A 59,583-nucleotide genomic window follows, 5' to 3' on the forward strand; every position below is an offset into this window, starting at 1 on the left:
CAAACTGGTATGCTCAGATTGAACATTACTGTAACATTTTCTCAATAACAGAAGGAGCTGTAAAAAATTTAGCGCTACAAGAAACTGAGAACTTGGGCAGCAGCCATGACAAACCTGCCTCTGTAATTAAAGTAGCCCCTCCTTTCTCCCCCAAACAATCAGCAAATTCTTGGTTCCCTGATGCCTCTGCTAAACAGGAGGAGAAGGTGTGGAGATACAGGGCAGCAGCCCTCCACATTTCCTCTGGTGAACGAATCATTACCAAGGGAGAAGGCAGTGCTCAGGTTGGGGAGCTGAGAGCTGTTTGGAGTGCTTTCCAACATGAGGTACAGAATACCTCTCCTGTCTGCATCTACACGGACTCCTATGCTGTGTATAAAGGATGTACTGAGTGGCTTCCTTTTTGGCAGCAAAATGATTGGGAAGTTAACAGAATTCCAGTGTGGCAAAAGGAAAAGTGGCAAGAAATTTTCAACATCACAAGCCAAGGGAACTTTGTTGGGGTGGGCAGCCTTTCATCAGACAGATGGAAATCCAGCAGGAGAGTGGAACAATAAAGCTGATGATTTAGCAAGACTAAGTCCCCTGAAAAGGAACAAATTACAGAGGACTGGGATCAACTATTAGAATGGCCACATGTAAAAAGACAGCACACAGGTGTGAAAGATTTGTACAAGGAAGCTCTTGCCCAGCGTTGGCCTGTCACCAAGGAAAGGTGTAAAACATGCGTATCAACCTGTGAGCAATCGCAGACTGGAGACTGGAGAGACATCCTTTGGAAGATGACCCTCTGCATTTCAGAAAGGGTAAAGGCTTATGGGACGCGTGGCAGGTAGACTATATTGGACCCTTTAAGAAGTCAGGAGTTAAACACTTTGTGCTAGTAGGAGTAGAAATTGTATCTGGGATGGTCCAGGCCAATGCTTTTAAAAGAGCTACAGGAGATAATACTGTTAAAGCATTGCAGGGATGGTTTGGAATTTTCCCAAAACCACAGGAAATTCAATCTGATAATGGGTCCCACTTCACTGCTAGAATTGTACAGAATTTGGCAAAAAATGAAGGAATTAAATGGACTTTTCATACCCCTTACTACCCTCAAGCTAACGGGATCATGGAAAGGACCAATGGTCTTTTGGAATGACTTTTGAAACCAGAGGAGGGAAATTGGGATGTTCAGTTATGGGAAGCTGTGAAAAATGTAAATGATGGATGGGGAGTAAATGGGTGTCCCAAAATCACTGGTTTTTGCCCCAGAGCTCCAAGCATAATTGCCTCTCTAGGGAGACCAGATGATTTCAAGATTCCAGCACATTACCCTGGACCACCTGTTCTGGTGGACCTCCTACTGTAGGGGAACTACCACTAGTGCTAAAAACCCCTCTGAATAAACATGCATGGGTAGCCTCTGATGCTCTAGGGAGAGAGCATCGGATAAATACACACTGGATAATTCCATCATTCTAACTTTTTCTGTCCCTTAGTGGCAGAATTCTGTTGTGTTTACTTTTACAGAAGAACCCTGAGGAACATGAGGATCATCTGAACCATGATAACACTGGTGATACTTTTCTGCATCCTACCACAATTCCGTGGACAGAATCCTGCTGAGTGGTCGTGGTCTGAAGCTACCATCCATCACACTAATGTTCTAGGATCATATCCCAAGGGTCACCACCTGAACCTAGAGCCTATAGTGCTGCATGACTCTGAGATATATCGCCCAAGTGAGTGGGGATGGGATCAGAAGGACTGGACTAGAACCCTAACTGGAACAATTGGTGAGTCGATTGTGGTAGCGTGCAGAAAAGTGGAAGGATCTCTCTATGAGAAAGCCACCTCCATTGCAGGTGCTGGAAATTTTTTAGAACCAGATGGAAAAAACTATTTGCACATCCCTACAACAGAACTGTGTCCTACGACAAAGTGGGAGTGTACCAAACAAGTTCCCCTCACTCTGTGCTGCTGGCAGGAGTACGTTGGTAACTACAATTTAGGCCCCAGAACCAACAATGCAATTACAAAGGATTGTAGAAATTAATCAACTGACTGCTGGCATAATTTTACTTTAGCCAAACCAACTTATGTGACACGCTGTTGGCAAAATAACTTGACAAATCGGTTATGTTTAAAAGGCCTGGTTTACAAACTTAAGATAAATGCTATAACAAAGCCCACACTGAGTACAGTAGTCACACCCCAGTGGGTAGAAAGGACTGAGAACACCCTTAGTCAACTTGATACTGAATGGCCTTGGTCCCAGGCTTTTGTTCATTTTTCCAGATCCACGGGAAACGTGAGGGATTTAAACCTATCAACTGTCATTATGCATGAAAATCAGATATACACTAGGCAGGAATGGGAAAACCAAAAAACCTGGCAGCTTCAAGGGATAGTGGGGAAAAAAATTAGTATGGGATGCTGAATGATTAACAGAACTACCCATAGTAAGGCAACGTCAATCGGTGTTTTGACAGATCAAACAAATAAGCATGAAAAGGTTTGTACGCACCCAAGCTTACAGGATTGTTGGCACAATTTTACATTGGCACAAACCATAGAAGTGGTTTGTCTTTGGTCCAAAAAATGTAGGCCTGTAGGGCCTACATTTTAAGTTTATAGTAAATGCTATACCCAACTGGTTACAATTTACACCACCACCACTCCAGCCCAACCACCGCTTATGCTTAGCCCAAGAATTTTTGAAAATGGACCAGATATAATTAGGAAAACAGGACAACAACAAATACTGTTCAATCCAGCATGGTTCTCTTAAACAAGTCAAATTGCTGATGCAAAGTAATGTCTCAGAAATTCAGCCGGCCTGTTCGCCTTTTTTGCAAACTTCCTTTGAGGGTTGGATGACCTGGTTGCAAAAGCGGAACTCTTTTAAAAGACGGACGCTAAGAGACATAACCGGTGTTGTGGGAACAGGATTGGGAATTCTAAAGAGTATTGATTCAGAAGTATTAATGAATAGAATTGGCTGCGACAACTAGAGATTTGACCAAATTACAACAACCACTGCAGTCATTGGCTTTAGGAACACACCAGTGGCTGCTATCAAACATTTTGCCAAATTGGGAAAAGGTAAATGTAAATGACCACAAATTGGTAAATGATGCACTCGGTGCTACACAAAACAACATTTCTTTGGCTCTCAGCTGTATCCAGGCACAATTGTGGATGCAGTCAGTTGCTGCCTCAATGATAAGAGAAGGTGAAGAAGGCACTTTTCCTACTGAAATTTGGAAAATAATTTGGGACAGTGCCACTGATTTTGAAAGAGAATTCCAATCCTGGTGGAACTTAGTGAATTTAACTTACAATCCCATTACAAACACAGCCATGGCTTTTGTGTTAACCATACGTAATGCCTCAGTGCATTTGATATTTCCTATGATTGCATTAGGGCTGAATGATGATGGAGCTGTTCTCTATCCTTATGAGCATCAGGAATGGGCCCGTCAAATTGGTGAGAAATGGCAAAATGTTCATTTAGAATCTTGTCTTGTCCGAGAACAACAAGGGTTCATCTGTGAAAGCAATGCAATCATAGCTCAAAACATTTTTTCAGACACAGAGCAAAATATCTGTCATTTTGAAATTCATCCTAATGAGACTTCTGAAACAGTCCTTATATATATAGGCAATAGATGTGCATGCTTCAGACCTGCTTGTGATTTTGTATTTGTAGAGAATGTTGTAGTAGATACTAAAAATTATTCAAATGTTTGTGCTTGTAACTTTACCAAGATTACAGGATGTGATTTCTTTTATGAAGCTCCAGTTACCTCTCACTACCTATTGCAATCCAACTACACACTGATTCACAAACTGATGCCTACTCCTATCAGGATGAACCTCACTTTGGTAAGTCAAGTGCTGCTCCATCAAGACTTGGTAGAAATCCTCAAAAAGATAAAGAAAAATGGACAGAAGCCCTGGTGACTGTTCATCATGATGTGAGACAGATACACCGTGTTATGGAGAGGGTAAAGAAAGATGCCGAGCACAGGTGGTGGGATACCCTCTTTGGGTGGTCACCTACTGCCACGAGTGTCCTGAACAGTGTGTGTCAACCCATCGTTACCCTTTTGATTCTAATTGTGCTTGGTTTTATCTTGTCATCAGTCCCATTTGTTATGAATTGGAGGATGATGAAACGGCTGACAAGATTGATGTCTATAGTCAATGCACACAACTTGGCTGATGTCCTCTACACTGTGGACATCCCCAAGTCAATTGACACAAGGCAATTATGAATTAAGCATTTGTGTTTTAGAGCAATCCTGGATTCCCATTTATGATTTTGTGAGAATTACTTTCAATTTTTAGTGAATTGTTTTAGAAAATAATTTTAAAGTTAATGCTTATATTATGATTTGTTTATTGTTTTGCTTTTGATTATTTGTTATTTGTTTCAACCATTTGAAAATTGTTACAAAAATAATACTATTTTAATTAATTAACTATTAGAGTTAATTCCCAATATTACCGGATGGAACGTGCCTGGGGTCGTCTGGCCTTGCTGCTGGACCAAAGGTGGCAGCTGTGGTGGTCTCACCCCAGAGACACCCCTGGCTAGCTGGGTATTGAAGCTGGCGCTTGGGACAAGTCCAGGCAAGCAGGAACTCAGGTTTACCTCTGGTGGAAAGACTTTAGGCGATGGTGAAGGTAAAAGGAGACGCTGCTGGAGGTTTTGATCCAGAGCTTTATTCCTAAGTCACAGACCTCTGAATGTTGCAACAGCTCCAACAGAACTCAGAACCACGTGGTTGCTGGGTATTTTAAGCCCGGGGAGAGGGGGAGGGAAGGGGTAGGTATGGCACCAACCAGGTGGGAGGGGGGAAGTCTCAGGGGACAAGTGACACCTGGATAGCCCAATGTTGCCAGGGCTGAGAAGCATCTTTTGAACTTTGCCAATCAGATGATGCCCTTGCTGGAATGTTAAGATTGACGGACAGCACTTAGCAAGGGGGCAAGGGGAAGAGGAAGGGAGAGGTTGTTGGCACACCTGAGGGAGGAACTGGGATAGCTGAAACAGAGTATTACATCACACTGCAACAATTAACCATTTTGAAAATTGTTATGAAAATAATACTGTTATAATCAATATTAATTATGTTTGTTTATTGTCTCCCTTTTCCCCCTCTTTTTCCTATCCTTTCTTTTCCTCCTTTTTCTCTCTCTCTCTCTTTCTTCTCTCTGTCATACTGTCCCTATTTTTCCGGGTTATACTACCAACGTACGGACAGTCCTGAAGACTCATCAATGATACTCTAGAGCGCTGCTGATAAAGATCCCTCAAGACAATTGTGAGTCACGGGGTCGTGTGAGAGTCTGTCTGAAATATCCCTCATCTGCCTCTTGTTGCCGCCGCTTGGGGCGTGGCGTCCCGGGTCAAGGACGGTTCTGTGGCGGCGCCTCTGCCACACGGGCCAAGCACATGCATACACCAATGTGGTGGACAGTAACTGGCCTTTTTTAACGGTTAGACAGGGTCTTTTATAACGGGGGTAACGGTCAGTAACAGTAAAAGGGGAGGGGTTCTGCGTGATCTCGCGATATCTCAAGACCTCGCGATATTTCCCCACATTTCCCCCCCCTTTTATGACCAGTTAAAAACATAAAGCAAAACTGACTAGTAGGAAACATGTAACTGGCAAGATGCAACTAACTTGAACGATATAACACAACTGCAATAAACTTGTAACTGCAAATGTTTAACAAACGGAAAGCTAACTATCTCTAACTGTTTTCTTTGTTGTTGTTGTTGTTTGTTTGGGGTTTTTTTTGTTTGGTTGGGGTTTTTTTGTTTTGTTTTGGGGTTTTTTTTGGTGGTGTTTTTTTTTTTTTTTTTTTTTTTTTTTTTTTTTTTTTTTTTTTTAAACTCAGAGCCTGCGATCTGTTTGATAAATTTCATTAGTTTTTGCCCTGGAGGTCTGGTTTTATCGACTTAAGTGGGCACCATTTGATCTTATTATTTTTCTTAACGGCTGCGTACCCTCGCCCTGTGAGTACCAGCCTCCAACCTGTTTCCCATTCTCCTAAGTCATTTTTAATCATAACCTGTGGGCCTTCCTCTAGTACCCGGGTGGCCCAGTGTCACGATTGGTAAGGTGTTCTTCTGGCCAGAAAGATCTGTTCACTGTATAGTTTGCTAAACAGTAGGCTGCTACAGCAATTTGTGAAGGAAGGTACTCCAGAACAAGATCAACTTGAAGGAGACTCAGCTCTGCAAGATACTTTGCAAAGTTCTCTGTCCTCATACAGATTCCACGTCTCTGAATATACTGAAGGAGGAACTGGTTGACGGTTGGGGCTGTTAAGTCAAAACCCAGCACTCTCAGAAGCAAGTGTTCCGTTCTTAGCAGCTGCTTCTTTATGTGGGTATCATCTGTTATATAGACAAATTCATCCACATCTGGTGGGTAGATTTCTTCATACTTTGCAGCCAGAAGAACTGCTGCTGTTGCTACAAGCTGTAACTTCCCTCTGAGAGCAGACATGCAGGAAAGAAACCTCTCCAGGAAGTTCACTGCCAAGTACAAAGTCTCTGTCCGAAGTTTATGCAGTTCACAGTGGCTTCATTCCAGCTCTTCAGACACTTGGCAGCTGTAGTTTTCTTTATCTTCTGAATCATCTATGTAGATAGCAAAACCTTGCTTTGATGCAGCACTGATGATGCAGTTGGGCACTTCATTTTTTCTACATGAAGTGATGGTGCTTTCAAAGCCAGAAAAGCGCTTGCTAACAGCAGCACCCTGGCTGCTGGGCCACTGCTGCTGCCGCCCGTTCTCTGTCAGCACCCCCAGCACGGCCCAGCCGCCGCTGCTGCGGAGGGCAGCAGGGCAGGACTCCCGCCGCCCCGCACGGCTCTTCTCCCCGGTGCGATGCATCGCCCCGACGTCGGCACCGCGCTGCCCGGCTCCGCTCGCCACCAGCCCATGGAAGGGTCCGGCCGCCCCGCGCCGCCCAGGCTGCCCGCCGGCCCTGCGTAGGCGCAGCCGCTGGAGGCGGTGGCTCTTGGCCGTGGCCGGTTGGGAGCCCGGCAGCTCAACCCCCGTCGCGCCGCCTCGACAGCCCCGCCGGCTGCGGGTCGCCATGGTGACCCCCTCCCTCTGGGGCTCGTCACCCTGCGGCACATGAGGCGAAGGCCCCGTCCAGGCTCCCTCGGAGTCCGAATCAATGGCAGCACCCCCCGACTCCCAGCTAACGGCGGGGCCCTGCAGCCCCGAGATAACGGCAGGGCTCCGCGCCTCTGAACCAACGGCTGCGCTCTGCGCCTCCAAACTAACGGCCGCACCCCGCGCCTCTGAACCAATGGCCACGTTCCGCGCTTCCTTTAGCAGCCTGTCCCAAAACGACAGCTTTTTCCCCGTAGATGGGGTGCCTGGGCTCGGGAGCTGCAAAGAGCGCTCCCACGGCTGCGAATCCCCACACTCAGCAGACCCACGATCGTCTGCACCCTGCTGGGGCCCCTCCTGCAAGCCGTCCTGGGTGGCCTTCCACTTTCCCTGCTCCCACTGGACTGGCCGAGCTTTTTTCAGTGCCCGCATGAGCCTGCCCCGTGATTTTAGACTCCACCCTGAGCCTGAGGACATAGCCTCCTCCGCTAGGGCCCCAGTACAATTATCCCATACCTCCGGGCGGAAGATATCCTCCGGATGCCTGATCACCCCAGCGCGCAGGAGCCTCGACACTGTGAGGACAAAATCACCTGGCTCACAATCTATGCCCCAGTCTCTGTGAATTTTAAACATGACCTTAGCAAGGGGCTCCATGCTCTCCACTGCTGGCTATCGGCGCGAGACTTCCTCCTTCACCAGGCCCTGGTGCGAGACTTCCTCCTTCGCCAAATCGCAACGCGAGACCTCCTCTTCCGCCAGCTGCGACGCGAGCCCTCCTCCTTCGCCAATTCTCTGGCGCGAGACTTCCTCCTTTGCCACCCCGGCGTGAGCCTTCCTCCTGCGTTGGTCCTAGGCGTGAGCCCTCCTCCTTCACCGAATGCCAGTGGGAGACCCTTCCCTCTTGCTGGTCCTCCGGGAGCGTCCTCCCTGCCGGGGACAGTCCTGCTGCTCCGGCCGCCGTCCACTCGCCCAGGTGATTCCCGCTTCCCGGATTGTCCCGGGTTTTGGCACCACTTGTTGCCGCCGCTTGGGGCGTGGCGTCCCGGGTCGAGGACGGTTCTGTGGTGGCGCCTCTGCCACACAGGCCAAGCACATGCATACACCAATGTGGTGGACAGTAACTGGCCTTTTTTAACGGTTAGACAGGGTCTTTTATAACGGGGGTAACGGTCAGTAACAGTAAAAGGGGAGGGGTTCTGCGTGATCTCGCGATATCTCAAGACCTCGCGATATTTCCCCACAGCCTCACGATCGTCATTGGGGGGGAGCACTGAAAAACAGACCCCTCCTGTCTGAAGTTTCTGATCCTGTAGGGGAAAGTCATATGCCTGAGACCTGAGAGTGTTGCTCAATTATTGTTTTCACAGGTGCATTTGCTATATGCTACACTGAGCTCAAAGGGCATTTTGCCCTTTTGCACAATAGCTCTGGAATTCTCCCCGCCTCTCAGCCTGGCTGAACTTCTCCTAGGCTTTAGGGTGGTCCCCCCAAAGAAGGTGCCTCTCGCTCGTTCATAACCACCATGACAGACAAACCGAGATGTAAGAAGCCTCTTCATCAAGAGACCAAGACATGAAATCCCTATGTGAGAAGGCCCCCTCTCACCTTCTTCCAGAGACTGGGACTGAAACCCCCAACCCGGGAGAGGTGTGCAGTGGGGGGGGAAGGAAAGCTGTCCAAAGCAAGATGGATGTTGCAGGTGCAGGCAGTCAACCACGAAAACAATGGCTCTCACCTACTGCCAAACATGGACTGTGTGTACCCCTTTCCAAACACCATTCTTTCCCCCTGAAGATACAGTAAACTACCTTTGATTTGGTTGCAAAATCCATCCCCCCTTCCCCCATCAAAAAAGAGTGTAATTGGGGTCCAGATGAACTGTGCCTCTGAGATCTCCCTGGACGCGGCCTGGTGAACTCCATGGGCTGGACATGGAGGGACTTGGCAGTTTGACGTTTGGTAGCTATATACCCATTCTTTTTCCTCCCTCTTTTCCCTTATTTTTTCCTTTTTTCCCTGATTCCTTCCCAAGGCATTTTTGCTGTGGTTATTTCAATAAAGGTGCATTTGTTTTGATTATCACTGCAAACCCCCTTGTACCGTGTCAGTTCTTTTGCACCCTGAGATCAATCCACGAACCATCACGAAACCCATTCATAAGGACGGATCATGACACACCCAAGCTGCGTCCCCGGGATCCGCCCGCCTCTCCCAGCCCCAGAGCCCCCTTTCCGTGACCCAGGGACCCCCTGAACCCCCTTTTCTGCCTTTCCCAGCTCCCAGACCCTACTTCCCTGAACAATGGAGACTCCTGGACCCCTTTTCTGGGTTCAGGGACCCCCTGGATCCCCCAGCCCGCCTCTCACAGTCCCTTCCTGGAACCTTGGACCCTTCCCGGCTCTCCCAGTTCCGCTTCCCAGCCCTTGGACACCCCCAGACCGCCCAATCTCTGCGTGCCCCCAGTTCTCCACCCCCTGTGCGTCCTGCGGGGATGTCCTGGCAGGTCCCGGGGGGGTTCAGGGGAATTCCCAGGGTTTGCTCTGTCCCCTCTCCCTCCCCGCGCTGCCCCGGTCACTTTCGCGTCTCCCAAGCTGCGGCACCGGGACCCGCCCGGGGACCGAGGACTACCCCGGCACCGGGACCTGCCTGAACAGCAATTCCTGGGAACGGGGACCCCCGAACTTCCATTTCCAGGCGAACCCCCCTTCCTGGGCACAGAGACCGCCTTGAACGTTCATTTCGGGGCACTGGGAGCCTCCCTGTACCCCCTTCCCCAGCCCCAATAACCCCTGCACCCCCTTATCTGGAGCCTGGAACCCCCTGAACCCCAAATCCCGGGCATGGAAACCCCCCTGAACCCCCATTTCTGGGCACCGGGACCCCACTGCATCCCCTTATACAGCACTGGGAGTCCTTGACCCCCCCATTCTGCTGCACCAGGACCCCCGTGCACCCCCATATCCAGGACTGGAACCCTCCCAAACCCTCCATTCTCAGGCACAGGGACCCCCCTGCACCCCCTCATCCAGCACCAAAGCCCCCCTGCACCCCCTTTCCTGGCCCTCCCCCATCTCAGACACCCCAGCCCCCGCTTTTCCTTGGGGCGGGGCCAGGGCTGTGGGCGGGGCCGCAGCGGAGCAGCGCCATGGCTCCTGCGCTGGCTCTGGGGCTGCTCTTGGGGCTCCTGGGGGACCCGGGGGGCGTGACCAAAGGTGAGTGGGAACCCCGAAATGGGGAAACTCCTGAAGTTCCATTTCCGGCCACCGGGAACACCCTAGACTTCCATTCCTGGGCAGGGGAACCCCCCTGTACCCCAATTTTGAGTCTACTGACCCCTCTCAACCCCCTTCACCAGCCCCTGAACCCCATTCCTGGACAGGAAAACCCTCCCGAACTGCCATTCCCAGGCAACAGAATCCACTGAGCCCCCATTCCTGGGCGCCCATGTCCGGGCACCGAGACCCCCCTGTACCCTCTTCCCCGGCACCGGGACCTGCTCGTCCTGCGGGGAGAGGTGTCTCAGGATGTCCAGGAGGGTCCCTGGGGGGATTCTGAGCCCCAGGACCCCCCTGAATTTTCAGTTCTGGGCACTGGGACCCCCCTGCACCCCCTTATCCAGTACCAATTCCCCCCTGCAACCCCTTTCCCATCCATCCTGCCTTCCCCAGTCCCCAGACCCCTCTTTTCCTTCATCCTGAGACCCCTGGACTTCCATTCCTTCTTTTCTCAGTCCCCAGCCCCCCCCATTTCTCTGCATCAAGGACCCCCAGATTCCTATTCCCAGGTCTCCCCACCCTGTGACCCCTCATTCCTTGGCACTGGGGACCCCTGGATCCCCTTTCCTGGGCACATGCATCCCCTGGAACCCCCATGCCACTTTCCCAGTCCCTGTACCTCCTCTCCCCCTTTCCATAACCCTGGAACCCCCTGAGCCCCCATTCCTGGACACCAGGACCCCCTGCAGGCCCTTTCCTGTCCATCCCACCTCTCCCACCCTGTACACCCTTTCCTTGGCCCCAGGATCCCCAAACCCCTTCCCAGCTCTCCCAGTTCCCCTTTCATTGTTCCATGATCTCCTCAATCCCCCCAAATCTCCGTGTCCCCCCAGTTCTCCACTCCCTGCGTTACCTGCACGTGGTGGTGTCAGAGCCCAGCCCGGGGATCCCCCAGTTCATGGATATTGGGTACCTGGATGGGATCCCCTTCGTGCGCTACGACAGCGAGCGGGGCCGGGCAGAGCCGCTGATGCAGTGGATAAAGGATGGAGTCAAGCCAGAATATTGGATATGGGGACCCAGACCAATGTGAGGAACCAGCACAGTGATGTCAGGAACCTGAAGATACTGCGTGAGCGGTACAACCAGAGCGGCGATGAGTGAGGGGAGCTGTGGGACTGGAATGGGGATCCATAGGGCTGGAATGGGATCTGTAGGGCTGGGATCCATGGGGCTGGGATGGGATCTCTGGGGCTTGAATGGGAACTGTAGGGCTGGGGATTGGATCCATGGGGCTGGAATGGGATCTATAGGTCTCAGATGTGGATTCACAGGGCTCTAAGTGGCTGAAATGGGGATCTATTAGGTTGGAACGGGATATTTTGTGATCCACGGGTTGGGATATGGATCCATGGGGCTGGGATGAGATCCATGGGGCTGGGTTGGGATCCATGGCGTTGGGATGGGATCTGTGGGGCTGGAATGGGAACTGTAGGACTGAGATGGGGATCGATGGGGCTGAGATGGGGATCCATTAGACTGGGATGGGATAGCTTGTCATTCATGGAGCTGGGATGGGATCTGTGCACTTGGGTTGGAATCCATGGGGGTGGGATGTGGATTCGTGGGGCTGGGATGGGAACTGTAGATCCCCAATGTGGATTCACAGGACTCCAAGGGACTGAAATGGGGATCCATTAAGCTGGGATGGGATCTGTTGAGCTGAGATGGGATCCATGGGGCTGGGATATGAATCCATGGAGCTGGGATGGGATCTGTGGAACTTGGGTACAGATCTATGGGGCTGGGATGGGATCTGTAGATCTTGGATGTGGATTCACAGGGCTCCAAGGGGCTGAAAATGGAGATCCATTAGACTGGGATAGGATAGCTTGTGATCCATAGGGCTGGAATGGGATCTATGGGGCTAGGATAAGAACTGTAGGGTTGAGATGGGGATCCGTGGGGTTAGGATGGGGATCCGTGGGGCTGGGATGGGATCTGTGGGGCTGGAGTGGGGTCTGTAGGGCTGGGGTGAGCATCCATGGGGCTGGGATGGGATCTATAGGTGTCAGATGTGGATTCATAGGGCTCCAAGGGGCTGCAATGGGGATCCATTAGACTGGGATGGAATATCTTGTGATCCATGGGGCTGGGATTGGATCCATGGGGCTGGGATCTGTGGGGCTGGGATGGGATCTGTTGGGTTGACTTCCATGGGGTTGGGATGTGGATCCATGGGGCTCCAAGGGGCTGGGATGAGGCTCTGTGGGTCTCCATCAGACTCTGCGGCTCCAAAGGGCTGGAATGTGGCTCTGTGGGGCTGGGACACAATTCCAGGGGTCTCTGTGGGTACAATCCCCCAAGGTCTCCACACAAGGTTGAGGTCTCCACACAAGGTTGACAGTTTATGGCTGTGACTTCCTGTCCGATGGGAGTGTCCGTGGATCCCACCAGATTGGCTACGATGGGCGGGATCATATCTCCTTTGACCTGGGATTCAGGAGATTCGTGCCGGCCGACAGCGCTGCTGAGATCACCAGGAGACGCTGGGAACAGGAATTGAACGGGGTTGAGATGTGGACAAATTATCTGAACCACATCTGCCCAAAATGGCTCCAGAGGCACATCAGATATGGGCAGAAGGAGCTGGAGCGCAAAGGTGGGAGCAGAATTCCTATGAGGGATTTGGGAATGGAGGACTTGGGAACACAGTATTTCCAGTGGGAATTCTATGGTCAGATCTCATCCCAATCCCATTGCAGTGTGAATTCCATGGTCAGATCTCACCCTGATCCCATTCCAGTGGGAATTCTGTGGGCAGATCTCACCCCAATCCCATTCCACTGGGAATTCTGTGGGCAGATGTCACTCTCATCCTATTCCAGTGGGAATTCCATAGGTAGAACTCACCCCAGTCCCATTCCAATGGGATGTCCCTCACCATTCCATGGATGTCCATTACCATTATCCCATTCCAGAGCCCCCTGATGTCCATGTGTCCGGAAGAGAGGAACACGGGATGCTGATCCTGTCCTGCCACGCGTACGGATTCTACCCCAACACCATCGCAGTCAGCTGGATGAAGGGGGGTGAAACCTTGGATCAGGAGACGGAGTGGGGCGGGATCGTTCCCAACAGCGACGGCACCTTCCACACCTGGGCCAGGATCGAGGCGCTGCCGGAGGAGCGGGAGCAGTACCGGTGCAGGGTGGAGCATCCCGGAATGCCAGAGCCCGGGATCTTCGCTTGGGGTGAGGCTGGGAATGTGGGGATTGGGAATTTGGAATTCCTAAATGGGGATTCCCCTCCCCCTCCTCACTATCCCATCTCTCCGTGGTGGTCGCTGTGTCTGTCATTGCTGCCATCCTCATCCTCATCGTTGTCCTCATCAGATTCGGCGTCTGGAAGCTCCAATCCGGTAACACACGGGATGGGGGTCGGGAAGGGACACGGATCCACCCAGCACTGTTCTGGGAATCCTGTGCCACCGATGCTGATCCCACTTTGTTTCCACAGGGAGGAGGGACAGGAATGGATACAACCCGGCGGCCGGTGAGTTCCAATGGCAGATCCAGCTCTGGATCCCCTCTGTGTGGATCCCAGGATGGATCCTGGGGTTAATCCCAGTGTGTGATCCGTGCTGGAATCTCATGGATCTTCTCTCTCTGCAGGAAAAGACATGGGAATGAATGGCTCCACTGCAGATACAGCATGGGATCAAGGTGGGATTCCAGAGGGAGATTGGGGCAGGATGGACAGACTGGGATTGGGGAGGGATTTTGGATCAGGGTAGGGGTCTAGAGTGGGATCAGGTGGAATTGTAAAGTGGGGATGGAGCTGGATTCTGGAGCAGTATCAGAAGGGATGGATGGAGCAGGATTGGGGCAGGAGTGATGGAGTGGGATCAGGGAGGGATTCCAGTGCAGGATTGGGTAGAATGGATGGAGCAGGATTAGGTGGGATCGATGGAGCAGGACTGGGACAGGACTGGGGCAGGATCAAGTGGGATAGATGGATGGAGCAGGATTGGGGTGGGGTCAGGTAGGATTCTGGAGCAGCTCCCTCTCCCAAGGGGATCCAGCCAAGTCCATCCTGTGGAATGGGGACAGGGACAGGGTGACACCGTGACCCTCTCTCATCCTGGTAGTAATCACTACCTGAGGGATCCATGGGGCTGGATCCGGCCCCTTCCCTCTTCCTGGGAAAGCTGAGAGCTGCCAGCAGAGCTCATCCCACTGCTCCCACCCACCTCGCTTCTCTTGGTAACAGATCCATTTCCCCTTTTCCATGTCCCAGTGTTTTAAAGCCAATAACCACAAATATTCACAATGCTTCAGTTCTGGTGTGAAATTATCCTGCTTGGGGCAATAAATTCTGCTTGGGGCAATGTCCTGGATTGTCAAGCAAATTGTATTCTATTTGCCACCTGTATGGCAGTTGTCTTCTGTTAAGTAGGCAGTTTTCCTTATCTCTTCCACAACTGGGGAGACATCCGTTGATAACAGGCTATTGAATGTCACTGCACAACTGATAAGAACGACAGCATCCCAGTGTGAGATGCTCCACCCAGAGGGGAGAGCCAAGCATTCCTACCTGGATATAATCTTGAGTTTCTGGAACACCAGCATGGCTTCCTCCACGAGATTTCCCAGAGGAAACAGCTGCTCTCTTCCCCTAGATCTTCAGAGGAAGACTACACTCTTCTACAGGATCCCTGCTCCAACAGAACCCACCTGACACTCTAGGAGGGCTGCAGCCACGATTCCAATTGGACTGCTACCAATACCCTGACCCACAGGGTGTCAGGTTGTGTTCTGACTCTGTCAGTGTTGTTTTAGTTTACTGCATTGTTTATTTTATCCTTTTATTTTCTTCCCTACTAAAGAACTGTTATCCCTGCTCCCATATTTTTTGCCTGAGGGCCCCTTAATTTAAAATTTATAGCAATTTGGAAGGAGGGGGTTTACATTCTCCATTTCAGGGGAGGCTCTTGCCTTCCTTAGGAGACTCCTGTCTTTCCAAACCAAGACAGATTTTGGTGCTTAACGTGAGGCTTGAGGGCACAGAAATAAAAAGGAAATAACAGTTCTTGAGTAATCTAATTTTTGTACGCTGCTACAGAAACCTTGTTAAGCTGTCATCATGTGGTCCAGCTTACCTTGGTTTGGGTGGCATGTGGTTGTGGCTACATTTCTCCCATTTGCAGGCCCTTATCTAAACATGGGTCCTATAACCAAGGCTACTGTGGCTGTTATCCAGTTTGTTTTATGGGTGAATAAGGGGAGGAATTAATGGCTTTTTAACTTCCTCTGGAAAGCAGGCACATGGATTCACAGCTATCACACTCTAACTGTATGTTTTTGGGGTTACTTTAATATTAGCACCTGCTGTGAGGAAATGACACCAGGGGAAATCTTCTCCCAACCCTTTAGCCATCTCTTTGGGTCTGCTCTACCAGTTTTTGAAGGGTTCAGATCCACTCTAAATACTAATGATATCAAACAGTGGCTGGTGTTGCTGGAAGGCTTGTTCTGTTTAGCATTTAGAGATAAGAGAAGATTAACTTGGATAACCACCCTGACACCTACCCCAAAGACAAGGGATGCTGCCCCAGAGCCTGGCCCTGCCCCACAGCCCACCTCAGCTATAAACTACCCAGATTGGATGGGGGTTCTGGTGAAGGAGATAAACGAGGTGAGCCAAATGCTGAAGGAGCACATTTCCCAAGCTCGTGAGAAGCCCTCCCAGTGTCTCGAAGAGGGAGAATCTAATAGTGCAGCAGTGGAACCCACAGATGTTACAACTGTCCAGGTTCCAGCTGAACTGCAAGGGCAGACACAGCCAGCAGCAGTTGCTCCTGTGGAAACAAGGAGATCTAAGATGAAAGCAGGGCACCCAGATAAGGGAGGGCCCTCACAACCCTCAGGAGACCCAGAGGTTGAGATCGTCACCGAGTCCCTGACGTACGAAAATCTCCAAAATCTGCACAAAGACATTGTATGATGGGGATATGAGACTTATACAACCTGGCTACTTTGGGTCTGGGACCTTATAAGTACAGGTGTGCAACTGGATGGTGGTGAGGCAAGAAATTTGGGACCCTCAACCCAAGACTCAGGTATCAATCAGATTTTTGTAAGGGAGCCAGGGTCCCTTTCCCTCTAGGAGCGGCTTTTAATGAGTGTCAGAGAGAGGTTTGTCCACAGGGAGAGCATGCAGGAGCACCACCATAGAATGTGCTGGAAGACCCTTGAGGAAGGGATCCAACAGCTGAGAGAAGTAGCAGCATTGGAGGGACTCTTTGGGAGGGATGGACAGCATGAAAATGACCCCGACAAGGTCGGGTGCACAGGGTAAATGTTGTGGAGCCTGGCAAATCTGGGGCCATCTCAATGATTAATGCAGATACCAACCAAGAGACAGTGGGCTCTGTCGCCAACAAGCTTAGAAAGGTGAGAGTATGATCAATGGCCCAATGCTGGCTCATGTCTCTGCTGTGATTAAAAATCTCAAAGAGGAGATGAAGGAGATGAGGGAGGGGTGAGGTGTCACAGACATGTTTTATGAAAAATCCTTTCCTTAGTATTTTTTCCTCCTGAGAAGCCGAGAGGCCTCAGGAACAAAATGTAAACAATAATTATCTGCTGCTGTGGAATTAACAGGTGGATCTGTGATTGGTCTCATGTGGTTATTTCTAATTACTGGCCAATCACAGTCCAGCTGTCTGGACTGTCTTGGTCAGTCACAAGCCTTTGTTACTCATTCTTTTTCTATTCTTAGCTAGCCTTCTGATGAAATCCTTTCTTCTATTCTTTTAGTATAGTTTTAATATAATATAGTTTAGTATAGTTTTAATATAATATATATCATAAAATAATAAATCAAGCCTTCTGACTTCTGTGGAGTCAACATTCTCGTCTCTTCCCTCATCCTGGGACCCCTGTGAGCACCACCACAGTGAGGAGCAACAGTTCCCATATGGCACCAGTGCAAGTCACAGCCCCAAAGTCAGAGCCCAATATTCCCCAGCTAGACAGAGAGGGTACACCCCAGGGGTTGACGTGTGGTTCTCCCTTCATGACCATGGGGAAGACATGGGAAGGTGGGATGGAAAACCCACTTCTGTCCTGGCAGCACGAGTGCATCAACTCACCGAGGGAAACACTAATCAAGGGAACTCCAGTAAAGTGAAGGTAGCCTCAACCTCCCATGACCGAGCTGCTGGGTATGATCTATCAGATCTCCTTGAAGGAGAGAACCTCTAGCATGCATGCCCAGGAAAGAAATAATAACCAGGATTAGGGGGCCCCTGCCTGTAGCCAGGAAGAGGCATGGGAAAACTGGATCTTTTAGACGGTGTGGATCTGATGGCCTGACACATCAAAGCCACAAAAATATGATGCCTTAGTTGATACTGGTGTGCAGTGTACTCTAATACCATCGGGACACGTGGGTGCAGAACCTGTTTCCATTGCCAGGGTGACGGGGATTGACTGTGTTGGAAGCCAAGGTGAGCCTGACTGGGAAAGAGGGGCAGAAACATCCTATTGTGACTGGCCCAGAGGCCCTGTGTGTTCTGGGCATAGACTTCCTCTGGAATGGCTTTACAAAGACCCAGAAAGACTCAAGTGAGCTTTTGGAATAGCTGCTGTAGAGGCAGAGAACATGAAGCAGTTGAATACCTTGCCTGGACTATCAGAAAACCCATCTGCAATAGGACTTCTGAAGGTGGAAGAGCAACGAGTGCAATTGCCACCTCGACAGTGCACCACCGGCAGTATCGGACAAATTGGGATGCTGTGATCCCCATGCACAAAATGATCCGTGAGCTGGAGAGCCAAGGGGTGGTCAGCAAAACCCACTCACCCTTCAACAGTCCCATCTGGCCTGTGTGCAAGTCTGACAGAGAATGGAGATTGACTGTGGACTATCGTGGCTTGAATGAAGTGACTCCACCACTGAGTGCTGCTGTGCTGGACATGCTGGAACTCCAGTACGAGCTGGAGTCCAAGGCAGCAAAGGGGTACGCCACCATTGACAATGCTAAGGTGCTCTTCTCCATTCCTCTGGCAGCAGAATGCAGGCCTCAGTTTGCTTTCACCAGGAGGGGCGTGCAGTACACCTGGAACCAACTGCCCCAGGGGTGGAAGCACAGCCCCATCATCTGCCATGAACTGATCCAGAGTGCACTGGAAAAGGGTGAGGCTCCAGAGAACTTGCAGTACATCAATGGCATCATTGTGTGGGGGAACACAGCGATGGAAGTGTTTGAGAAAGGAGAGAGGATCATCCAGATTCTGCTGGAAGCCGGCTTCGCTATCAAGAAGAGCAAAATCAAGGGACCTACCCAAAAGATCCAGTTCCTGGAGTAAAGTGGCAAGATGGACGGTGTCAGATTCCCACTGAGGTCATCAACAAGATCACAGCAGTGTCTCCACCAACCAGCAAGAAGGAAACACAAGCTCTCCTAGACGCGATAGGTTTTTGGAGAATGCACATTCCCGAGTACAGTCAGACTGTGAGCCCTCTCTACCTGGTCACCCGCAAGAAGAACGATTTCCCCTGGGGCCCTGAGCAGCAACAAGCCTTTGCACAGATCAAGCAGAAGATCACTCATGCTGTAGCCCTTGGCCCAGTCAGGACAGGACCAGAGGTGCAGAACGTGCTCTGTAGCCGGGAACAATGGTGTGTCCTGGAGCCTTTGGCAGAAGATGCCTGGGGAGACTCGAGGCCAACCAACTTCTAGAGCAGAAGTTACAGAAGATCCAAAGCCAACTACACTTCCACAGAGAGGAAAATCTTGGCTGCCTATGAAGGAGTCCAGGCTGCCTCAGAGGTGATTGGCACAAAAGCGCAACTCCTCCTGGCACCCCAACTACCAGTACTGGGGTGGATGTTTAAAGGAAAGGTTCCCACCTCCCACCACGCCACTGACACCACATGGAGTAAATGGATTGCTCTCATCACACAGTGCGCCCATATTGGAAACTGAATCACCCTGGGATTTTGGCAATAATTACAAACTGGCCAGAAAGTGAGAACTTTGGTCTCACTGATGAAGAGGAACAAGAACCAGTGACGTGCTGAAGAAGCTCCTCCCTATGACCAACTGCCCCCAGAGGAAACGCGCTACGCTCTTTTCACTGACGGTTCCTGTCGCATCGTAGGGATGAACTGGAAGTGGAAAGCAGCCGTATGGAGCCCCACACGACAGGTTGCAGAGGCCACTGAAGGAGAAGGTGGATCAAGTCAACTTGCTGAACTCAAAGCTGTTCAGCTGGCCCTGGACATTGCTGAAAGAGAGAAGTGGCCAAAACTCTACCTTTATACTGATTCATGGATGGTAGCCAATGCTCTGTGGGGATGGCTGGAGAGGTGGAAAGAGTCCAACTGGCAGCGTAGAGGAAAACCAATTTGGGCTGCTGATGAGTGGAAAGACATCGCTACCAGGGTAGGGAGGCTACCTGTGAAAGTCCACCATGTAGATGCTCATGTTCCCAAGAGTAGAGCTAATGAGGAACACTGAAACAATGAGCAGGTAGACCAGGCTGCAAAAATAGAGGTGTCGAAGATAGACTTAGATTGGCAACATAAGGGGGAGTTGTTCCTAGCTCGATGGGCCCATGATGCCTCAGGCCATCAGGGCAGAGATGCCACCTATAAGTGGGCACAAGACTGAGGGGTGGATTTAACCATGGACGGTATTTCACAGGTTATCCATGACTGTGAGACGTGTGCTGCCCTCAAGCAGGCCAAGCGAGTGAAGCCCCTATGGTACGGTGGGTGATGGTCCAAGTACAAGTATGGGGAGGCCTGGCAGATTGACTCCATCACACTGCCCCAGACACGCCAGGGCAAGCGCTACCTGCTGACCATGGTGGAAGCCACAACTGGATGGTTGGAAACCTACCCTGTGTCTCATGCTAATGCCTGGAACACCATCCTGGGCCTTGAAAACCAGGTCCTTTGGAGGCATGGTAGCCCTGAGAGGATTGAGTCAGACAACGGGACCCATTTCAAGAATGGCTTTAACACCTGGGCCAGGGAACATAGTATTGAATGGATATACCATATCCTCTATCATGCACCAACTGCTGGGAAAGTTGATGGGTGCAATGGACTACTTAAAACTACCCTTAAGGCACTCAGTGGGGGGACTTTTAGAAATTGGGAAATGAACTTAGCAAAAGCCACCTGGATGGTCAACACCAGAGGGTCCATAAATCGAGCTGGTCCTGCCCAGTCTGAACCCCTGCACACAGTGGAGGGAGATAAAGTTCCTGTGGTACATATGAAAGGCATTTTAGGGAAGACTGTTTGGATTAATCCCACCTCAGGCAAAGACAAACCCATCCGTGGAATTGTTTTTGCTCAAGGACCTGGTTACACTTGATGGGTAATGCAGAAAGATGGAGAAAGCCATTGTGGACCACAGGGAAACCTAGTCTTAAGTGAGAACTCTGTGTAAGGTTTCATTGTGATGCAGATGGAAATAGAATAAGGGGTGGGTAATGTCCTGACTGCCATGCTTTCTATTTGCCATCTGAATGGCAGTTGTCTTCTGTTTTCCTTATCTTTTCCACAACCAATCCTCCCTCAGGGGAGACATCTGTTGTTAATAGGCTGTTGCATGTCACTGCATGGCTGATAAGATCTACAGCATCCCACTGGGAGATGTGAGCCCAGAGAGAGGAGCCAAGCATTGCTACCCAGATATAATCTTGAGATTCTGGAACACCAGCATGGCTTTCTCCACTGGATCCCCAGAGGAAACAGCTGCCTCTTCCACTGGATATTCAGAGGAAGACTTCACCCTTTCTACAGGACCACTGCTCCAACAAAACCGTATCTGCTACTCCAGGAGGACTGCAGGCACATTTCCACTTGGACTGCTACCAACACCCTGAACAACAGGATGTCAGGTTGTGTTCTGACTCTGGCAGTGTTAGTTGGATTTACTGCATTGTTTATTTTGTCCTTTTATTTTTTTCCCTAATAAAGAACTCTTATCCCTGCTCCCATATATTTGCCTGCGAGCCCCCTTAATTTCAAATTCATAACAATTCAGAGGGAGGAGGTTTACATTTTCCATTTCAGGGGAGGCTCCTGCCTTCCTTAAGCAGCTACCTCTCTTTCCAAACCAAGACAGGAATATTTTCCAAGGCTGGTCATAAGGAAAACAGGAACCTTTTAGCAGTTCCTGGGAGCAGACAGTGTTTCTGATAAGTTTGGAAAGAGCAAAACCCAGGTGCCGTTTCCAAGGACAAGAACTAACAAGCATTTCTCAGATCACACTGCAGCCTGGAAAGGAGGAGGGGGCAATGCACCACCACACTGGGATCTCAGGGGTGCCCATGGCCTGGGTGATGCTGCCTGATGTCAGCCACCCACCAAAGCCACTCTGTCCCTGCCTCCCACAGCTGCACAGGGCAGAGAAAATTTAACCAAGAGTTCCTGGGTTGGGATAAGACAGGGAGAGATCCCTCATCAAACACCAAAATGGGCATCACAGGCCCAGCCTGGGCACAGGGAGGGAACTTATTACCAACCAAATCACAGCAGCACAAGGAGAGGGGAAATAAATTTCTCCAACACCTTCCCCCCACCCAACAAGGGTCACCCAGAATGGGCATAACCAGGGCTCTGCCCAACGGGGGTCACTGGGGATCATCCAATGGGGATCCTCCCATGGGGGACTGTTGTATTGCACTAAAGATGGAGCTGGAACAGCGTATAAAGCTCTTCCTGCAATCAGGGCACTCGCAGGGCCTCTCCCGGAGTGGATGTGGCAGCGTGCCCTTAGGTCGGAGCTGTTGCTGAAGCTCTTCTCACACTCCCCACCCTCGTAGGGCTTTTCCCCAGTGGGGATCTGGCGATGATTGAAGAGGGGGGAGCTCGGGGATAGAGGCGAGGCAGGTCGGGCTGGGGCAGCGCTGGGCTCTGGGCCCGACCTGGGCGCCCCCCACGCGCCCCCTCCCCAAACAGCCCCGGCGGGGGACGCAGGTGGGGTCCGGGTGGGGGGTGCTGGGTTCCTGTTTTGGGGTCCCACTCTCCCCTTTTCCCCACTTTCCCACCGTCTCCCACCCCTTCCTCACCTCCCCCCAATCCTCAGCCCCTCCCGCTCGGCCTTTGGGGGGTCCCCTCCTCCTCCCCCTCCATTCCGGGCTCCCCCCTTCGCTCCCTTTTCCCCCTTCTCCCCCCTGTCCCAGCGCCTCCCGACCCCGCTCACCCGAGAGCTCCGCGCCCGCAGCCGGGAGGGCTCCCAGCACCACCAGTGCCACCAGTAGGGCCCCAGCTGCCGCCCCTCGCCCCATGGCCGGGGCCGGGCAGGGAGCAGCAGCCCCAAAGCAGCCGCGCTGCGCTGGCAGCACCAGTCCGGAGCAGGGCGGGCTCGGCAGCGCCGCGCGCTCTCATTGGCTGCCGCCACTTTTGGCGACCCGATCTCTGAGGCTCCGCCACACAACTGATGACTCTTCAACGCCCCGCGTTCCCATTGGCTGCGGCGCGTTTTGGCTGTGTTTTGATTGGCTGAGGCCTTTCCGGGCCGCTGCAGCCCCGGGCTGGGAGTTTTTTGGGGAGGGGGAACCTTGGGGCGCTGGGCAGGTGGGAGCTCAGGTGAGCCCAGCAATGCGTGCCCAGGGGCGCGGGATCTCAGCGGTGCCCGTGGCGAGCGGTGACGCTGGCCCGATGCCAGGCACCCCCAGAGCCGCTCTGTCCCTGCCCCCGCAGCCGCACAGGGACAGAAAATGGAACCGAGGGTTCCTGGCTGGGGACAAGGACCGGGAGAGATCCCTCAGCAAATCCTGCACGGGCACAACAGACCCGGCCTGGGCACACGGAGGGAATTTATTACCAAATCACAGCAGCACAAGGAGAAGGGAAAGAAATCTCTCCAACACCTTCCCCCCACCCAACGGGGATCACCCAGAACAGGGGTCACCAGGGCTCTGCCCAACGGGGGTCACTGGGGATCATCCAGCACAGATCCTCCCATGGGGGATGGAGCTGCAGCAGCGCACGAAGCTCTTCCCACACTCGGGACACTCGCAGGGCCTCTCCCTGGTGTGCAAGTGCTGGTGAGTGACGATCTCTGAATTCTCCCTGAAGCTCCTCTGACATTCCAAGCACTCCTAGGGCCATTCCCCAGTGTGGATCTTGTGGTGCTTGCTGAGGTCAGAGGTCCCACTGAAGCTCTTCCCACATTCCCCACACTCCCAGGGCCTCTCCCCAGGGTGGATGTTCAGGTGTTCCATCAGGGTGGAGCTGTAGCTGAAACCCTTCCCACATTTCAAGCATTTGTGGGGCTTCTCCCTGCCATGAGGCTTCTCCACCAGCTCTGAGCTCTGGCTGGATCTCCGGCCGCCTTCCTGGCTCAGGGGGGCTCTTTCCTCCCTGCAGCTCCCTGGGCTGGGTTTGCAGCCCCTCCTTGTGCGGAATGTCTGGGCCTTTTCCTCCTCTGCCATCTGGCCACAGCTTGGGAATGACAGATCCTGGTTTGGGGAAACCAAGGTGGGAACACCTTGGAGTAGAGGTTCCTCCTGCCCAATTCCATCTGTAGAAGTCAGCAGGAGTCTTGTGTCCATGAAAATCTCCGCAATGTCAAGGTTCAGCCCAAAAAGCTCTGCCAGGATTTCCCTATCACTCATCTCTCCACTTCTGGTGTTCCAGAGGTTTCCTGATTTCCTTTCCTTGGGATCATGGGGGTCCAATGGTTCCAGGGGTTCTCCATTCTCTGGCGTCCTGCTCAGGGGTGATCCAGGGCCTTTTGGGGGTCCATGGGGGCCCTTCTCCCCTGATGCTCTACTCTGAGATCCCAGGGATCCCAGGGGTCTCTCCTCTCCAGGCTCCCCTCCTTTCCAGTCTGCCGGGGTCCCCCAGCTCTGGGATCGCCCCTCTCTGCTCTCCCCACTCTGGGGGTCCCAGGGGTTCCCCTCCTCTGCTCTCCCAGGGGTCCCCAGGACCAATGTCCTCCCCTGCCCATACTGGGCAATGGCCACGTGGGCCCCCAAAGATCCCCCCAAGGGGCTCAGCTTTGGGCTCCTGCAAAATCCAAACCTACACACACAGAGAAAAAAAAACCTCCCAGAGACACCAGATGATATTTGGGGTCAATTCCACAATCTACAAGTTCCAAATACCCCCCCAATAAAACACCCTCTCAGGGACTCCTGGATAGATTTGGGACGAGCTCCCCCTCCCCACTGAGCTGCAAGACAAGGTGGGGGCGATGGTCCCGTGGCTGCGGCCACAGGGGGCACTGGAACCTCCTGTTCCTCCTGTTCCTGCTCCTGCTCCTCCTCTTCCTGCTCCTCCTTTTCCTCTCTCCCTCCTCCTCCTCCTCCTTCCTAATCCCACCTCCTCCCCAGTTCCTGCCTTCTGTGTATTTAGACTGGAGGACCTTGCTTGTTTTTAGAACTAGAACAAAGATCCCAGATGGAACAAGGCTTGCTGCTTTTAGTCAGAACTATCAGTGACTAAAGGTCACGTTTCCTTTGCTTTGGTCCTGTCCTTGTTCTCCTCAGTGTTCAGGCTGGGCTATGGGGTGTCCTTGTTTGCTGCATTTTGAGTTCCTCTTGCATCCTTTGGGCCATGGGCTGTGCCCTGGGAGGGTTCTTTGTGCTCCTTTGTGACACAGGAGAACCTTCCAGGCGGTTTCTGCGTGAGCTGCTGCTGGGATGTCACAGGAACAGCGCCACGTCCCCGTGGTGTTCCCGTTGCTGTGGGACACGGAGGCCTCAGTGCCCAGAGTGGCTCTGGGCTCGCTGCCGGGGGATCCTCCTGCCCGAGGCATTCTCAGCAGCCAGCCCAGCCCTGTCCTTCTGTGCTTGCAGGGCTACAGGCTGCAGGCGTGTGCAGCGCAGCCAAAATGATCCAGCACGTGGCTGCTGCAGTTTGCACTCTGTACTCTGTGGCTTATTCGGGGTATTTTTTAACCCACTTGGCACGTAAGTTGAGGTTTTCCCTCGGTGCAGCATCTGTGGCTTTGGGCTTGCTGTGTGCTTTCTGTTCTTCCTCTGGAGCTGAGTTGACTTTGGAATCAAATTGCCATGAAGACACCATTGCTTTGGGAGAGCTCCTGCCAGCAGCTGCAGCTGAAAAAGGGGGTGTCTGCAGCCAGCAGGGCGTGCACAGCATCTGCAATGAGCCCTGGGGGGTTCTGTTCCCTCAAGCAGGGAGTCTGTGCCAGCAGAGCCTGGAACTGCCTCCGTTTGCTGCTCAAGCCAAGAACTGACCCAGCCCAGTGTTTTGTGCTTGTTCTCTTGCTTGCTGTGGGAAGGGACTGTGGCTCCTGGAGGGATGCAGTGAAAGCAAAATGCTCTCTTGGGGTTGCCTTGCTCCGTGGCATTTCCCAGCACTGGCAGTTTTTCTCCTAACAGCATCTGGTTCATGTTCCCTCTCCCATTGCAGGGCACCTCATGTCTGGATTCCGAGCAGCTCCTCCTTCGGTGAGTGGGAAAGGAACCTTTGGTGTTTGGAATTGTGCAGCAAGTTGTGAGCTCGGCATGTGGCAGTCAAGGGCCAGCCTGGGAGGCTGAAGGAAAGGTCCTGTCAGTGTCTTTGCTGCAGCAGCAGCAGCAAAGGGATCCCTGGCAGTTTTCTCCTTTTCTGCTGAAGAGCTTTTGAAGAGCTGCAGGTCTGGTTTTGCAGGCAGAGGATTGCTTGCTGGCTTTAGCCATGGTGGAATATGGAATTCCCAACAATAAGTGGCAATGTTGACTGTAGCCCATTGTTAGTTGGAACAGCTCCAAACCCCATTTCTGCGTAGTGCAGCTGGATGTGCAGCTGAGGATAAATAAGGTGATAACTGAGATAGAACTTCCCGTCCCTCACGCTGCCATCTGTCCACAGGGCACAGAAGCAGCACCAGCACCTCCTGGGGCTCCCTCTGCTTACGAAGAGGAGGTCAACAAGGAGGAAGACAGCAGTGAGCTTCCCACTGCTCTGGGGGACGATGGTGAACTTCCCTCAGTGCCGGGAGATGACAGTGAACTTCCCGCTGCTCTGGGAGACGAGGGCGAACATCCCGCGGGGTGGGAATGCAACGGCGAGGCTCCCGCGGGGTGGGACAAGGACAGGGGACATCTCCCGGCCTGGGACGAGGACGGTGGATGTCCCCTGGTGTGGGACCAGAGTGGCCAAGCTCCCACGGAGTGGGATGAGGACAATGGACATCTCCCAGTGTGGGATGAGGATGGAGGACATCCTGTGACTTGGGAAGAGGAGAGTGAACATCTCCCAGCATGGGAAGTGGACAGCGAACATCCCCTGACTTGGAACGATGATGACAAACCTGCAGCATGTTGGGAAGAGGATGGAGAAGCTGCAGCATTTTGGGAAGAGGATGGAGAAGCTGCAGAATTTTGGGGAGAGGATGGAGAAGCTCCCTCTGCTTGGGAAGAGGACAAGGAACCTCCCTCCGCTGTGGGATCCTGGGCTGAACATTCTGACAGCAGCACAGCCGGGCAGGCAGAGGGGAGAGGGGAGTGGTGCCTGATGCAGCTGAGTACGTCTGCTCTGTTCCTGGGTGCCCGAGCAGGTGCTGTGTGTGTGTCTCAGCATCAGCTGCACCCAGTGTTGCTCTGCAGCTGAATGTCACCGAGTCATTTATTGTCCTTCCCCAGCTGACACCAAGGGGCTCACGGCCCCAGGGAGTGGGGCTGGTTGTGGCTCTGCTGCAAGGCGGGGTCTCACTCTGGGAGGGAGCGTCTTCCACATGGTTTCTTTCAGGGAACACCGTGAGCGAGGAGGAGCCTGCCGAGAAATACCTGGAAGTGGAGCAGATTGGCCAAGGGTAAGTGCACGGCAGCTGCTGCTGCACAAGCAGGGCCGGGTGTTTTGCTGGTGCAGGATCAAGTGAGAAGTCAGGAGAGCTCCAAGCACCTTCAGACACTGGGCTACCATCCTGCTGTCTCTCAGTCCTGATCAGAATTGATAACTGTGGTCAGAAGGCGCCGTCAAAGGCCCCTGAGGCTGGCAGTGTCCTGCCTGCAGCAAGGAGCAGGACCTGGAAGATCTTCTGTCCCTGGAACTGGATTGCCTAAAAGAACAACTCACCATCTGGTGACTGTCAGAAAACAGTTCTCAAGAAGATTTCTTTCAAATATTTTCCTTCAAAAAATATCCACTGGTCAGGATTATCAACCTAATGGTTTAGAAACAGAAACCAGAGATGAACTAATAAGTGCTCTATTCTAGCACAGGTAGCAGACCCCATCCATTCAGTAACAGGCACAGAGCTGATGCACTCTGGGGGAAAAAGCATCACCTGCCTGATGGCAGGGCCCTTGTGGAACCTGCAGGTCTTAGGCAGGAAATGGAAAAGGATGAAATGCATTCTTTTCCAGTTCTTTAGACAGCCATCTCTCACCTCAGGTTTTGAACTAAAGCAATTCAGCGTGGACATTGGGATTTGCTCCAGCCCAATTCCTTCATGTTGGGTCTCAGTTTTCTCCTGCACACCTTGCATGGCAGAGGGCTGGTGGCTGCTGTGCTGTTGTTGGAAGGGTCGATGCACCCAGGTGTTTGTGAACGCTGCAGGCAGCAGAGATCTCCTGTCTGGGCTGTCTTTCCCTGCCAGGGCCTAAAGCGCTGCTTCTTTCTTCTCTGCTGTTTTGTCTCCAGGGCTTTTGGAACCGTTTATAAAGGACTCGACAGGGCCACTGGAGGAGAGGTCAGTGCCAACACGCCCAGCACGTCTGGCAGCTCTCCAGGGCTTTCCCCTCTGCTGGGAGCTGTGGCTGCAGCTTTGGGGGCCAGCAGAGCTTTCCTGCCCAGGCTGCTCCTCTGAAGGCAGAGCAGTGTCAGCCTGCAGAGCACAGCTGGGACAGACTTGGTCCTTCTGAAGCACCAAAGGAATGCAAGGAGGGCAGCGGTGTCTGTCAGAGCAGGACATGCTGGCTTGGCCTTCATATCTAAAAGTGTGAATGCATCAGCTGCTGGAGACTGAGGCCCAATTTATCTTCATCCCAACCTTAGACAGGAACATTATTTAGCTATTCTTAGCTAAACTATAACAATATTATTTCCATCCTGCCTTTTATCTTCAAAGGATACCTCAAGGTCTGATTAGGGAGAGATCCTGCTTGGGCTCAGTTTGGGGTTTTAGTCCTACTTCAGCTGTTCACAGAGACAGAGGGAGAGAAATGAGAAGATGAATGTCCAGAGCAAAGCTCTCTCCTAATCCTGCAGTTGTGTTTGGGTCTTGTGTCAGTGACTGCCTGTGACAGGGATCACCTGAGCAATGGGTGTGCGTGTCTGCTTTGTTGTGCAATCCCAAACAGAGCAGCTGGATCTGAAATCATGACCAAATCCCATAGAATTGCTAAGGGGTTCCTGGCTGTTTTGCTCTGTTTTCAGAGAACCAGAATTACCTCCTGCTTGCAAAATGGGTTTGAATAATAATAGTAGGAGTGTTGAGGCCATTTGAGAAGACTGTAGGTGCAGAGAATGTTGTTAGAGCTTTGAGGCTGACAGCTGAGGGACCATTTCTGCAGAGCTTGCAAGGCCAAATGTCTCTGGCCATGTGTCCTGTAAGCAGCCCCCAGCTGGCAGAGCAATGGGCTGTGGGAATGGCCCTTGCTGAGCTCTGGTGTCCCATCCCAAGGCAGTATGGCACAGCCCGGCTCCGTCGCTCCACAAAGACTCGCTCCATGTTTGCTGTGGCCTCCTGCCACAGACTCCTCCAGTTCAAGGCTGCAATGTCCCTTCAGGTGGCCATCAAGAAAATGAGTCTCAGAGGGCAGAACAGGGAACGAGCTGTGAATGAGATCCTGCTCCTGAAGGACAAGAAGAACCCCAACATTGTCAACTCTTTGGACAGGTGAGTGCTTCAGCTCTGATCCCGAGCCCGGGCCCTGCGTTAACCTTTCCTGGCATCAGGAGTCTGTAGCCTGTTTTGAAAATGCCTGACCCAGCCACATCTTCCCAAACCAACAGCCTGGCAGTTCACTCCCTCCACGTGCTTTTGTTGCTTTGCTTTGGTTTTTCCTTCAAGTTGACCCCGTTTGCTGTGTCTCCCAGCAAGTGCTGATAAACCACAGCAGAAATTATTTCCCTTGGCTTCTTCTTCCCAGCCCTTTTCCATTGCTACAGACGCCAGTAAGACCAAGTTCTTGTTTCCAGAAATGCCTCATTTACCCATTTTTCTCTGGCCTTGCCTGTTTCTGAAGGGACTTTCTGAAAGGTTTTCTGACTGCTTTTGTCCCAAGTGCTGCACGGCCTCCTCCCCTGGATAACCCTGGCAGTTGTGTTGCCTTGTTCTGGAGGGAATGGTGGAACTGATGAGTTCAGAAGCTGAACCAGCTGGGGCCAAGGGTTGTGATTCCATATTGATCTGGGCTGTTGCTAAACTGCATTTTTCACCTGCTTGCCATCCAAGGCCTCTCCTTTCTCACAGGTGTCTCCTTCCCCTTTAGACTGTGCAGATTCCAAGGACTGTGCAGCCTGGCAGGAATGTCTCTCCATCTGATTCTGTCCTCACTGACAAGTGACCTGGAAACAAAACTCTACTCCAGGCTTTTCCATGGGGGAATTGAGCTCTGCACTTTCATCTCCATGCCATTGTTTTCCTCTTCCAGCTTCCTTGTGGATGGAGATCTCTGGCTGGTGATGGAATATATGGATGGAGGAACTTTGCGGGACGTTGTCAGACAGACACGCATGGCTGAAGGAGAGATGGCAGCTGTCAGTCGGGAGGTGAGGGATCCTGCTTGTCACTCCCATGGCTGGGACACGATGGTCCTTCCAAAGAGGGCGTGAGAACAGGAGTGGCTCCATGCTCAGGGCTTTGTTTCTGAGTTGTTTTTATGAGCTGGAGAAGAAAGAGCCTCTGCAGTGAACGGCCTGCCAGCATCACTGCACTTCTGCTCTGTTCTTGTTCTCTCTCCTGCTGTTGTGGTACTCTCTTTCTGGTTTGGATTTGATTTGCTGTTCTCAGCTTTGCCTTGAACCATTTGCCTGGAGCTTGTGTGCACTGCACTCCTGGCCTGTCACAGCAAAGCTGCTGCTGGCAGAATTCTGAGCTGTCCTTTCTGGTGTGATATATTCCAGCCATTGGTTTTTGCCCTTGTGTTTCTTGTTCTCTCTCAGTGTCTGCAGGGCCTGGATTTCCTCCATTCCAACCGGGTGATCCACAGGGATCTGAAGAGCTCCAACATCCTCCTGGGCATGGACGGCTCTGTCAGGCTGGGTGGGTGTTCCTGGCCAGGCACGGCGCTCCCGGGCTGCGGGGCTGGGGCTGCTTCCCAGGGAGGGCCAGAGCCCCACAAGGGCTGCTGGGGGCACTGCCCGGCCCCTGCTGCCAGCTGAGAGCGGCTGCCCCTGCAGAGAGCTCAGGAGAGGAGCAGGGGGCCAGCAGTGCCTTTGCTCTGGCCATGGCCCTTCCAGAGGGGCAGCAGTGGGAATCTAAAGCTCCAAGGGAATCAGTAAAAGCCACTGCAGGAAAGCTGAGGGTTTCTTGAAGGGCCCAGTTCCATCTTTCCTTGGCTACAGCCCTGAGGGCTTTTCCAGCTGACTTCACTACTACACTCTCAGACTGAGCGTGGGGAATCTTTGTGCTTGGTTTCCTCATTGCAGCTGCCTTTGACAGGGTTTGTTTCTGTCCTCAGCTGATTTTGGCCTCTGCGCTCAGCTCAGCCCTGAGCAGGACCAGCGCAGCTCCATGGTGGGCACTGCTCACTGGATGGCCCCAGAAGTTGTGACCAGATCTCCTTATGGCCCCAAGGTGGACATCTGGTCCTTCGGCATTGTGACCATCGAGATGGTGGAAGGAGAACCTCCTTACTTCAGGGAAACGGCGGCCATGGTAAGAGGCAAATTCTCCAGTGGCTGCAGAGGCTGCGAGCACAGGGGGACCCTGCACTGGGAGCAGCAGCTGGAGGTTTCTGCACATGGGAAGGGAATTCCCAGAGGACTTGTGCCTCCACACAGACGAATGTTCTGCAGTCTCCAGCAACAATTTGCTTTGGGCTTTATGTTGTTGCAGCTCTTCTGGCTGTGAGGATGACCTGGAAATATGAAGCAAATGCATCAGCTCTAATGTTATCTTGCAAGAAAACTCCACACCATCCGCAAATCCCAGCCCCAAACCCAACAAGATTTCTGCAGGAGTTTCTAAAAGACATTTTGCAAGATGATCACCCCCCTGATTCTTCTCACTGGGAAACTTGTCTAAATCCTGAAGATGATGGTTTAACATCCTCATAGTCTAACATATTTCTTTCCTAGTCCAAGCTACTTTTTCCGTGTCACCAAGCCTGAGCTTTCAGCATCACAAACCTCCTGTTTCTTGCCTGGCAGTTTCTGGGATGGGGCATCAGGAATGCATTTACTTGAGTGTCAGTGGCACTGCAGAGATGCGCTTGATGGAAGAATCCTCTGAAATAACACAGGCAGACCACAGTGACTCTGGAAAATGGCCTGTAAAGCTGGTGTCCATATTTGGAGAAGCAAAATGGGCTATTTCTGATGGAGGTTCCTACTAACAAAGCCAGCCAATGAAACTGGCTCTCAAGGCGAGATCATTTGGATGTTGCAGTGGCTGTGGCAGCCCCAGGGTTTGGGTTTTCTGCTTGGCATAGCAAAATGAGCTCTGAGCAGCATCTCTGGCAGGGAGGAAAGTGGCCCTGGAGCTGGGGCTGAGGCCCCGGGGTGGATGTGAGCCCGTGTGGGTGTGAAGGAAGCTGGCAGAGCGCTGAGTTTGCTTTCCCTGCAGGCTCGCGCTCTGATCCGGCAGAACGGGACCCCGCAGCTGCAGGAGCCCCGGCGCCTGTCGGCTCTGCTGCGGGACTTCCTCGAGTGCAGCCTGGAGCCGGACGAGGAGCGGCGCTGGGCTGCCCAGGAGCTGCTGCAGGTGAGAGCCAAGGGCTGCAGGGGAAGCAGCAGCGCCAGGGAGGGGTTTTCTTGTGGGGCCCCCTCCGATAGTCTCCAGTCTCGCTGCGTTCCACGCGCAGAGCAAGCAGAATCCTCGCCCGCTGTGGCCTGGCAGGCTCCTTTCGAGCTCATCTGGACCTGGTGCCCCACAGCGAGCAGGGACATCTTCAAGCAGCTCAGGGGCCTCAGAGCCCTGCCTGACCTGAGCTTGGATGTTTCCAGGCAGGAGGCACCTCCCACATCTCTGGGCACCCCCTGTCAGTGTTTCCCCACTCTCCTGGTTAAAAAATTCTTCCTTAGATCTAATCTGAGCCTGCTTCCCTCGATTTTCAAACCATTTCCCTTTGTCCTGTTGCAACAGAGCCTGTGAGGAACTTGACTCTGGAAAGTAACAGTTCATTTCTTTCCTTTTTATCCTTTGGGCAGCACCCATTTTTATCATCAGCCAAGCCTCTCTCCAGCCTGACACCTCTGATCACTGCAGCAAAGCAACTGAGGGAGCAGCGGAGGATATGAAGTTCTTGAGGACAGCTTCTTCTTACAGTAGTTAGGACAACTAGTTAGTCATGGTAGTTAGCACTGGTAGTTAGTTAGGATAGTTAGCACTGCTAGTTAGTTATGGTAGTTAGAGCAGCCTGCTTGTTATGAAAGTTTTATGAATAAAAACTCTCTTAAACCTCAACTCCCCTGACGTGTCCCTTCCCTCTCCCGCTGTGACTCAGCTGCCCGGAGCAATGTGAGGGGAGGGTGGGCCCAGCCTGGCCCAGAGCTGAGCCCCAGCAGAGCCCTGGCAGAGCCCAGAGCAGCCTCGGCACCTGCAGAGTCAGCCTGGAAGGAGGCGCTTGGAGCCTTCTCGGCTGCACCCGGCTCTTGGCTACAAACTGTGTGTGCTGGAAAATGCCACCGGCTCTGCAGGAGGGCAGAAGGGGCCCGGGGAAGGCCCAGGTGCTCCATGCAAGGGAAAAACCTGCCCTGGGTTTGTTATAAATAACTAGGTAGTGCTGGCTTTTGCTATTATGTATTGACTTCTGCAAAATATTCTTAATCACAATGAGTTTGATAGAGTACAGTTTGTAATCACTTTTCACTGCTTTTGCTATAGTACAATTTGTCAACTTTTTGTGGCCAATGCCCTGGCCCCTGTGTAGCTCATATCCTCAGAACATCATTTATGGATGATATTCTAGTTAGTGGACAGTGTGAAAAACATACATTATAGTTTTGGCTTTTGCAAAATATTAAAGTGGATGCCATGTGTTGTGCATTAGAATGTTAACTTTTACAGAAGTAGCCGTATTGTGAAATAATTGTGAAATAATAACTAATGCTTTTATTTTTGTAACTAACTGACAATAACAACTCAGAGATATTTGTGAAAGAGCTAATGTTCATTTAAAGTACTTGTGGAAGTAGCTAAAACCGTCTGCATGGTCAGATAACATCTAAGGAAGGGATGTGATGAGGCCCCTGCCACTGACCCTTCCACTGTCAATAACTGTCACCTGCTGAAACCACAGAACAGGGGCCCTTGTGAGGCAGTGACACACAACCCTCAAAACAGCAATCCACGATTCCTGCACGTGCTCTAAAAAGGCGAGTTGGGGGTCAAACCAACCTAAAGAATTCCTGGAACATGTAAATGTGTTCAAAGAAATGTTTGAATATGTATAATCATTATGAATATGTATTTGAACAATACAATGGAAAAAGTAGACAAGAAGAGTTGCTGTGGTTAACCGGTGTGCCTCTGGCCATTGCCAACACCCAGCGCTGTTACTGATTTGTCCCTTATTATTCCTTATTAAACTTTTAAAAATTCTAAAGAGTGAGGTTCCTTTATCACAAAACCCAAGGTGCTCACCCCTTGTTGCTCTCCTAAGCCAGATTTGTCAATCCTAAATTTTGTCTGGGCGGCGGAGGAGGAGGCTGCAAGGAAAAGAAAGATGTACTGGTGTGGAGGCCCAGGACTCTACCATCAGAGTCTCAATTCCACAGCTGTGGAGGACTGAGAAGAATAGATTTCAAGGTTATGGTGAGAAGCTTGCTTCTCCCACAGATCTTTGCTCAGGCACATGCTGATTTATGGAAAGTTATGTTACCCCATTGGCCTGTTGGCCTAATTACCCAAGTTCACCCCCTGTTACCCATCTCTGGTTAGCCCCTAGAATGTTCTCCCTCTCAGTCCCTCCATTGGCCCCAGTTTACTGCATTCCTCTGCCCCTGTTTCCCTATTAGCTGTCCCGACCCTTAACCCCTCCTTTTCACCATTTTCCCCCATATCCATTGGACCCTGACCCTCAGCTCCACCCTCACTACCCCATACAAAAACCCCCTGTGCCCTCAGCTTGCACCCTGTCTTTGTGCCTGGACCCTGTTCAGCTCTGTCCCCTGCTCCTGTACCAATAAACCCAGTTTGCTGAGATCATACCCAGACCCATGCAGCCGACTTTGTCAGCTTTATAAAGCAGCCGTGAGCTCCGGGCTCCTGAGTGCCGGACGCTCCAAGGGCCTCGGCAGCGCCAGGACGCTCCAGACTGGGACAGCCAGGCAGGGCAGGAGGAATCACTGCCCCTTTCCCCTCCCTGCTGCTCCATCTCCCAGCCCAGCATCGCTGCAGGACAGCCTCACTGCCAACGCCATCCTGCCAGGGATGGACTGGGGGGGATCTCCTTCCCCTTCCCTCTGGCATGGAGGCAAATCCCATCTTCTCCTTCTCTGCCCTCCTTCCTCTCCTCATTCCGTCCTTTATCCATCCACGTTCCTTTTCCATCTCCTTCCTCCCTTGTTCCTTCTTCCTTCCTCTCCTCCTGCCTTTTCCCTTCTCCCAGTCTCTTCCTCTCCTTGTCCTTCCTCCCCCAGGCACTGAGCTGTGGACAGAGACCAGGGAGAACAAATCCCTGCCACAGAACCTCGTGGAAGAGGCCATTTGGAATGGCTCCACAGGGCAGGAATCCAATGGGGAGGAAAAGCCCCAGAGACCCCACACGAGGAGGGGCTGCAAACCCAGACTGGGGAGCTGTGAGGAGGTAAAACACTTCCTGTGCCGGGAAGGGTGTGGGGAATGTGAGAAGAGCTTCGGGCAGAGCTCAGGCTATTCCTGGTGCCTCCAAAAACGGCGGTGCCCGATGCAGAGATCCCCCTGCAGATCCATGGGGATGCAGAGATCCCCCTGCAGATCCATGGGGATGCAGAGATCCCCCCGCAGATCCATGGGGATGCAGAGATCCCCCTGCAGGTCCCGGAGCAGCCACGCTGGAGCACGGGGATGCCTGAGAGGAGGCTGTGCCCCCGTGGCCAGAGGGGCCCCGCTGGAGCAGCCTGTCCTGGCAGGACTGACCCCGGGGCACGGTGACCCACGCTGCAGCACTTGGAGGGGGGCTGTGACCCGTGGGATGGACTCAGCTTGGAGAAGTTCCTGGAGAAGTCTCCGGGGGGAGAGAGCCCAGGGTGCAGCAGGGGAACGACTCCTGTCCCTGAGCAGAGGGAGAAGCCCCGGGGCATGAAGTGAGCACGGCCCCATTCCCTGTCTCCGGCACTGCCGGGGTAGGAGGTGCAGCTGGAAGGAGGGAGGCGTGGGGGAAGGCTGGATTTAAGGCTCTTCACTTACTTCTCATTATCCTGCTCTGAGTTTTTGGAGTTTTCTGTCAGAAATCTCTCCCCTCCCCCACTCATCCACAGGGGTTTGGGGCGGTTTCCCCTATTTGAGGGAAATCAAAGCGATGCACTGATGCTCCTAACTAGGGGTAGGAGAAGTGAGGCTCCTGGCCTCCCGCTGAGCCGGAGCCACCGGAGCCGCAGTGCCGGGAAAGCCGTGGCGGGAGGCGCGGAGAAGTTTGTTTGTGTTTTCAGCTCAATCCCCCTCGGGCCCGGCCCGTTCCAGGGCTGTTCCTCATCTCCGGCTCTGCCCTCACGCAGCCCGGGGGGCCCTGAGAGCGCGGGGCGAGGCTGTGCCATGTGCAGAGCCCGCCCCCGGCTGCGATTGGGCGACGGTGCCGTCAGTCGTGGTTCTGGCGCGCTGATTGGTGGGATCGGGGCGGGGCAGGGCCCCGGTGGCGGCCTGAGGGCGGCCGTGGCTCGGCAGCGGCGCCATTGGCGGAGCGTCTGTGCGGGCCCGGGAGCGGCGGGAGCGGCGGCAGCGGCCGGAGCGCGGTGAGGCGGCGGCGGAGCTGGGAGGCGGCCGCAGCGCAGGTGGGAGGCGCGCTGGGTTGTGCGGGGGCTCGGGGCTGGCTGCGGGCTTCGGGGGCGGCAGGGGGCTCAGGCGGGTTCGTTGTGCCGTGTCCGGCGCGTGTTGCCGCTGGCGTGAGGGCGCTGCGGGAGCGGCTGCCCGCGGTCTCCTTGCGGCCGTTGCCTCGGCAGGAGCCGCTGCCGGAGCAGCGCTGGCTCGGCCCGGTTGCTGTGGCTGGGACAGAGGCGGCTGCCCCGTGCCCGTGGCTGTGCGGGGAAATTGACGTGGCCGGAGGTTTCTGTGCCCCGAGGAGACAGAGGAGTCCTGTACAAGTGACTTTATTGCTGAGCAGAGGGAGAGGCCATGGGGCATTTGCCGTGCGCTCTCTGCCATTGTTGTAGTTCGCAGCCTCCTTTTTATCCTCATTTTCCCGGCCTCATCTCCCTCTCCCTTTGCCCACTGGCTGAGGTACTTGGACGGTTCAGACCTCCCGATCCGCCAACTGCATGTCCTCGTTAATGTGCATTCCCACTTTTGTAGAACAGCCGATATTCCTGGCTCTGTTAAGTCTTTTTTCTTTTCCTCGAAGTTCATGAATTTAGAGGAATTTTGAGCAGCAGTCCGTATCAGTTTGTTCTATTGTCTGAAACTGATGGTTTTTCCCATTACTTCCTTATCTACAAGTCCCTGGCCCTATCTCCAAGCAGATTGACTCATTGACTCTGTTTTTTTTTTCTTACTGAGTCTTCTTTGGTTTTGGAATTATTCTCAGTGCCCTCATTCCCTGTCCTTCTCTAGGCATTCCTGGATCAGGAGGCCTGGCTGCCACCTGCATCCCCTCGCTCAGCTGCTGGATGAGCTGCATCCACAACATTCTCCATTTGCTGTTTCCTTTTGCAGCTGTACCAATTTCTGTTGCAGAGTCAGATATCCTCACCATGGGCTTTGCCTTTAGCTGTGCAAATTCCATCAGTGCAAGCGGGCAGAGATTGGGCTGAGGGGCAGAGGGAATCAGCCCAATTCCTGCCCCGGGTAGGAAGACCCAGGTACATTGTCCAGGCTTTGCCCCAGCAGTGTTAATTTGCATTTCTAAAGCTCCTCTCCGGGCTACCTGGAATGAAGCTTCTCTTCCAGAGCAGCCATGCAGCCCCCCCCCCCCCCCACCCCCCCCAGAATCTGCTTTTTAGTTGTTGTTGGTTTTGGTGGGTTTTATTTGTTTTTTATTAATTTGGTTGGTTGGTTTTTTGTTTTGTTATGGTTTTAGGTAGGGGGATGGTTTTTGTTTGTTTTTTAAACAATATTTAAACAAACTATTAACTGTTTCTGAGTTAAATGGTCACCTTTAAAGCAGTTCTAGGTGAACGTTGAAAAACCCATAGCAAAACTTGATTCTCACACTTCTGTCCCAAACCTACCTAACCATATAAAGTAGGATTATTTTGAAAAACGATTCTCATGTTGTATTCTTGTCACTGAAACTGCGGGGAAAACAAAAACCCTCCAACAATATCTTTAGTGTTAGAGAGTCAAGGCATTACTTGGTTTTGGCAAAGATATGCAGCACACATCATTCCATCCACACACAGCCCGAGTGTGCAGAGAAGATCATTCCATGACACGTGAGATTTATTAGTTTTTTCCTAAACTTTATGTAGTCTGAACCAATCTAAATCCACTGGTTTAATGTTCATTGCTTCCAAGTGGTGTAGTTTTTAATATTTGGTTTCCTATTAGATCCGGATTCCTTCCCCTCTGGAGTTAATTAGCTCCACACTCCTGGATTTCCTTCTCAGCCTTTTCCAGACCAGGTGTCTCCAACTCTGCCGGGGGCAGTGTCTGGGGTAGCTGTTGGTTGCTGTTTGCTGCTGGGCGTTGATGTTTTGTTGCAGGTCGTTATCTCTGTGGGTGTCTTTTGGGCTATTCCCAGTCTGTGGAGATGTTTAGCTCATCTCCATTGAGTGGTGTAACATCCTTTAAATAAAACCTTTAAAATTCCTTTCCCCAAGGCAAAGACAAACCAAGCCTGAGCAGAGAAAGAAGATTTAAAAGAACCAAAATGGGTACATTTTGCAGCAATGCAGTCGCAGTCAGCCCAGAGTGTGGGTGTGAGTGAGCCCCAGAGTGGAATTGTGCCGTGGTGCTCCCCAGCAGCTGTGGCAGTGCAGGCCCAGCCAGCGCTGAAGCTGCAGCAGTGGCAGCAAGGCTTGGCCGCAGTGGCTGGAGGTGCCAGAGGAGGGTGGCCAGGATTTCCGAGGGTTTGAGCAGAGGATCTGTGGGCAGGCCCAGGGGCTTGGCCCGCTGTGGAGCCCTGGCTGCTGCTGCGTTGCCTTCAGGGCAGGCTCAGTGGGGGCTCCCATGGTCCTGCTGCAGGCGGGAAGTGCAAATCTCCGGGGCTTCAGAGCCCCTGAGGCCAGGCTGAGGGGTCCCCCCCGTGTTCAGCTGTGCTGGCGGCTGTTTCTGGCCTCAGGGACACTTGGCATGGGCCGCTTGGCCACCAGTGGTGCTGCTTTGCACTCCTTAGGCAGGAGCCGATGTCCTGGCTGGGTGTTGGCAACAGCAAAGTGCCAGGGCAGGCTCTGTGCCAGCCCAGCTTCCTGTGGGAGAGATTTCACAAGAGACAGGATTCTGGCCACGGACTGCTTGAAACATACATCCCTTATCTCCACCCTGCACAAGGTGGAGAATTACCAGGGTAAGGAATTCCAGACATCAATTCCAAGTGAGATAATTGAATATCTGCCCTGGGTCTGTCTCTTCTTCTTGCCATAGCCAATGGCAAAAGCTGTACCCACGGCATCTTGGTTTCTATCACCAGCTTCCAAAAGTGTTTCTTTATTTCTCCTGACCTGAGCTCAGGGGGTGCCAGGGGTTATGGAGGTCCCATTGTATTCCTAAAGTTGCCATAACCCCCTGAAGGATCTTTCGAGTAAAATTAGTTCTTCTTTCTGAGTCTATTCCTTCCACAATCCCTTCTCTATGAATTGTTTTAGAAATACCTTAATAAGTGATGCAGTGCTTGCTGAAGCAGTCAGAATTGCTTTTGCCGCCCTGTTAGGTGCCATGGTGTCAGCAGAAGATATTGAAGCCTTCCTGCCCAGGGCATTTCAGTGCCAGGCTCTTACAAGCACCCAGAGCTCTGCGGGTTGAGCTGAGCATGGGCCGGTGACCTGCGCTTTGTGTGATTCCCCTTCCTTAATAACAGCCTGTCTTGTAGCTCTTTTCCCTTCTGCTGCCCTTGCAGAGCCATCCAGAAACACATTTTCTCCCTCAGTCCAGGGATTGTCTCATCAATCTCTCCCAGCCTGGGTCTGGAGCTCTGTCCCTTGAATGCAGTCCTGGGTGTCTCGGTTCCTCTGCGAGCCTCTCAGGAACCCTCGGCCAGTCCCGAGTCGGCAGACACCGGGGGGGGGCAGCCCCGACATGGCCGACAGCGGGCAGACACTCTCTGTGCCCCGAGGGTACTGAGGGTACCTGGACTGGTCGCCTTTGCAGCACAAGAGACACCAGAGACAGCACAAGAGACACCAGAGACAGTGGTAGAAGATAAAGGGCCGACTCTTAGCAGGGGTTAATTCGAGATTTTATTAGGAGTCCCAAAGGAGCTCCTGCACCTCAGGCGGCCTCCTGTCGAGAGCCCGGGAGATGTGCCAAGGTCACATTTAAAGGGAGGTGGAAACCAAAAGTAGATAACATTTTACCAACCTATAAGTGACCCTAAGGGATGGATGCTGGGGGATAAACATATAGGACAGCGTATGGGGCAAGGCTGGGGGGGCTGACCCCTGGCCTCTGGCTAATCACTCGACGACCTGGACCGAAACTTCTGGATGGAGGGGATGGGATGCTGAGTGATTGACAGAGAGCCAGGGTGGGGGTTTGGGGATGATCTCATGCCGGGAGAGGGATTACACAGGTAAAGGGAGAGGGGTACAGTTTGGGATAAACCATTTGGGAAAAATATGGGGATACAAAACAAAACTACTTCAAAGTATTACAAAGTATAAAAACGCACTACAACACCTGAGTTTCTTGCCAGCCCCTCTCCAGGCTGTTCAAACAGGAGGCTGGGTTAAACCCTTGCCCTGTCCTCAGTTCTGAATCCTCCTGCGCCACTGAACAAGTTTCATACTGTAATAACCGAGCCCTGCTCATCAATTTAGAGGCTCTTTTGGTTGTCAAAGCTGTAATTTGATGCCAGATGTGAATAGGAGATCCTCCTGTTGTCATCAGTTTTAAGGCCTCAGTTCCCATGTGAGGTGTGTCTGCACAATTCTGCAGACATTGAGGCCACTCTGGCCACTGGGTTAAACATTTTAACACAAGAATTCTTCAGCATGGCCCTGTTTAACATCCACCTACAATTCAAATTATTTCTCCCTGTCTAGGAGGGCAAGGGCAGGAGCCTCAGTTAATCTGCTTTTTAACACTTGAAAATTCTGTGATTCCTCCTTGTGTCCATCCATCCAGTTTCTTGACTGGAGTGTTGTAGGGAGAGATCCCTGGCTCCAAAACCCTGCCTTTAAGAGAGAGTCAGTAATAAGCTGTAAGCCCTTCCTTCCCTCTCTTGGAATAGGGTATTGATTTTAAATCAATACAAGCAACCTCTTGTCCTTGTTGCTTCAAAGTAATTTGGTGAGGCTCCATATCTAATTTTCCCTCTTTCCCTGGGACTGTCCACATTTGTGGGTTCACTTCAGCATAGGCCTTGCCAGACATTAGACACATAAGTACAACATCATAAGCCTCTGTATCACCTTTTACAATATAAAAATCCAGCCACCAAATTCCTTCCCAGTAAATTGCAATCACAGTAGGAAGAAAAAGAAATTAATTTATTTCAAGCGTATCCCCTACATCTCCTAGTAGTGGTTGATGAAATCATACCTGCTCATCTTTCCCACTTATTCCCTTAATAATTAAACCATGCCTTTCCTATTTTGCCCGTTAGGTCTAAGATTCAGAGTGGATTGAGAGGCCCCTGTGTCCATCAGGAGAGGCCTCCTCTCAATGCAGACCCACCTGAATGTTCTCAAGGGCTCCAGTGTGGAGGGTCCCTGGTGTGATGGGAGCTGTGACAGCCCTGCCAATCCATGTCCATCAAGGGGTGGACTTGCTGGTCCTGAGGGTGCTGCTGTCTGTGCTTGCAGTGTCCTTGTGCCCTGCAGCTGGAGCCCTGATTCCTTGCCAGGGGCTGTTTGGGTGGGCTGTCCCCTGCCGAGGAGGGCAATGCCTCTGCCGGGTGCTTGTGGCCGAGCCCGTGCCCTGGGTGCTGGGGCCCCCTTGGGCCCTGGGGTTGATCCCTCAGGGGCTGTAGGAACTCTGCCCTGGCCTTTGCCTTCAGCCTGGCCTTTTGCTGCTCCCTTCTTGCATTCACCTGCTGGGCCTTTGTGCCCAAGTGCTGCAGGGCCTTCTTCTGCCCCTCCTGCAGCCCCCCTCGGTGCCTGTGGGTGCTCATCCTCTGAGAGCTGCTGAGCTTTCTGCAAAATCATTCGTTTCTGTGGTGATCCCAAGAAAAGAAAAGAAAAGAAAATCTCAGTCCTTCCATGTACAATCTGTATTTCCCAGGTGTTCCTTGCTCCTCGTCCCTGTGCTCAGGGTGCCCTCCCCAGCCCGTATCCCAGAGCCGGTCCCTGTCCTGCCGCAGTGTCCAAAGGCGCCCCCCGGCGGGCAGGGCCGGCAGCTCCACGGGGCCGGGCAGCGGCCGGGGCGTCCCGCAGCCTCCTGGGGGCCGGGGGCCACTGCCGGCCCTGCCCGGGGCTGGTGGGGTCAGGCAGCGCCCGGCGCTGAGCCCCGGCTGCCCCACAGCCCCGGCCCGGCCCCGCAGCTCCCCCCAGGCCCCCAGCCCGTGCTCCCGGTCCCGCACCTCTGCGCCCGGTGCTGCCGCTGCCCCCCACAGAGAAACCCCCTGAAACCCTGACCTCCTTGTTTTCCTCTCCTGGAAACCGGGGATACAAATGATCAGCCGGCAAATGTTGAGGATAAGACTCTGCTGAAAAACATCCAAATTCTGAGTATTTTTCTCTTCCTCCCCTTTTCTTTTTCTCACCACATAGATTCCTCCTGCTGCTTCCTGCCTTAACCATATTCCTGCACACTCCCCTTCACCCAGTCTCTTCCCAGCACACCAATGCCATCCATCCCCTGTTGTCCTAATCCCTTCTCCACTTCTCTTATTGCCCCCCTGGGTGTCCAAGTCCTTAATTGCCTCTGAGGGAGTGTGCAATCTACCTCACCCTTCTCCCAAGGGACCCTTCAGAGATATTTTGGGATCATCATCCCTTTGGCACAGGACCCCTTCCTGGCTTTCCCTTTTCTGTCTCCATGGGTGCCCTGCCGTGCTCACTCCCCAAAGATCCCAGTGCACTCACTGATGAGATTTTCAGTGCTCTCTCCCTGCTGACTCTTCACAGCCCCCCCTGATGTGCCCCTCGTCTGTCTCCTGGTCACTCTCAGGCACCCAATCAGTCCCCGGTGCTGCCGCCCCCAAGGGGGCCAATCACCCAAACTGGGTGAGGCACCTTCAGCTGCACTCACTGCCCGCTGCCCCAGACGGTGGATAGAATTCCGGACGAGTCCCAAGGTGTGTGGAAAAATTGACCTCACCAGAGGATTCTGTCCACAAAGCAGACAGAGGAGTCCTGTAAAAGTACTTTCATTCCTAAAGAAAGGGAGAGGCCATGGGACATTTCCTACAGGGTCTTTCCAGTTGGTGGAGGACACAGCCTCCTGTTCATCCTAATTTTCCCAGCTGCATCTCCCTCTTCCTTTCCGCATTGGGTGGTGTACTTGAGAGGAAGAGACTTCCCAATCCACTTACTACATATCCCCTTGATATGCTCCCTACTTTTGTGTAGCAACCGATATTCATGGCTCTGTGAAGTCTTTGTTGTTCTTCTTCTCGAAGTTCATGAATGTGGCAGGACCTTGGCTGAGCAGCAGTCTGTGTCATCAGTTAACATTTTCTTAAACTGATGGCTTCTCCTGTCGCTTCCTTACATACAAGTTCCTGGGTCTATCTCTCAGCAGATTCACAGCATCTGATTGCAAAGACACTTTCCTCTTCTTCCTTTCATGGGGGTCCCGCGTTTGTGGGACATCCCCCCCTGGCGCTGTGTGTCCCCCCTTGCTGCAGCCCCAGCCCTCAGGCAGCGCTCAGCCAATCAGAGCACGCGGCTCTGATGACTCAGCAGTTGCCAGGCAGACCCGCAGCTCTCAGCGTTCCCCACCTGCGCCCAGCGCCCCCCTCGGCCCCAGCGCCCCCCGCGAGCGGAATTTGGGGAGGTGGGAGTGGGGCAGCGCCAAGGCCGGGCCCCCCCGCGCTGTCCTGGCGGGAGCGGCTGCAGTGGGGACCGAGTGCGGGCGGGAGCGGCCGAGAGCCCAGCGCTGCCCCAGCCCGACCTGCCCCAGCTCCATCCCTGCCCCTGCCGTGGGATGCTGTGGGTTTGGGGGCAAGAGGGAGCCGGCAGCAGGTGCTGGGCCTGGGGCAGGAGGAGAAGGGAAGGAGAAGCAGGGTTGAGGAACAAAATGGTGAAACCCTGGACGTGGGAGGAAAAGGTGGGATTGTGCAGGAGAAGGAGGAATAGCAGGAGGAAGAGGAGTGTGAGGAAGAGCAGGAACAGAGGAGGAGGAGGAGGAGCAGAAAGAGGCGGCACCACACGGTTCTACTCCTCCCTGTATCTGCAGCCTCCCCCCCAGCCCCAGGAGCTTTGTCTGTATGCAGCAGGTGACCAGGGGAGGGGGAATCCATGATTTTCACAGAGGCTGAATCTTGGGGTTTCTGAGCTTTACTGGGCAAATGTTGGTGCTTTTGTGCTTTGTGAGGGCTGAATCTCTGTATTTTGAAGGAGGTTTTTGCTGAATATTGACGTTTGGGAAGTTTTTGATCTGCATCTTGATGTTTAGAGGATTTTTGTGCTGAATCATGGTATTTTGGAGGTTCTTTCAGACACAAGATGCCCAATGACTTTCCCAGATGAACTTGGGCATGGAGGTTTTCCCAGTCCAAGCTGCTGTCCTCTTGATTTTTTCTGCAAACCAGGATTTTTAATTCTCAGGGTGTGGCCTGATGGAGGAGGAGGAAAAGCCCCGAATGTACCTCATGAAGAGGGGCTGCAAACCCTGCCCAGGGAGTTCTGGGGAGGAAAGAGCCCCCATGAGCCAGGAATGCATCCTGTGATCCAGCCAGAGCTTGGAGCTGGTGGAGAAGCCTCATGGCAGGGAGAAGCCACACAGGTGCTTGGAATGTGGGAAATGTTTCAGCTGGAGCTCCAGCCTGAGGCAGCACCAGGTGATCCACCCTGGGGAGAGGCCCTTTGAGTGTGAGGAGTGTGGGAGGAGTTTCAGCCACAACTCCATCCTGATCCAACACCAGAGGATCCACAGTGGGGAAAAGCCCTATGAGTGTGGGGAGTGTGGGAGGAGCTTCAGAGGAAGCTCGGCCCTGATTCGGCACCAGGTCATCCACACTGGGGAACGGCCCTACACCTGCTTGGAATGTGGGAAGAGCTATGGGTGGAACTCTGACCTGAGAAAACACCAGGGCACCCACACTGGGGAGAGGCCCTACGAGTGTCCTGAGTGTGGGAAGAGGTTTCACAGGAGCTCCGATCTCCTCAAACATGAGCGGATTCACACAGAGGAGAGGCCCTTCCGCTGCCCCGACTGTGGGAAGGGCTTCAAGGAAAACACCAAACTCACCATCCACCGGCGCATCCACACTGGGGAGAGGCCCTACGAGTGTGGGGAGTGTGGGATGAGCTTCTCACAGAGCTCTCAACACCAACGGAGGCGCCACTAAGGGAAGTCCTATGAGTGCCCCACGTGAGGGAAGAGCTTTGTGTGCTGCTCCAGCTCTGTCCCCCATGAGACAATCTACATTGGATGATCCCCAGTGAGCGTTGTTGGGCAGAGCCCTGGTGATCCATGGTCCTGGTGATCCGTGTTGGGAAGACACCTGGCTTGGAGGCTCCACATCTTCCTGGTTCCCTGTGGGCAGCTAGATAAACCCAGCAGCAGGAACATCCACTGGGACACAGACCTACAATGGGAATTCCTTGGGGAGGGCAGATTTGTTGACTTTCAACCCCATAAAATCTTTTGCATTCAATCCTATCTTCTGGTGACATCAGGGAGTACTGAATGGTGTTGAAGGTATGTTCAGGGTGGACTATATGATGTTTGTATCCCCAGTCATCTGTTCTGTTTATGCTGAATAATAAGTTTTGTACCTTTAAGACTTTTCCTGAGAGTGAAGAGGGAGAGAAGAAATGCGGAATTTGTTTTCAGAAACTGCACTCACTCCTCCACATTTCTGCCCCTGGACTGTTGTTGTCTGCGGATGGACAGACAGCGGGACAGAGCTCTCCTTTGCTTTTAGTTAGTTTTAGCTAGCTGAGGTAAAGTAGTTCCCTACTGTGGGTTGTTTTTCCCTTTTCTTTGGACCTGTTTAAACCTGCTCTGGCCTGAACACCAGAAGAGCACGGGCAGCTCACACCTGTGGCCCACCAGGCCGGGCCTGGGCTGTGGCATTTCCAGCACCGGAGGGACTGATAAGGGACTGAGTGAGCTGAGCTACAGCCCACAGAGGGACTTTGTGAGTTTGTCTCTCTTTTAGAGCAGCAAGAGGTTTTATTGTTTAATATTGTTTAGGTTTTATTGTGTAATAAACAGTTTTTTCCACTTTTCTTCAAAGAGGTATTTTATTTTTCCTGAACCAGCTGGGGGACACATGGACATGGAGGGGGACATAGCCATTCATGGGGATGTGGGTGGACACAGGCATGGATGGAGATGTGGGGAACAATGACAGGGATGGAAACATGGTGGGGAGACAGCCGTGGGTGATGACATGGTGGGACATGGCCAGTGACATGTGGGGACATGGCCATGGCTGGTGCCATGGGGGGAACTTGCAGGGGATGTGGGGGATGCTGGGTTTGAGGGAGTTGAGGGTTCCTGGGAGGGATTTGGGGCTTGCTGAGGCCTTTGGGGACCCCAGGCCAAGTGGCTCTGGCTGTGCTGGGAGACCATGGGGGAGGTTCTGGGACAGCTGCTCAAGGACCCCCTGAACTGGAGCCCCAGCCAAGCATTGGGCTCCTGGAAGGGGATGAACATCCTTGTCCCCAGGAAGAAAATCCCAGCCCCCCCAGGGTGTCAGGGGCAGCTGAGAGGCCACAACAGGAGGGGAAAGCCAGACAGAGCTGTCACACTCTTAAACTACACCCCAAAAGTCCCAAAACTGAGGGATTGCTCCCAGGAAAAAGCAGCCAGGAGATGCATGAATTGAGGGAAAGGGGGGATGTGACCCCCCAGACTGAGCAGGAGGGACCTGCATCCCCCAAAACCAAATAGGGACGAGAGGTGGAGCTGAAGGCATGATGGGAAAGGGGTGGGAGTGCAGGGAAAAAGAGGATTCAGAGTGGGAGAGGGATGGGATCCCCAGATTGAGTTGGGAGGGGTCCTTGGGTTGGGGGAACGATAGGAGAAGGGAGGGAAAGTTGGGGATGGGATAGAAAAAGGGTGGTTCCGTGGGGATCCCACTGTGTCCCCATTGCTTGATCCCCGGAGTGATTCCCTGGGGCTCTGGAGGGGAATGGATCTGCACTGGGTGGATTCCCAAGCCCCCTGCCCATCCCTGGGGGGCTCATGGGGCTTTCCCTGGTTCCTTCCACCCAAATGCTGCAGCCATGGGAGAGAGAAGGGTGTGAAAGGAGGATCTGGATTGGGCACAGAGGAGGAGCAATAGGAAGAGGAGGGAGAGAAGAAGCGGAGGATGGGAAAAGGAAGAGCAGGAAGAAGAATAGAAAGAGGAGGAGCTGCAGCAGAACCATGCTGTTTTCCCACTCGCCCGCTGAGTCTGCAGCTCCCCTGGCCCTGGCAGCATCTATCCCCCCCAGATCTCACAGGTGAGTAGGGAGGGGGAACTCACCCCAAATCCATTGGAGGATCTCTGGGAGGGTTTGTTTCAGGGGAGGGGATGTTTGGATCTTGCAGGGCCCCAAGGGTGAGACACAGATGCCCCTTTGGAGAGCTGTGGAAGGTTCCTGTGGCAAACCGTCTGTACTGGCTGGGGCAGTGGTACCAGCTGGGGGGGATATTGGTATTGGGACTCTGATTGGCATCAGAGTGGGGAGAGCAACGAAGGCCAATCCTGGAGCTGGGGGATCCTGTCAGCCTGGAGGGGTGGGGGAGGCTGGAGATGAGCAGGGTCTGGGCCCATCCAACTGTGAACAGGGCAGTTACTTTTTGAGCTGGACTTGGGAAGCAGGACCAAGGGCCTCACCTGTTGTTTTTCCCCCAAGCCAGGATTTGTCAATCCCAATCTTTGTCTGGATGGAGCTGGAGGAGGCTGCGAGGAAAAGGAAGATGGCCTGGGACACTGAGGCAGGCAAGGAGGAAGTCACTGCCCCTTTCTCCCTCTCCTCTGTTTCATGTCTCAGCCCAACATTTCCTCTGGCTGCAGGACAACCCCGCTACCAATGCCGTCCTGCCAAGGATGAACTGGGGGGATCTCCTTCCCCTTCCCTCAGGCAAAGAGGCAAATCCCATCCTGTCCTTGTCCACAGCTCCTTCCCCTTCTCATTCTGTCCTTCTTCCTTCCTCATTCCTTCCTCTTCTTTTCTTTCCTTTCCTTCCCCAGGCACTGAGCTGCAGACAGAGACCAGGGAGAGCAAATCCCTGCTGCAGAACCTCATGGGAGAGGCCGTTTTGAGCAGCTCCATGGCATGGGAATCCAATGGGGAGGATAAGCCCTGGAGATCCCACACAAGGAGGGGTTGCAAACCCAGCCCTGGCAGCTGTGAGGAGGAAAGATGCCCCCTGTGTCCAGAAGGCAGCCAGAGATTCATTCAGAACTCAGAGGTGGTAGAGACAACTCATGGCTGGCAGAAACCCCACAAGTGCTTGGAATGTGGGAAGGGCTTCAGCCGGAGCTCTGGAGCTCAGATGGGATCTGGCTCCAGGTGATCCACATGGGGAAACGGCCCTACAAGTGTGGGGAGTGTGGGAAGGGCTTTGGGTGGAGCTCCAACCTCATCAATCACTGCAAGATCCACACTGGGGAGAGAACCTATGAGTGTCCCGAGTGTAGGAAGTGGTTTCTGAGCAGCTCCAATCTCATCGTAATGAGTCAAGGGATCAGCTGGAAATGTATTTACGATAATTGAAAACTGTGGTTGAGTCAAGGGGCCAGCTGGGAGTATAACTGAGATAGTAGAAGATTACATATTTTAGTTAAGATTTTAAAATTAGTTAAGAAGGTATGTTAGCTAAGCAAAAATCACATAGGTTAGTGAAAGAGTAACAAATATATTAGAAGTAAAGCTCGGAGTGACAGGGATAGATGTAGCAATTGTGGAGGAGCAGAGACCATAGAAATATCTTGCCTTAAGAATAATCAGTTTGGAGAGGCTTGGACCATGACCAGCAGATCAAAAAGTCCTGCAAACTTGCCATGGGTGAAGAATTTACCATGAGGAAGAGAGCTTTCTTCTTCACATACGCCCACTCCCTTATTTCAAAATCCCACAGACCCAATTAAGGCAGTGCAATTGCGCAGTCATATTAGGTATTCAGCTGATTATAATACAAAGTGGGCAGACAATGATTCTGTATTATGCATCCTTAGAAACTGCTTGGATATGTAAAACCTTTTCTGTATAAATAGAGAGCAGGAGTCTGCAACTCCTTGCACATCCATTTGGAAATGATTCTTTATATGTCCAGCACTGCAATAAAATACCCTTCTTTTCAACTTTAATTAGTTGAAGAGTTGTCTGTCTGTGCTTCAGTACATCAGCAGATTCACACAGAGGAGAGGCCCTTCCACTGCCCCGACTGCGGGAAGGGCTTCAGGCGCAACTCCACCCTCGTCACCCACAGGCACATCCACACTGGGAAGAGGCCCAATGAGGGTCCTGTGTGTGGGAAGAGATTCTCCAGAAGCTCTCACTTGGTCCAACACAAATGGAGGCACCATTAAGGGAAGTCCTGCCAGTGTCCCCCATCCCGGTGTCACCCCCTTTTTTCTGCCCTCAGAGCTCCTGAGCCAGTGGCAGCTGCAGCCCCTTCCCCTGGCCTTGCACCTGACTGAGACCTCCTGTGATTGCGCAGGGAGGATTGGGGTGTGACCTGGCAGGGAGGGTGGGGTCCAGGGAACACTGGGTGCTGTGGGTCTGCCCAGCAACTGGTGAGTCATCAGAACTGCTCTCTCTGATTGGCTGACTCTTGTTCATTGCATTCTCTTGTTGCCTGTGGAGAGGCCTGGGAGTTGAGAGAAGGAATGGGAGAGATCCCACCCCGAGCACTGGCACAGGGAGAACAGACCCAGCCTGGGCACAGGGAGTGAATTTATTACCAACCAAATCACATCAGGACAAAGAGAAGGGAAAGGAATCTCTCCAACATCTTCCCCCCACCTAGGGGGGTTAATGATGATGGAGAGACGGGGACATCTGAGTTTAGATCAGAAGCCAATTTTATTGAATATGCCAGGGATTTATACGGGGTTTTACTTGTATGGTAGTTATATAGGGCTCCATTTTTTGTAACAATTTCCCATTGGTTACACATTCTTGAGGACATCAGGTCACCTGGTAACATTATCTTATCACTAAGTTACTAAGTTTCACATCTTGTTTCTTGGTCCCCTCTTGCCCAGGGAGCCTTAATCTGTGTCTGTCCCTCCCACAGTTTCTGCTCAATCAGGCCTAAGATATCAGGCCCCTTCATCAGTTCCACTGTACTTTTTGTTTTATTCCCCATACCTCCCCCTATCCGTTCAAACAAAAATACACTCTTAAGTGACTTGTCTATTAATTTTTTCACGCACTGTAAAATACAAGGAATAACCATAACAATACATAATACAATGCCTAATACATAGAAGCCTATTTTAACTAAATTTTTTATCCATCCACCAAGTCTCCAATCCCCCAGAAGTTTTCCTAGCCCTGTAAACCCTGATACCACTGGGTAATCTTAACCATTTTCCCAAGGACATAAGTCTGTTAGAGGTTAAACAGGCGCTGGTGTGGTGGTGAGGTCCTATTCACAAGGGTTCTCCGCCAATGTTGGTGTTCAAGGTGAATCTTCAGGTGATGCACTCAAAGATTCTTAAAAACGGCTTCACATTCTTTGCTGGAATCCACTTGGGACCATTCTCTGTGGAGACACAAGCAAAACCTCTACCCCCGGTGGCCTAAGGATAAGGCCCCAATATCTTACCAGATTCTGGATCCTTCACTAATGCAGGGGTTTCTTTCCTTTTGTTGCAATTGTGAATCATGATTAAAATGTGGAACAATCGGTGGGTTGGGGTCCATCAAAGAACAATTCAAAAAGTTGATCACATAAAGGGCTTTCTGCAGTCTCTTGGCAGGGTTGCCATCTCTGGCCCCCCTTTCTGTTGTACCAAGAGATGTTTGAGGGAGCCATGAGCCTGTGACAGATTGGCCTGTTGGGGAATGAGGAATACCTGTTTTGTGCATAATTCCCCAGAAGGCAAAAGAGTTAGCAACTCGATGGGAAATATAAATTGGGCCATTGCCTGTCTTCACTTCAGACGTATACCAAGAATGGCAAAAGCAGCAGTGAAGTGTCTAGAGACATCGTAAGCTGTTTTCCCTGAATGGGCAGATGCAAAAAGAGCAGCAGAAAAGGTATCAATAGAGGAATGAATGTATTTTAAATGACCAAATTCACAAAAATGGGTAACGTCTGATGCCAGACTTTAAGGCTCTGAAGCCCTCTGGGATTAATACTTCCTGCAATAGAGAGAAAAGAACACCTTTGGCAATCAGGACAAACAGCAATAGTTCTTGAAGCTTGGGCTTTACTAATGCCGAAGTGCCAAATCAAAGTGACACCATTTTGGTGAAAAAACAAATGGATCAATTTAGGCTGTTCTATCTTATTAGGTAGAACAGATTGTTGTACAGGCATTGTTAAAAGGCCAGCTTGCCTGTTCCCTTCAGCTAAAAATCTGGGATGGTCTGTATGTGAACAAATATGCATAACAAAGTAAGGAAATGTTCAATTTTCTAAGGAAAAAACAAGGAGCTGCAACCAATAAAATTGTTGTGAATTTTCAACTCTTTCTAAACTGATGCTTTGGCTCTCATCACTATTCCTGCAACATAAGCTGAATCTGTAAGCAGATTAAAAGGAACAGAAAATTTTTGAAAAGTTCTGACAACAGCAGCAAGTTCAACAATTGGGGGGGACCACTCAGATATGGATAAATCTGCTCTCCATTAGACCCACTAGAAGAGGGGTCTCTCCATACTACCACAGATTTCTGAGAGTGACCAGAACCATCTGTGAATACTGTTAAGGCTTGAAGTGGAACCTCACTCCTCTTGGGTTTCTCTGTCAATTGAAAAAAAAAAAAAAAAAGCTTAAAAAAAGCTTTTAAAAGCTGTTAAAACAACTCATGTTTTGGAGGATGTATTGAGATTTGTCCACTGAATTCAGGAAAGGCCATCTGAAGAGCCTTGATCCCTGAACTATCCAATTCAAATAAAAGGTGGTTAAAGGTAGGAAAAGAGTGGAAAATTCCCCTCCTGCAAGAGAAATGAGTCTCTGTCAGGCCTTAACAACCAGTTGGGCCATCATTTCATGTTGGGTACTGATGGTTTTAGTCGTTTGGTGTGGTAAATAAATCCATTCAGTGATAAACAAAGAGTCTGGTGCATTGGGGTCCCATTGAAACATCAAGGCATGGGGCTGTTTTGCTGGATGCAAGATTATTAAAAAGAAAAGCAGCTCAGGTGCCCAGTGTGCAGCTTGTTGGTTTATTATGACATCAGCTGGGCATTGCAGCACCTGCTGAACTTGAAATGTAAGTTGTCTAGGTGATAAAAGGTCTGAATCTCCTTTTAATCATTCAAACAAAGGACTTTTAGCTTTGTATTTGAATTCCCTAACAAGGAGTGCACCCAGTTGATTGTTCCCAAACATTTTTGTGCATCATGTAAGGTGCAAATATTTGTCTGAATTTGAAGACCTTGGGGAGAAATTGAAGAGACTCCAATGCACCACCCCAAACACCTCCACGAAGGATGTTTTTGTACCTTTTGGGAGCTATGCAAAGCCCTGCCTGAGTTACAGCTTTGGTGACAAGGGCTAACTAAGGCTTCCTCCATGACTTCCTGTTGTTCAGCTGTTACAAAAATATCATCCATAGAATGGTGCAAAAGAACATTAGGCATTTGTTGATGAACAGAATTGAGGACCTAGCAATATACCACTGGCAAATAGTACAGGTGTTTTTCATGCCCTTAGGTAAAACTATCCAGTGATATCGCTCTAAGGGTGCCTGCATTTTTGTGCTTGGAACTGAAAAGGAAAATTTAGGACCATCATCAGGATGTAAAGGAATGTCAAAAAACCAATCTTTTAAATCAGTAACAGTCAAGTGCCAATTTTTGGGAATCATGGTAGGAGATGGGAGACCTGGCTGTAAGACCTCTGTGTCTTCCATAGCTGCATTATTTTTCAAAGATCATGGAGTAAGCGCCATTTGCCAGTTTGTTTTTTGATAACAAAAATGTGAGAATTCCAAGGACGGTTAGAAAGGACAAAATGCTCTTTCTGGATTTGTTGTTGGAGCAACTCTGTTAATACACAAAGTTTTTGCAATGGTAGGGGCCATTGATCCACCCAAACCATTTTCCCTGTTTTCCAGGTTAGTTTTAAAGTGTCGCTCTCCAACGGCCCCCTTTAAAAAGCTGATTGAATCCTAAAGCCCCATTGGGAGAGAACATCCCCCACCACGGTACCATTGGTACTGGTAATACAAACAGTATGATTGAGGCACGGTGTCCCTCGGGCCCTTTGATCTGTATCCAGTGGTGGGTTTGACAGCTGCGGCTGCTTCCTCCAATGCCTGAACGTGCCTGGAGCACTTTAGCAAGGGACCACTGTGAGGGCCATTTGTCTTGAGAGATACTAACTTCAACCCCTGTGTCTATGAGGCTGTCAAGTGTTATCTTTTGCCCTTTTAATGTCAGGGTACACCAGCATGTGGGGTATTGTTCTAGTATAGGTTGTACCCAACATATTTGGGGTGTTCCAGTAGACCCAAATCCCCTATTTCATATTACGTCTGTAAAAGGTATGCTCATGGTTTGGGGAAATAAAATCAGTTGAGCTATTCAAGTTCTTTGGGGAACAGTGAAAGGCAGTTGGAGTGTCCAGGCCATGATCATAATCTCATTATCAGAGTCTATAACCCCAAGGAGAACAAAAAGTCCCATCAAGGAGATGGATGACCAACCTAAAAACAATGCATGCATACGCTGCCTGGATGGTCCTAAAACTCCTGTGGGAAGCAAATGAACTGATGACTTAAGTAACATTAATGTGATGGAGGTTGCCAACCCAGACAGGTTCATCTGTCAACCATATCAAGGCTACAACTGGACATTCATTGCCCTGCATCACAGTGGCCCCTATTAAAAATATGTATTTTGACACCCCATTGAGATAAACAATGTCATCCCCACAAACTTTGAGGAGCATCGGCAACATAGGGTCTGATGTTAGCTTGTTGGCCATCAGGATGTTTCACATTAATTACAATGGCTGACAGGCCACCTGTTGTAGCACCACCCAACCCCAGAAGTCCAAAACTTGCAAGAGTGAGAGGCCACGATTGAGGCCAGCAAAGTCACGAGAGTATTGTGACATCTGCTCCAGTATCAATCAAGGCTGTTACTGATATGGTTCCTGGATGACATCCACTGGCAGTGAGGATACATGTCTTTTCTGGATGGTTCTCCATAACTTTCTGAGCCCAGAACACTTGAGGTACCCCTGTTGATCCAAAACTTCCTGTGCCACGACTTCGGTCCACTGTATTCAGAACAGAACTCACAAAAGGTACAATTTGAGCAATGCAAGTTCCTTTCTGAATAGTGACAGGAGGGTCATCAATGGATACCATAGCATGAATCTGTCCTAAATAATCAGCATCAATAAGTCCTAAATGCACATGAATACCTTTTAATTGTAGTACTTGATCTTCCCATCAAAAACGCACTCAATCCCCATCCTATTGGACCATAGGCATCGAGGGGCACTTTGCACATTTCTTTTGTCAGAATGGTTACTGTGTCAGCGGTGGGTATATCAATCCCTGCAGACCCACTTGTTGCCCCTTAGTATTGTTCACAAATGTTTAGCTTTGCAGTGCTGGGGAGGCCCATATTTGCTGCTGTGGTTCTTGGGGTATTTGTTTTCCCACATGCCCCTTTGCGCTCTTCTTCCTGTTTCCCTGCAACAGCTGACCATTTGCATGATATTTACTCCTGCATTGTTGAGCATAGTGCCCAAATTTAGCACAACAATTGCACACAACATTGCTGTTTGCGCTTGGCTTAGATGTTATATTCTGGGTATTACACTGTGCCATTACTTGCCCTTGCTGTCCACAATTACAGCATTTCGATCAAGGTCTTAGAACTGCAGCAAGAGCTGCTATTTTATGGTCTACTGAACCAACTTTCAAGCAAGCAGTCATCATTTGAGGCAATGTGGGTTCCCCAGGTAAAGTGTCAATAATCTTTCTGCAGCCTGAGTTTGCATTTTCTTTAGCCAAATGTATACAGAATTTGTGTCGCAAAGATTCATCATCTACCTGTTTTTCAATGGCTGCAGCAAGCTCTTCCACAAATTGCAAAAATGGTTCTCTCATCCCTTGTTGTATAGTATCATATCTCTGTTTTGGAGCTGCCATTTCCATTGATTTAATTAAAGCACTCGTGCCAATTTGCTGAGCTTGTGCCAAAATTGAAGGATCCCACCTTGCCTGTGAATCTGGGTTAGCAAAAGGCCCAGTGCCCAGTAGGGCATCAACACCCACAGCATGATGAGGGTCGTGTTGAGGCAACTGCATATTTGTTACAGCTGTGTGCTCAGCCACTTGCCTCCAAGTTTCTTGAAATACACTGTATTGTACTGGCTGGAATGAAATAGTAGCAAGATGCATGATGTCATAAGGTGCAAGCATATCTGCATTAATTACACATATTAATTGCATTACCTCTGAGGAATTAATGCCATACTGAGCCACTTTGGATTGGAGATCTTGCACAACCTTCCAGGCAAAGACGTGATGACTGTCATCCTGCCCTGTTCCAGGAGCTGCTTTAAAAACTGGAAAAGCCATAGGGTTATCACAGGCAACATTTGCATTAGCACTGTTCTCCTGAGGTACTCTTGGAGCACCTAATCTTTCTATCAGGTCCCAATTCTTTTCTTCAGCTGCTTTCTTCCTAACAAATTCCCAAAACTCCTGAGTGTCCAGGTTTAGAGCAAATTTGGGAGAGAATCCCCCAAAGGAGCTCCAGTAGGAAAGCAGATCCAATCTGCTCTTCTCCCCCCAACTGGTCTGGGAGAAAATACCTCCTTGGAGAAAGGTGGAAAAAACCTGTCTATTAAACAATAAAACCTTAACAATATCAAAGAATAAAATCTCTTGCCACTCCAAAAGAGATGACAAACTGAGAAAGTCCCTCCCCGGGGTTGCGGCTCAGCTCACTCTGTCTCTGATCAGTCCCTCCGGTGCTGGAAATGTTGCAGGCCAGGCCCGGCCTGGTGGGCCACAGATGCAGCTGCCCGTGCTCCCCTGGGTGTTCAGTCCAGAGCGGGTTTCAAGAGCTCCAAGGAAAAGGGGAAAAAACAAAAGTCCCCACAGTAGGGAACTTCTTTGCCTCAGCTAGCTAAAACTAACTAAAAGCAAAAGAGAGCTCTGTCCCACTGTCAGTCCATCCGCAGACAACAACAGTCCAGGGGCAGAAATGTGGAGGAGTGAGTACGGTGTCTGAAAAAAACCTGCTGCTTCTTCTCTCCCGCTGCTTCACTCTCTGGAACACTCTTAAAGGTGCAAAACTTATTATTCAACATAACATAATTGGGGATAAAAGCATCATATAGTCAACCCAGGACACTGAGGCTCTCAAGGAAGCCCAGTTACTTGACGTGGGGGCAAAGTCCATGGGGCAGTAGGGCTACCGCTATTAGAAGCTGAACTGTCAACAGTTCCCTTCCCCAACTCAGATGTTACTGTGGGCGACTCATCACTTGATTCGCTGTCGCTGTCACTGTCAGGTAATGGAGGATACAACCGTGCAGATTGTTCATGCAGCTCAGAGGGGAGCGAAGGGGCAGATGGCTGGGCTAGAACAGAGGGAAACGGGGGCAGACGGCTGGGTTTCTCTCTCTGCTAAAGACATTTCAGCTACCTGGTGCAGTGGTGTGGTGTATACAGGCACCATCAGGAGCTGCTGCGCAGCTGTGACATAAAGAGGTTTAGGAGTCTGAGAAGGAAATACTATGGCAGTTTTCCCAGAAGCTTTGGCAGCTGTCCCAGAAGCCTTGGCATCCAGCCCAGAAGATCTGGCAGCTTTCCTGGAAGCTTTGGTAGCCTGCCTGGTAACTTGCATGGCACCTGCACCTTCTTCAAGGATAGATTCACCAAGTTCCCCATCAGAGGCCCTCTCTGCCTCATCCCCTTCATCAGTTTCTGTTATCAACCCCGATTCTTCATCCACATCCTGCTCTGTTCTCGCTCGGTTTTCCATTCCTTTAATGCCTCAAAAAGCAATCCCCAGGTAACAGCTAGATCAACAACAGTTTTATCTCCCACTCAGATGACTTCCCACAGTCTGTCCCCGACTTTTTCCCATGCTTTAACACTAAATGCTGTGTCAGGATCAGTGCCAAAATCCTGTGATTTAGCCCACAGCAATATACTACGAAGGGCATAGTCTGAAGTATTAATTCCCTTATGTCTTAACAAAACTTTCCATGTAGCCAAAACAGTCTCTTCTTCATTAGATAAATTATTTCCCATTATTACTAGTTGGTGGCTCACCTACTTCCAGGTGTCTTGATAGGAGAAAATCAGGTCTGGGCTTCCCTGTGGCTTCCACCCGCCATTCTCAGCTGCACCAACGCCGCCTCCCCCACTACGTCCCAGTGAGTCATGGCTGCCAGTCTCTAGGAGCCCGTATGGGTCCAGATCAAGTATGTTCTTAAGGGTGTTGAATCACGTTGGGGTCACCAGATGTCACTGTCAGGCCAGTCATGACACAAGGCAGAGACCACAAGCAGTCTCAGATGGTAACTCTTTATTATCGAACATGGCTGACCTTTTATACACTTTCTAATTGTTTATACTTCTTCTACCCTAACTATTGGCCACAATAAGTCAACATAATATCCTTGGGGATAAGTTACAGTGACTTTAACTAACTTTCTAAAAATACTTCATCCAGCTGCAAAGTTCTCTTCTTATCTTTCTTCAATTCCTTACTTTTCTTGGTCTCCTCAGTTACAGCCTTGGAGAGAATCCTTATCAACTTCTTGCTTGTTTCCTTTCTTCTCACTCCTTTAGCTAACAGGCCCGCTGTTGGCCCCTTCCACACAAAGGCATTTGCTATACCAGCCCCCACAGTAAGGTTCATTAGTAACGGTTGCCCTATGCTGAAGGCACACAGGTGGTTACATGCCTCTATCATTTACAGCAGGGTGGGCTCCTCCTTAGACAAGGACTTCAGAAGTTTTTTACAATTCTCATTAGCATTTTCAGCAGCTAATTTTGAAAGCAACACCTGTCTGGCAATGTCATTCTCAATTTGTCTTTTAAGAGCTTGTTTCAAGCAGCCATTGAATTGCATATAAGGCTCCGCCAGTCCCTGCTTTACATAAGTAAATACTTTTTGGGGGGCTCACAGCATCAGGAACCTTTAAAAATGTGCTATGCGCAGCTTCAGTAATACCCTCAAGGGCCTCACTAGGAATGTGGGTTTGCCCAACAGGGTCTGAGTGGCTTCCTTCTCCGGCCAGGTCGTCAATCATGAGGGCTGCAATATTCAGGTTTGCATGTCCCACAAATTTCACAAGCAAAGCTTCGAACCCCTTTTTCTACTGAGTGTCTGTGGAGGCTGGTGGGCCTACAGAACAAAGGCCATTATAGGCCTTTGGACAGACAGACAGACCCCAAGTTGGAGAAATCTCCCCTGTTCAGGGCAATTGAGCAGACCCTCTTCCAGGATGCTTTGTTGTATATGCAAATGTACCCAGTTCTACTTCCCTGGTTGGACTGTTGGCCTCTCCCTCCCTTTTTCCTTATATTTATGTCCTTGAATGTTCTCCCTTCCCTGCTTATCCATTGGCCCCATATTGCCTCAGTGTCCCACCCTCTTTACCCTATTGGCTGCCACCCCTTGTCTCTCCTCTTTACTGCCCTGAGCCCTCAGCCCATTGGCCCTGATGCTCTGTTCCGCCCCCGCCATGTCCCCTGTATTTAAACCCAGACCTTCCACTGTTCTTTTTGTCTTTGTCCCTGAACCCCTTTGTGCATGGCTGGAATAAACCTCCTTCTCTGGCATCCATACAAAGACCCTTCCCGTTTCTTTGTCGTTGTTGATTCTACAAGAGAAGTGTGTGCTGCAGTGATTGTGTGTGTGTGTGTGTGAGTGCCTGTGCCACCGAGCGGCTTCATTACTGGAGACACTTCTGGAAGGTCACGGATCCGCTGCCTCTCTCTCCACCACCAACGGGCTTGCGGCTTGTGACAGCTGGCAGCCTGAACAGGGACCTGTTCGGAGCATTCCTGGAGGTGTCTTCAGTAGCTTTTTGGCTACTGAAGTTAAGCCGTGTTCGGAGCAGCCAATTCCCAGAGGAGACTCCTAAGTTTTATTGGGGGAATCGCACAGGTGACCGGCAACCTTCTTGAGGCGAGAAGATTGGTTGAAGCTGACGGACAACCTGGAGAGGTTTTGTTGACCCACTGTCATGTGAGTACTATATTTGGGGGTCATCCTTTTTTGTCTTTCCTTTGCCTTCTTTTCCTCTTGGATGTTGGGAGAAAGTGTGGGGATGGGAGCCAAACTGATCCACCCACACAGGGAAGTTTATACCCAAGTTAGAGGAATCCTTGTTGGAGAAAATTTTCATTTTTCAAAGGGAGATTTAAAATGTTTTATTCATTGGTTGTTCAAGTATTTTCCTGATGTTATGAGGGAATTCATTCTAATGAGTTCTGGGACCATATAGGATAAAGGTTCTATGTTCTTTGAGTTAAAGGGGATCTTTCAGTGGGGAAATTTTATCCTTTGGCCTTATTGTTAAGTCTGTAGAAAACGTTGGGAAACATTCGGGACCCCAGTTTAACACCCCTTCTCCCCGTTCC

The 59,583-nt window shown here is 51.3% G+C and overlaps 1 protein-coding gene, 2 long non-coding RNA genes and 1 pseudogene across 6 annotated transcripts; 3 read left to right on the plus strand and 1 right to left on the minus strand.

Moving 5' to 3' along the window:
• The first annotated feature begins 10,263 nt into the window (after window positions 1-10,263).
• On the plus strand, window positions 10,264-14,063 carry LOC139604977 (class I histocompatibility antigen, F10 alpha chain-like; annotated as a pseudogene).
• LOC139604992 (uncharacterized) lies at window positions 12,754-22,767 on the minus strand. Its single transcript, XR_011684198.1, has 2 exons — window positions 22,581-22,767; window positions 12,754-14,016 (listed from the first exon to the last, which is right to left on the minus strand). It is a non-coding gene; the product is annotated as an uncharacterized lncRNA (long non-coding RNA).
• Window positions 22,768-23,350: 583 nt separating this feature from the next.
• LOC139604911 (uncharacterized) lies at window positions 23,351-35,573 on the plus strand. 2 transcript variants are annotated; one of them, XM_071456232.1, is made up of 12 exons: window positions 23,351-23,413; window positions 23,750-23,860; window positions 26,201-26,888; window positions 27,080-27,143; window positions 27,974-28,022; window positions 29,062-29,171; window positions 29,929-30,046; window positions 30,440-30,539; window positions 30,958-31,154; window positions 32,064-32,201; window positions 35,128-35,273; window positions 35,312-35,573. In XM_071456232.1, the coding sequence occupies exons 1-12, from the start codon at window positions 23,351-23,353 to the stop codon at window positions 35,571-35,573; spliced, it is 2,046 nt and encodes a 681-aa protein (XP_071312333.1). The 2 variants fall into 2 exon arrangements, 1 of the variants encoding a protein (XP_071312333.1); XR_011684139.1 differs by lacking the exons at window positions 23,351-23,413; window positions 23,750-23,860; window positions 26,201-26,888; ... (6 more) ...; window positions 35,128-35,273; window positions 35,312-35,573 and adding an exon at window positions 32,648-32,742 and having other exon boundaries at window positions 31,975-32,201.
• Window positions 35,574-36,162: 589 nt separating this feature from the next.
• On the plus strand, window positions 36,163-49,143 carry LOC139604985 (uncharacterized). Of its 3 annotated transcripts, none has more exons than XR_011684189.1 (4): window positions 36,163-36,409; window positions 47,070-47,290; window positions 47,687-47,772; window positions 48,025-49,143. It is a non-coding gene; the product is annotated as an uncharacterized lncRNA (long non-coding RNA). The 3 variants fall into 3 exon arrangements; XR_011684190.1 differs by having other exon boundaries at window positions 47,691-47,772; XR_011684191.1 differs by lacking the exons at window positions 47,070-47,290; window positions 47,687-47,772; window positions 48,025-49,143 and adding an exon at window positions 44,441-46,076.
• The last annotated feature ends 10,440 nt before the right edge of the window (window positions 49,144-59,583 follow it).

The sequence above is a fragment of the Agelaius tricolor genome, unplaced genomic scaffold (genome assembly GCF_023055355.1).
Source record: "Agelaius tricolor isolate 1412-34295 unplaced genomic scaffold, bAgeTri1.0.p SCAF_57, whole genome shotgun sequence".
Taxonomy (NCBI): domain Eukaryota; kingdom Metazoa; phylum Chordata; class Aves; order Passeriformes; family Icteridae; genus Agelaius; species Agelaius tricolor.

What these genes read in the sequence shown, in the direction of transcription:
- LOC139604911 (XM_071456232.1), top strand. Translation starts at nt 23,351, where the DNA reads ATGGAGCTGCAGCAGCGCACGAAGCTCTTCCCACACTCGGGACACTCG. An exon ending in ACTCGCAGGGCCTCTCCCTG is followed by an intron (nt 23,414 to 23,749) that starts GTGTGCAAGTGC and finishes TCCTCCCTGCAG; the next exon opens with CTCCCTGGGCTGGGTTTGCA. An exon ending in ATTGTCAACTCTTTGGACAG is followed by an intron (nt 29,172 to 29,928) that starts GTGAGTGCTTCA and finishes TTCCTCTTCCAG; the next exon opens with CTTCCTTGTGGATGGAGATC.